The 52,872-nt window shown below is 39.1% G+C and overlaps 1 protein-coding gene across 1 annotated transcript; it reads left to right on the top strand.

Annotated features, from left to right (window-relative positions):
* The first annotated feature begins 46,877 nt into the window (after positions 1–46,877).
* Positions 46,878–48,139, top strand: LOC113279233 (protein PLANT CADMIUM RESISTANCE 2-like). The gene is made up of 4 exons (XM_026527934.1): positions 46,878–47,115; positions 47,320–47,391; positions 47,551–47,763; positions 47,855–48,139. Exons 1-4 carry the CDS (start codon positions 46,878–46,880, stop codon positions 47,935–47,937), a joined length of 606 nt encoding a protein of 201 aa, XP_026383719.1. The 3' UTR covers positions 47,938–48,139.
* The last annotated feature ends 4,733 nt before the right edge of the window (positions 48,140–52,872 follow it).

Raw genomic sequence — 52,872 nt, 5'->3', positions numbered from 1 at the left:
GGTAGGGGTGTAAATTCGGGCAGGCCGGGCCGCCCGACCCAAAAACTAAGACAGGCCGGGCAGGCCAGGCTTAATATTTGTGAGCCCGTAAACAAATTCAGGCCGGACAGGCCGGGTACAAGTAGATAATTTGCTACCCAAAGACCGCCCAAAGCCCGCTTTTTATACGGGCAGGCCAGATCGGGCCGGACAGGCCACTATTTTGATTTTTTTTTAAGTTTAAATTTTCAAATGAACGGTATTAAATACAATATCCTTTCCTTTCCAACATCACATATCGTAAGTAAAGTGATAGTATTATTTTATATTTAAATTACACTGACAAATTTTTAATTTTAGGCTATAATAAATAATTAATTAGAGTACAATAAACTTTCTAATAAGAAAATATATTACCATTAATGTTTTGAAAAGGTTAATTATAAGTAAAAACAATTATATATTTTATTTTTCTTGACACAAAATTGACAATTATAAAATTGTAACTTTTAAGTCTTTTTAAGAGGATATTAAATGATTAATAGCACATAGAAGCCTTTCAGGCCGGGCACCAGGCCGGGTATCAGGCCGGGCATCATAATTAATCGCAAAGCCCGAGACCGCCCAATAAATTAATCCAGGCCAGGCCGGGTAGCCCGCAACGGGCCATAACAGGCTTTGGGCAATTTCAGATACAGGCGGGCTTGGCCGGGTACGGGCAGGCTGAGTTTTTTCGGGTAATATTTACACCCCTATCGTCCGGTATCCGATTCACACGTTCGGGTAGTCTATTTCGCATAACTTTTCGAGATCTAATCGGTGGTACTAGTTTTGTATCTAGATCGTTGTTAGATTAATTTCTAATAACTAACGTTCGTGTTAAACTAATCGAGTTATTATCGACTAAATTGTCTGTTGACTAGTCTAATAGCGTTGACGAGCTTGAGGGTCTTTACATTCTCCCCATCTTATACATTTTCGTCGTCTAAAATCAAACCATCTTTCTGGTCTTCAAAACTCCCACCTTATAAAATAATCTCATTTCTTGTCTAAGCGCAAACAACATAAAACAAACCACAAATCTATATGGCTTTTCTACAACTAAAATCTAAAATTTGTAGCTCTAGGTTCAACTACACTGATTTAGATTCTATCAAATACGGAAGTCTAAGTTTTCTTAAACTAATTTCTATTTTATAAGATATCTGTCTCTAACTTCAAGGAAGATTCCTACAAGTCTTTCTAAGTGAAATTAAAATTTCGGTTTCTAAAATAATTATAACATACTTCTATGATCAGTCATCTCTGAATGCAGTTGCCCGGTCAAGGTTGGCCAGTCCCAACAATGTCTTCTTACGAACAGAAAAAACACAACCTTCGCTATTCTCCAGTGCTAGATTAGCTAAGTATTTATTTATTAAGATTAGTTAGTATTTAAACTTCTATCATAATTGGTGAATTTTGATAAGTATATTTCGTAAAATATATAAATAGTTCACATCATTTTAATCATCAAAATTTAATTTAATTTATTTATTTATTATTATTTATTTATTTTATCAATATAAATAATCTAAATTCGATTTCACGTGAATTTATAATATTTGATATTTTAACTTTAATATAATACTATATAATAATTTTTCAAATATTATCTACTATAAATATGCTACTAGCTTAATTACTCTAATAATATTATCAACTATGTTATTATTCTCATTATTCTTAAATTGATAGTCCAGTTGGTGCACTAAGCTGTAACCTTCTAAATATAACTCTACATTCACGTAAAGATGATATAATAGATTTTATTTATTCATATTGAAATCGTATACTAAATCTTGTTAAATATTGGCGTTGGTAACTAATTTGAGTCTGCATAAAATTATAATATGTCATAATAGTCTTCATATTTTGCTATTAATCTAAAGTATTCTATTAATATACAAATTTATTTCTTTTAATTATAGTATTACACTAAGTATCTGAATGCCATTATTACTACCTCATGTATATTTGTCTCATTTTCAACATTTACTGAATCATTTGTTAGACTAAAGATAATTTTGGTATAGGATTATCAACAAGTTGAGTCTTTTTATTTTGTACATTATATTCTCATCCCTTTATGTCTTAACGCCTAATAAGTATTACATTAATCATCTAGTTTAATCGCAAAACATATATCTCTAATTTGTCATTAGTTTAATTTACAAAACTTAATCGTAGATAAGTGTTAATAATTTTCCATAGCTATTTAATCATAATTATTATTTTTATTTTATATATCTTTAATGAGATTTTAGTTAAGTTAAGTTCAATATTGATACTAATTAATAAATGCTAATCATTACCTTATAAATTATTATTACTACTATTATAATCTTTAATTACCATAATAACATTTTTATTATTAACATTGATGGTCGAACTATTATTCTAAGTACTCTTACAAATATTATTGAGTCCCAAAAAATATTATTAATATTTATGTAATTAAAATTTGTTTACTCTTCATATAAGTCAATGTGTTCAGTAAGTTTTTATTTGATTTACAAGATCTATCGATAATACCAATTTCACTATTTTTATAGTATTAGATTATCTACACGTCCATATTTTATAGATTAATTGTTCTTAAATCCTTATTAGCTAAAGTTACTGGTGTATCCTACAATTTTTACTTCACTACATATACAAACAAACAAATCAATTAATCAAATAATTATTTTAATTATTGATGGTTTTTAGTGAATTAAGATGAATCTCACCAACCCAACCCAGTTCTAAACTAATTAATTTCACTAACCGGCACTAGCTAATTATATCTTTTCCCATATAAGATCTAATAGTGAGCTCTGATACCAACACTGTAGCGCCCCCAAAACTAGCAGCTGACTAATCCAAGAGATTAACTAAATAAGAGGCACTAAAAATCTAAATCATTTACTTAAATATTCAATTAAGATTTCTACTACAAAACTTAACCCAAAACTAGCCCCGCTCAGAATTATATATATACAAGAACTCCTCTCAAATGATACATATACAATAGTCATTTGGTTTACAAATACAGTATGCAATATAATAAACATAGCAAAAGTTAACCAACTAACGAAATTAACCCTTGAAGCTTTCGTTGCGCAACTCTGATCTGTCTCTGAAACTGAAAGTGGGAAAGGGTGAGCACATCATCCCTAAAAGGGGTGCCCAGCATGAATAACATTTAACTTTAAAGAAATCATAAGCAAGATTTAGAAAACAATACATGTTTTCCCAAACATCAAAGTGACTAAATCACTGGAAATACACAAACATGTATATGGACAAACTCCTTCTTCAAACAATGTATAATATGGTGGTGCAATTCCGAACTCGCAAATCCACACCTAATCGTACGTATGGATGTCAACAATTCCGAACTCGCAAACTGTCGACCAATATATCATAAAAGCTCTAGGTATAAATGTGAAGGAGAGTATCCTATATACCACAGTGGAAATTCTCATTTCCCATAACAATTCATATGACAAACAACATTACAAGTCCTTTCCAAACCATGGAAAGATAAACAGAAACCACATAATTATCATAATGCAGCTTAAATAAAGCATGGAATGCATAACAGACAATGCATGAGTTGATAAACATAAACTTTTGTAAAAGAAAACAACAATGGTTTCAAGAGAGTTAAATGTATTCCCATCTCTTTTGATGACAAGCCACGCCTACCTCGAGATCCACGATCCACTAGTCCATCCTTCGAATCGATCGTTGTTAATATAGACTAACTGTTAATCACACAAGAAGTCTAAGAAACTAGTCAAAATGGCTCACACAAGAATCATACAATTCTAACTAATGGTTCTACACCTTTTTATTATATATCTTTAACATATCTAAAGTTTACTAATTCAATTAGGTTGTAATTATAGTCCATTAGCTAAGTCTTATGAGTATCTACAACTTTGTAGAAGAAGTCGAAGACTAATTCAGACCACAAAGGTCTAATTCCTGTTTAATAAGAAAACTGTCTTCAAGCCCAAGTCTACTGAACCAACCCATTAGCCTAAGGCCCAATCCATTCAGGTTAATCTAACGGTCAAAGGGTTCAACTAACAGTCCACATCCGTCCCAGGTCAAGTCCAGGGTTAAACGGTCAACGAGTCAAAATTCACCGAGTCAAGTCAGGTCAGCTGAGTTAAACTGATTCAACTCAGTTAGAAAACCGAGTCAGCTAAACTAACTCAAGGCCAAAGCCTTTTCAAAGACCAAAAGCTGAACTGCACCATAATGATGCACCACCAGACTCAACATACTAAACTAAACTCAAACTGAGCAACATTCCTCCCTGCCATAGCTTCATTTCTAACTCTACTTCATTAACACTTAAAATCTACTAAACCGAAATTATACATTTATTCTTAAACAAACTTTGTATTTCAATTACAAATGTAAACTAAGTTTACCTGCAATTGCAGCTCTAAGTAATATCAGATCATCTCAACACATTCGTGTAACTCTCTTTCTAAAACTTCAGTCATAAACATCTAATACAACCTGAGTTCAGTTCAACACATTCACCACCAAAACACATATCCTCCTCTGTAATATCAACACCATCAGATTCCCTCATTAACTCAGTTACTACATCTGCAACCCATCTCAACAATAGCTCAGTTTAATCATCTTTTAATGCCACCATCTCTAACCACTAATCAACCCCAACAACTCAGTTCATCAATTACAAACACCAATCTCATACCCACACTTCCATCTCAAGTAAACTCAATCAACAATACCAACAGATTCCGTCACCAGTTCACTCCATAATACACCCTGCATATTCATTAGAGATTCAATGGAAAATAAAAGTAACATCCATATCCTATAACAATCCAAACTCAACTGATATATCACCATCTACATTTAAAACACCTGCAGCAACACTATTCCATCACCAACTGCAACACCAATTCCATCAACCCATGGTTATAACTGACATCTCTACAACAATCTCAATTTCATTGTATCTTCAATAACAACTCATAACTCAAAACATTTTCATTTATAAACACAACAATTCAATACTCTAAGCAATTTAAACTAAAAATTCCAATCTTAAACGAAATTAGAATCTTACCCAAGAACCAACATCTTCTGAATTGCCAATTACCGGATCAATTCTACTGAAACTATAATTCACTTCCAACTTCACCAAAACTCGCAATTCAACCGCCAATTGAACTTCAGATTCAATCAATACTCAAATTCCCGTCAAACCCCATCTCTAATTAATCTTCGAGAACATCAATTTCATCCTTTTAGAATATTATTTCATGAAACCCTAATTCATATTTCTTAAAGAACAAAAACCCTGATTAACTTCAATCTCGAGTTCATCTTCATCCTCAACTCTAATTCACTTAATTAGTTAAAACCCATCTCAGATCATTCCTTCAGACTCTCAATTTCAACTCTACCTCTTATTTGAACAATTACACAAAACCCTAACTCTCAGATCATCTCCATAACGACTTCAGAATTTCAACTCAACTACAACCCTTCTTCTCTTTATCTAACAACAACTCTGCAACCCGACTAATTCACTTCGAACTCAAAATCTAAGTAAAAACCCTAGTTCTGCTTCTCACTGATTCATCTTTCTTTTAATCTTCTTCAAACTCTAATCGAACACCATAACCTAATCCATCATCACCATCCTAGATTCATTTGTCTCACAACTTATCTTTAGGAATTTCCCAACAGATATTTCTCTCTGAATCGCCAGAGGAAGAACAGATGAAGAGGAAGGAAATATCGTTGATGTTTTCTTCTTCGTCCGGTGTCCGATTCACACGTTCGGGTAGTCCATTTCGCATAACTTTTCGAGATCTAATCGATGGTACTAGTTTTGTATCTAGATCGTTGTTAGATTAATTTTTAATAACTAACGTTCGTGTTAAACTAATTGAGTTATTATCGACTAAATCGTCTCTTGACTAGTCTAATAGCGTTGACGAGCTTGAGGGTCTTTACATTCACCCCACCTTATACATTTTCGTCCTCGAAAATCAAACCATCCTTCTGGTCTTCAAAACTCCCCACCTTATAAAATAATCCCATTTCTTGTCTAAGCGCAAACAACATAAAACAATGGCTTTTCTACAACTAAAATCTAAAATATGTTGCTCTAGGTTCAACTACACTAATTTGGATTCTATCAAATAGGGAAGTCTAAGTTTTCTTAAACTAATTTCTATTTTATAAGATATCTGTCTCTAACTTCTAGGAAGATTCTTACAAGTCTTTCTAAGTGAAATTGAAATTTCGGTTTCTAAAATAATTATAACATACTTCTATGATCAGTCCTCTCTGAATGCAGTTGCCCTGTCAAGGTTGGCCAGTCCCAACAATGCCTTCCTACGAACAGAGAAAACACAACCTTCACTATCTCCAGTGCTAGATTAACTAAGTATTAATTTATTAAGATTAGTTAGTATTTAAAATTCTATCGTAATTGGTGTAATTCTGATAAATATATTTCGTAAAATATATAAATGGATCACATCATTTTAAGCAATTTAATCATCAAATTTTTAATTTAATTAATTAATTTATTATTATTTATTTATTTTATCAATATAAATAATCTAAATTCGATTTCACGTGAATTTATAATATCTGATATTTGAACTTTAATATAATACTATATAATAATTTTCCAAATATTATCTACTATAAATTTGTTACTAGCTTAATTACTCTAATAATATTATTAATAGGTGTTGTAAAACACCTAATTTTATATCTAGTATTTATGCTTTCTTTGCTATTATCCTTGTGAATTGCATCTCTTATTTTTAGTTTTGAGTTATCAGGTGCAATTGAGTCATTTGGAGCAAAAGAACAAGAAATCGTCCATTTGGAGCGTAAAAGGCAAATATGTCAATTCACAGACAAGCTATACTTGGAGTCGGCTAGGTTGCACAAGAAAGAGGTGATGAAAGAACTGGAGGCAGTTAAGCAAGAAACACAATCGGTTCCGTGAAACTGATATCCCAAATGAAATGTGGGTGCCTCTATCCATACTGATCTGTTGGGTGCCGATATAAATCCTCATTCCTACCAAGACCTAAAATTGAGAGGATTTGTCCATATCTCAATTATTGTACCTGAAATTGAGAAGAAGTAAGATTGGCGGCAGCGTTATTCAGTGAGAAAAGAAGAGAGAACTAGAGAGTGGAATTGAGAAGATGAAGAATAAAGGTTTTGAGGACAGGAGAAAGAAGATGGTGGTTCTGTTGCCATGAGGTTGGATCAAAAGGAATTGTTGCTGTTGTTCAAGGATTTGAAAGGGGATCTGGTGAAAATTGATTTGAAGGATTTTTTCTCAGATTCATGTTCTGATGCCAGGGAGTTAAGGAATCGGCGGAATTGGAATCAAAATGAAGATGGCTGAGTTATATGAAGAACATGGCAGTTAGGGTATTTTGAGAGAAAGATATTAATCTCGATGTCGTTCAAAGGGTGAGGACTTTGAAGTGATTGAAGTTTAAGAAAATGGGTTATCTCGAATTTGAAGTTTCCAGTGAGTTGAGCTCAAGATTGGACAGAAATCGTATCAGGGTTTTGATTCAGAGTGAAGATTTATGAATGGTGTATGCAACTAATATTGCAGATTTGACAGTGGTTGAGATGGAGAACGGTACACGTGGCTATGATTATAGTAGAAGAATGAGTTGTTGCTGTTTCTGTTGGTGCTAAAATCTGGTGGTGATGCTGGATATTGCAGGCAACAACTGAAGAGAGTTGGTAATTAAGGCCTTAAGGGGATGAGCTCTTAAGGGTTGTATGCAGCTGCAGTTGCAAAGAAGAGCAGGAGCTTGTGGTGCTGTGTGATATGTGTAACTGTAATGATGTTGACAAGTAGCTGTAGAGTTGCAGTTGTATGATTGAGGTGGTCTTGTAGATGTGCAAGGAGAAGGTTAAGGCTATGTGTTGCTGCAAATGGTGTTAAATTGCAGGTCTGAGATTGCATGGAGTGTGGCCTGTGTTTGGTAAAATGATGTTGTCGAAAAAGAACTGCAAGAGATGATAATGATGTTATGGTAATAAGGTTTTACTGGTGGTACTGAGAATGGAAGACAAATTTCGAAGCTGTAATGGAAATGGTGCGCAGTTTATGGTGAATAATGCAGTTACAGAGATGGGTCCTGAGGTGTTAGCTAGTTGCGCGAGAAGCTGTTGCAGTTGAGTCTGGTTTTGGCCCTGACTTGTTGATGGTGGTTTGTGATTGACGCTGATTTCGTGATGTTGCTGTTGTTGTTTGTAAGCTAGTGATGTTGTGCAATGGCTTGATACGGAGAATGAATTGCGAAGATTGTGAATATAGATGAATGTTGGGATTGAATGAGTGACTGTGTGCAATTGGTGTTGATCTGCAATGGAGGTGATGTGTCTGTGCTGAGCAGCTGAGATACAACTTGTAGGTGGATTTGGTGAATGCTGTTGGACTGAAATGGGCTTTGTGGTTTTGGATTCATGGTGTATTGAAGTTGTTTATGTTTACAGGCGAGATGTTGTGTTGTTGGAATCGATGGCGAGAAGAAAGATGGGTTTAATGGTTTTAAGAGTACAAGGGTTCTGTTAAAAAAGATCCGGAACTGGAGCTGGTGGTGTTAACTGTTGCCATCAGTTCTGTCAAGAACAAGGACCTGAGATGCTGGTAATTTGTGAACTGTGAAGGGTTGAATGATGCAAGAGTGGATTGGAAATGGTGATACTGAGATGGTGAAGGTGGAGATTCAGTTGTTGTTTTTGCTGTTACCGTTGCATGAAGGAAGTGTTGTATTGTTGCAGTTGGTATGAAATGTAGGTTACAGCTGGTATTTGTGATGTTATGGAGCAGCTGGAGTTCATGTTTGAGCAACAAAGAAAGAGATTGGATTGGCAGTGGAGGTGTAGTTGCATGTGTAGTTTGGTGAAGCACAATCATTGTGCAACACTGGTCAGAGCCAGTGCAAGTGGCCTAGGCCATTGCAAGTTAGATCAATTAGCCGTTTCAGGTAGCTGACTCGGTCTTGACTCAGTGACTCCTCTTGACTCGGTACTTTGACCGAGTTGACTCGTTGACCGGTTACCGGTTTGACTTTGCCGGTCTCCTGAGCTCTTTTCCGGCGACTTTTCCAGCCAATTCCGTCACTTTCACCAGTTTCCCGGCAACCACTTTTGGCAAGATTTTTGTATGGGTTCTACACACACATGCGCTTGGTGGACTTCTTGGTGATGGGATTTTGAAGACTTGACCTAAGAAGAGCTACAAAAAGGAAAGTTTTCTACTTTCTTAGTATCACGTATTTTTCTATTGGGAGTTTTGGAGAGCGGCGACTAGAGTTTTCTTTCGTTTATTTTTCATCTTCTTCATCTCATTTTTGATTATGATTTTGATGAACTCAAAAGCTATGAGTAACTAAACTCATATTATTGGTTATGGGATAAAAGTTGATTTCTCAAGCATGATATTTAAATCAATGGATTAGTTTTGTCTCAACTTTATTGTTTATGATTCATTGTTAATATTGTTGCATGATTTGAATGCTAGTTTGATTGAGTCCGGAATAAATTAGATTGGTCTTCATATCTATTGCTAGATTAGGATTTATTATACGAAAAAGTGATAAATTCATGATTACAAGTAGCATAAATGTGAGTAGTGATTGTAGTGATATATCCTACTAGTCACATATGAATCATAACCTTGGTTAAATCGAATTAGTGCTTTTACACGTTTGATTGCCTTGATTAGTCTTATTCCATAGAACTTAGTACTTTTAGGGAGTTAAACTTAATTGTGCTTTTACACTTTAGGTTGCTTTGTAGGAAGAATTCACATATACATCTTTTAATGTGGTTGTGATGAAATCAGGGAATTAACGGGATATACTTGCGATCAAGGTATCCTAGGACTTTTAGTAAATGAGAGGTTAAAATTTCAATTCTAGTCATTGATGAAAATACATGTTTGTGAATGATACTATGCCGTGACCAATATCTTCTTCCATTAATTATTCCAATTATTTACTTTGCTTCCAATTATTTTTATTGCATTGATAAACAAAAATCCCTCTGGTTACTTAAGAATCTGAAAATTGCATAACAACAATTGCCTCTCTGAGGAAACAAACTCTTTCTTATCACATACTTCATTTATTTTAGTTAAGTAAGAAAGTGAAATTATATTTGACGCATACGACTGCGATCAAATTTTGGCGCCGCTGCCGGGGAGGCATACGACTTGTTATTAAGTTTTTAGTTTCTTATCATCATTTCTGCTTTCATATTTGCTTTTTGTTTTTTTGTCTTGTTTCCACTTGTTTGCGAGAATTGTTTTCAGGTACCTAATCCCTGGCTTCTAAAGATTGGAACTATCCAAGGTGCGGGATAGCTACTCGAAGAGACACAATACTCTAACCAAGTCAAGACACAATAGAAGAAAAAGAGTTAGAAGTGGAGAAGAGTTTCAACTAGAAGAAGTTCTAGAGCAAGAGGTTCCGGTTGAACAAGAACCACCTTTTGAAGAAGAAGAAGAAGCAATGGGTGATAGTACCCTCAAGGACTTGGCTTCTCATAGGCTTGATACACAACGATGGTGTATCCAAACAAATTCAACCTTTTAGATCAAGCTAGGGTTGATAAAAGAGTTGCCGAAGTTTCATGGCATGGAGAATGAGGATCCAAACAAGCATCTCATGGATTTCCATACCATAGTCACGGCCATGCTACCACCGGAGAATAATGCCGATGGCGCAATGTTAAAGCTTTTCCATTCTCTTTGGCGGACAATGCTAAGGAATGGTTGTATTATTTACCATCCGGAAGTGTCACTACATGGAACGGGTTGAAGAAACTCTTTCTAGAGAGGTATTTTCCTGCATCAAAGGCTACTCAAATTCGCAAAGACATTTGTGGGATAAAACAACACGTAGAAGAATCTTTGTATGAATGTTGGGAGCGATACAAGAGATTGGTGGCAAGCTGTCCACAGCACCAATTCAGTGACGCTATGATAATCCAATACTTTTATGAAGGCCTCCAAACAAGTGATAGATATCTTCTTGATGCAGCGGGTGGTGGAGATCTAGTGAACAAGACGGTGGCCCAAGCTACCGAGTTGATTGAAAGCATGGTTTAAAACTCGCAACAATTCTACACAAGAGGTGAACCAATGGTTAGGCGAGTGCATGAAGTTACAGATTCATCATCACATCGTGATCAGAGAATGAATAATATGGAGCAAATGATGGAAAAGATGGATGCAGTTATTTTACCTTCATATGGTGAAGAGTTGGAGCAAGATAGCGCAGTCTTTCCAAATCAGAAAAGACGGTATGATCCCTACTCCAACACTTACAATCCGGGATGAAGAGATCATCCCAACTTTAGTTATGCCAACAAGCAAGGTGCAGTCCAACAACCTACTTTCAACCGTTCGGGTGGATTTCAACCACAACAACAACAATTCCAGCCGCAACAACAATAATTTCAGCAACCACAAACACAACAAGCAACTCAAAATCAAGGTTCCGATATCGATGCAAAGCTTCAAACGTTTATGCAAGGCATTTCTACCATGTTTAAAGAAAGTCAGTAAGAAACTAAAAGTGATATCAAGGAGTTGCATACACAAATGGGCTCCATAGCGATGGACATAAAAAAATTAAAGGCACAAAATAGTGGGAAACTCCCTTATCAACCCATTAACCCAAAAGAAGGTGTCAATGCTATTACGTTGAGAAGTGGTACACAACTTGTGCAACCCGAGGTTACTGATTCGGGCAAGGTGGAAACACCAAAGGAACCTGTTTTGGAGGAGAAGAGTGATGATTCTCCCCAAACTTCTGAGGTACCTATTCCTAACTCTAAAACTCTGGTTTCTACTTATGTTCCTCCTTTACTTTTTCCTCGCAGATTTGCAAACTCCAAGAAGGCGGAACTAGAAAAGGAGATTTTAGATGTTCTAAAGAAGATCCATGTGAACATACCACTCATTGATGCTATCAAGCAAGTTCCCAAGTATGCGAAGGTGTTGAAGGACTTGTGTACCAATAAGCAAAGGCTCAAAGGTAATGAAGTGCTAAGTGTGGGGGAGAATGCTTCGACAATCTTACAACACAAACTCCCACTGAAATGTAAGAATCCCGGTAGCTTTGACATTCCGGTCACAATTAGTAACACCAAATTTAACAAAGCTATGTTGGATTTAGGTGCATCCGTTAATGTTATGCCTGCATCTATGTACAATTCACTTGAGTTAGGACCTCTTAAAAAGGCTGGAATTGTATTGCAATTAGCCGATCGCTCTAATGTTTACCCAATGGGTATTGTTGAGGATGTTCTTGTGCAGGTTAATCAATTGGTTTTTCCATCTAACTTTTGTGTGTTAGAGATGAATGAAGGGTCACCGGACTCATCTCTTCCATTGCTACTTGGGCGTCCCTTCATGAAAACGGCGAAAACCATTATTGATGTGAACAAGGGAACGCTAACTATGGAGTTTGATGGAGAAACAATACGTTTCAACATTTTCGAGACGATGAGATATCCTAGCGACGTCCACTCTTGTTTCTCCATTGATGTTATGGATACATTGGCACAACAAGTATTCGAATTGAATGGTGATGATGCTTTAGAAACTGTTTTAACTACATCCATGGATAATGGTGTAAAGTGTGGTAATGAAGTCAAGGAAGCCCTTGGTGATCTTAATTCACTACAAGGATGCTCGGAAACTCATAATATCTCTTTTATTTCTTTACCATGCAGTGATGAAAAGCTTGTACCTTCCATTGTTCAATCTCCAAAGTTAGAATTGGAACCTCTTCCCGATCACCTAAAGTACTTGTACTTGGGTGACAAGGAAGATTTACCTGTGATTGTTTCTAACAAGCTTAGTGAATTACAGGAGCAAAAACTTCTAAGGGTGCTAAGGAAGTACAAGACGGCTATATGATGGACAATTGCTGATATCAAGGGTATAAGCCCTGCCGTTTGTATGCACAAAATCCGTTTGGAGGACGATGCGAAGCCTACAAGGGAAGCGCAACGTCGTTTGAACCCTCCCATGATGGAAGTTGTGAAAAAGGAGATACTCAAGCTTTTGGACGTGGGTGTTATCTACCCTATATTTGATAGCAAGTGGGTGAGCCCGGTACAAGTAGTACCAAAGAAATCAGGTGTGATGGTGGTGGAGAATGATAAGAACGAACTCGTCCCAACTCGTGTGCAAACCGGTTGGAGGGTTTGTATTGATTACAGGAAATTGAATGCCACCAATAGGAAGGATCATTTTCCATTGCCTTTTATTGATCAAATGCTTGAACGTTTAGCTGGACACTCTTACTATTGCTTCCTTGATGTCTATTCAGGTTACAATCAGATTGTGATAGCACCGGAGGGTCAAGAGAAACCCACTTTCACTTGTCCTTTCGGTATTTTTTCTTATAGAAGGATGCCTTTTGGCTTGTGCAATGCTCCAGCTACCTTTCATAGGTGTATGGTAAGTATTTTTCCAAAATATGTTGAAAACATAATCGAAGTTTTTATGGATGACTTTAGTGTCTTTGGTGATTCATTTGACCTTTGCTTGCAGAACTTGTCACTAATCCTTGAACGATGTGTTGAAACAAATCTTGTACTTAATTGGGAGAAGTGACATTTCATGGTAACTCATGGCATAGTGTTAGGCTATATAATATCTTCTAAAGGCTTGGAAGTCGATAAATCTAAAATAGACCTTATTCGTGCTTTAACCCCTCCCACTACGGTGAGGGAGATACACTCTTTTCTTGGTCATGCAGGCTTTTATCGTAGATTTATCAAGGATTTTTCCAAGATAGCATCACCACTTTGCAACTTATTGCAAAAAGATGTGGTTTTTAACTTTGATGAAAAGTGTATGGCGGCATTCAATCGTTTGAAAGAACTTTTGATTTCAGACCCTATCATTAAACCACCGGATTGGAGCAAGCCTTTTGATCTCATGTGTGATGCAAGTGACTATGCGGTTGGTGCGGTGCTTGAGCAACGTGTAGGGAAGATACCTCATGCTATTTATTATGCTTCTACAACTTTAAATGTGGCCCAACAAAACTAGACAACCACTGAAAAAGAGTTGTTAGATATTGTTTTTGCTTTGGAAAAGTTTCGCTCTTATCTAATTGGTACAAAAGTTGTTGTCTTTTCTGATCATGCAGCACTTAGGTACTTGCTAATGAAGAAAGAAGCGAAACCGAGGCTTATACGATGGATCTTACTCTTGCAAGAGTTTGATATTGAAATCAAGGACAAGAAAGAAATTGAGAACACCGTTGCGGATCATTTGAGCCGTCTTGCTGTGGACAAGGAAGCTATCCCATTGCGTGAAAGTTTCCCGGATGAGAAACTATTCTCAATTGCCTTTGGAGAACCATGGTATGCCGATATTGTCAATTACTTGGTGTCTAAACAAATCCCAAAGAATTTGTCTCGTGATGAGAGGGAAAAACTTAAGAGGTTAGGGAACCAATACATATGGGATGATCCATACTTATGGAAACAAGGTAGTGACCAAGTATTACGAAGGTGCGTTCCCGAATCCGAGTTTAATTCTATATTATATTTTTGTCACTCCTATGCTTGCGGAGGACATTTTGGGAGTAAGATAACCGCTCACAAGGAACTTGAAAGTGGTTTCTATTGGCCAACCTTGTTCAAGGATGCATATATATTTTGTACAACTTGTGATAGGTGCCAAAGAACAGGCAATCTAGGTGCCCGAAATCAAATGACACAAACTTTTATTCAATTTATTGAAGTTTTCGATGTATGGGGTATTGATTTTATGGGTCCTTTTATCAACTCTCATGGGAATTTTTATATCTTACTCGTTGTTGATTATGTCTCCAAATGGGTGGAATCTAAGGCCACCCCAACTAATGATTCTAAAGTGGTTTCAGATTTTTTGCAAGCTAATAACTTTGCAAGGTTTGGAATTTCAAGAGCCATAATTAGCGATGGGGGTTCTCACTTCAAAAACAGGATCTTACAAACCTTGTTGAAGAAGTACAATGTATCGCACAAGATTGCAACACCTTATCATCCCCAAACAAATGGACAAGCCGAGGTTTCTAACCGGGAGGTGAAATCCATTCTAGAGAAGACGGTGAATCCAACAAGGAAAGATTGGAGCATGCGACTTAATGATGCTTTGTGGGATTATAGAACCGCATACAAGACACCTATCGGGATGTCTCCCTTTAGGCTTGGGTATGGTAAACCTTGTCATTTACCCGTTGAAATTGAGCATAAGGCGTTTTGGGCTATTATGCGATGCAATATGGAGATGGATGGGGCTGGAAAGCAAAGGAAGTTACAACTCCAAGAGCTAGAGGAGCTTCACAATGATGCATTTGAAAGCTCGCGCATTTACAAGGAAAAGACGAAAGCATATCATGATAACATGATTTCTAGGAAATAATTTTGCATTGGGCAGAAAGTGCTTTTGTTTAATTCTCGCTTGCATTTATTTCCGGATAAATTAAGGTCACGTTGGATTGGACCTTTTATTATTACTAATGTGTTTTCTCATGGTGCAGTAGAAATTCGTAGCATAGCTACAGGCAAGGAACTTAAAGTTAATGGGCACCGGTTGAAACCATATTATGAGAATTTCACTTCCGAAGTGGTGGAAGGAGCTAATTTTGTGGATGCACTCCCTCTGGAGGAGGCATAGAAAGCAAGGAGATAGTCGGGCTGACGACTTTAAACCAAGCGCTAAATGGGAGGCAACCCATAAGATGAGTATTTCTTGTCTTGTTTTTATTTTTTTCTGATTTCTTGTCACATGTCATGTTAGAATTTCCCACCTTGACTTAATTTGGATAACTCAATTTACATTGAGGACAATGTAAAGTTTAAGTGTTGGGGAGTGGTTAAGCATTTGCATTGTAAATTTTTCATGAAATTTTCAACTTTTGTGTAAAATAGTGAATAAAAAACTCCAACTTGTGGTTAGTTTAGAGTCACGTAGTATACATGTCGCTAAGATTACATAGAGATTCTCATAAGAGTGATTGAACTTAGAGATGACAGAGAACATGATCGGGTTTCTTACTTGTATGAGAGTTAAAGTTGGATTTAACCATGCCAGTGGAAAATTAGGTGCAGACTGAATTCGATATTAGAGTTGTGATCCCCTATAGTGGAGACTAACCATTGTTACATCATGTGAGGCACCGACCTTAAATTCTTTGTACCTGTCTAATATGTGCTTTTAGAGTGTGCGTCACCGTACGTAAACTCCGGGTAGAATGGTGAGATACCCAACCTCCCAACAATAGAAGCACTATTTTGATCTCTTGAGTGCTATTTTATCAATCATGAATGGTGACATCGAATTGCTAACTTACATACCACTTTTAATCTTGTTCGCAGTTAGCACCATCCACTTTATCTCTCTCTACACCAACAGGTCCATAGAAACACCATCATCATCAACAGGAGAAGCATCAAAAATTCGAAGGAAAGTTGAAGACGTTCAAGGTTTACAAGCAACAATACAGAAATGAGCAGATTTCAGATTCAAGTATAGCAACAAGACAAGGAGCAGAATTTTTACAAGTTGAAGACTATTATACCAGAGCGAATATTATCAAGATGAGAATTTAAGAAGTTTATGATATCGAGACATACAAGTTGTGAAGAATCGAGCGGTAAAGTACTTACACCATGGCCTTTGTACTTGCATTTTTATTTTATCTTTATTTCTATTTGTTGATTTGTATTTTATTTTCTCTTGTCTCAAAAAAACAAAAATAAAATAAAATAAAATTGGGACATGGTCATCATTATGCTAGGTCCCATGTTAAAAAAAAAAACAAGAGAATTTTTTTTATTAGGTTCATCATTAGTTTTTATATTTTGTTTGTTTTCATTTTGTATTTATTTTATTTATCTTGCATGTTCAAAAAAAAAAAAAGAGAAAAGAAAAGAAAAGAAAAGAAAAAATATTCATTGCATCATATTTGGTTTGTTTAGTTCGTTTTTGGTTTTGTATTTCATTCAATAAAGCCAATGGAAGAAGAAATATCCATAATGAGGTTTCAAGCGATAAGGAATTAGAGGAAAGAATCACACTGTCAAGATTCTACGAAGTTCAAGATTTCATCATCAAGAGTTAAAGACCGAAGACGAAGATGAAGACAAGGATTGAAGATTGCCGAAGACGTTTCTATGGATGCCGTGAGAGTGGTGCTAACTGCAAGCCGAATGGATAACGAGGTAAGTAAGCATATTCCCACCTTCGTTAAGTGGTTGATTTCCTTTCTTAGAGATCGTCAGAAAAAGGATTTTCAAAATGAATAAAGGATGTGGGTATTCAAAACAATTCGGAGGGTTATACCTTCCTCCCATTCAACGTGTCGCAGGAATTCTCTCTTTAATCCTACTTGGACACGTGTGTGACCCCATAAAAAGCTGTTTACTATTGAGAGCAATATCATAAAACCCTTTCTTGTGAGGCAGAGTCGAGACTTTCGATCACTACGAACCCGAATTTCTTTCGAGAAGGGTTGGTTATTTCTCTCTCAACTTTTAAGGATGAGATTGTGTTCATTTATGTGTCTAACTTCTTATGACTAGTGTGCAGAATCTTTATGCTTCTTAGTGCGTTGGATACTATCATTACGGAGAACTAGTAAGTTGGAAATGTAGGTTTTGTGGGTATATCTCTAGTAAACCCTCACGAGAGTTGTATGTTTATTTTAGAATAAGTTTTGTTTCATTTGCTCGAGGACTAGCAAAGTCTAAGTGTGGGGGAATTTGTTAGGTGTTGTAAAACACCTAATTTTATATCTAGTATTTATGCTTTCTTTGCTATTATCCTTGTGAATTGCATCACTAATGTTTAGTTTTGAGTTATCAGGTGCAATGGAGTCATTCGGAGCAAAAGAACAAGAAATCGTCCATTTGGAGCGTAAAAGGCAAATATGTCAATTCACAGAAAAGCTATACTTGGAGTCGTCTATGTTGCACAAGAAAGAGGTGATGAAAGAACTGGAGGCAGTTAAGCAAGAAACACAATCGGTTCCGTGAAATTGATATCCCAAATGAAATGTGGGTGCCTCTATCCATACTGATCTGTTGGGTGCCGATATAAATCCTCATTCCTACCAAGACCTAATATTGAGAGGATTTGTCCATGTCTTAATTATTGTACCTGAAATTGAGAAGAAGTAAGATTGGCGGCAACGTTATTCAGTGAGAAAAGAAGAGAGAACTAGAGAGTGGAATTGAGAAGATGAAGAATAGAGGTTTTGAGGACAGGAGAAAGAAGATCGTGGTTCTGTTGCCATGAGGTTGGATCAAAAGGAATTGTTGCTGATGTTCAAGGATTTGAAAGGGGATCTGGTGAAAATTGATTTGAGGGATTTTTTCTCAGATTCATGTTCTGATACCAGGGAGTTAAGGAATCGGCGGAATTGGAATCAAAATGAAGATGGTTGAGTTATATGAAGAACATGGAAGTTAGGGTATTCTGAGAGAAAGAAATTAATTTCGATGTCGTTCAAAGGTGAGGACTTTGAAGTGATTGAAGTTTAAGAAAATGGGTTATCTCGATTTTGAAGTTTCCAGTGAGTTGAGCTCAAGATTGGACAAAAATCATATCAGGGTTTTGATTCAGAATGAAGATTTATGAATGGTGTATGCAACTGATATTGCAGATTTGACAGTGGTTGAGATGGAGAATGGTACACGTGGTTATGATTATAGTAGAAGAATGAGTTGTTGCTATTTATGTTGGTGCTCAAATCTGGTGGTGATGCTGGATATTGCAGGAAACAACTGAAGAGAGTTGGTAATTAAGGCATTAAGGGGATGAGCCCTTAAGGGTTGTATGCAGCTGCAGTTGCAAAGAAGAGCAGGAGATTGTGGTGCTGTGTTATATGTGTAGCTGTAATGATGTTGACAAGTAGCTGTAGAGTTGCAGTTGGATGGTTGAGGATGTCTTGTAGCTGTGCAAGGAGAAGGTCAGGCTATGTGTTGCTGCAAATGGTGTTAAATTGCAGGTATGAGATTGAATGTAGTGTGGCCTGTGTTTGGTAAAATGATATTGTCGAAAAAGAACTGCAAGAGATGATAATGTTGTTATGGTAATAAGGGTTTACTGGTGGTACTGAGAATGGAAGACAAATTTCGAAGCTGTAGTGGAAATGGTGCGCAGTTTATGGTGAATAATGCAGTTACAGAGATGGGTTCTGAGGTGTTAGCTAGTTGCGCGAGAAGCTATTGCAGTTGAGTCTGGTTTTGGCCCTGACTTGTTGATGGTGGTTTGTGATTGACGTTGATTTCGTGATGTTGCTGCTGTTGTTTGTAAGCTGGTGCTGTTGTGCAATGGCTTGATACGGAGAATGAATTGCGAAGACTGTGAATATAAATGAATGTTGGGATTGAATGAGTGACTTGTGCAATTGGTGTTGATCTGCAATGGAGGTGATGTGTGTGTGCTGAGCAGCTGAGATACAACTTGTAGGTGGATTTGGTGAATGAGGTTGGACTGAAATGGGCTTTGTGGTGTTGGATTCATGGTGTATTGAAGTTGTTTATGTTTACAGGCGAGATGTTGTGTTGTTGAAATCGATAGCGAGAAGAAAGATGGGTTTGATGGTTTGAAGAGTACAAGGGTTCTGTTAAAGAAGATCCGAAACTGGAGCTGGTGGTGTTAACTGTTGCCATCATTTCTGTCAAGACAAGGACCTGAGATGCTGGTAATTTGTGAACTGTGAAGGGTTGAATGATGCAAGAGTGGATTGGAAATGGTGATACTGAGATGGTGAAGGTGGAGATTCAGTTGTTGTTGTTGCTGTTACCGTGCATGAAGGAAGTGTTGTATTGTTGCAGTTGGTATGAAATGTAGGTTACAGCTGGTATTTGTGATGTTATGGAGCAGCTGGAGTTCATGTTTGAGCAACAAAGAAAGAGATTGGATTGGCAGTGGAGGTGTAGTTGCATGTGTAGGCTGGTGAAGCACAATCATTGTGCAACACTGGTCAGAGCCACTTTTGGCAAGATTTTTACATGGGTTCTTCACACAGGACTTCTTGATGATGGGCTTTTGAAGACTTGACCTAAGAAGAGCTACAAAAAGGAAAGTTTTCTACTTTCTTAGTATCACGTATTTTTCTATTGGGAGTTTTGGAGAGCGGCGAGTAGAGTTTGCTTTCGTTTATTTTTCATCTTCTTCATCTCATTTTTGATTATGATTTTGATGAACTCAAAAGCTATGAGTAACTAAACTCATATTATTGGTTATGGGATAAAAGTTGATTTCACAAGCATGATATTTAAATCAATGGATTAGTTTTGTCTCAACTTTATTGTTTATGATTCATTGTTAATATTGTTGCATGATTTGAATGCTAGTTTGATTGAGTCCGGAATCAATTAGATTGGTTTTCATATCTATTGCTAGATTAGGATTTATTATACGAAAAAGTGATAAATTCATGATTACAAGTAGCATAAATGTGATTAGTGCTTGTGGTGATATATCCTACTAGTCACATATGAATCATAACCTTGGTTAAATCGAATTAGTGCTTTTACACGTTTGATTGCCTTGATTAGTCTTATTCCATAGAACTTAGTACTTTTAGGGAGTTAAACTTAATTGTGCTTTTACACTTTAGGTTGCTTTGTAGGAAGAATTCACATATACATCTTTTATTGTGGTTGTGATGAAATCAGGGAATTAACGGGATATACTTGCGATCAAGGTATCCTAGGACTTTTAGTAAATGAGAGATTAAAATTTCAATTCTAATCATTGATGAAAATACATGTTTGTGAATGATACTATGCCGTGACCAATATCTTCTTTCATTAATTATTCCAATTATTTACTTTGCTTCTAATTATTTTTATTGCATTGATAAATAAAAATCCCCCCTTGGTTACTTAAGAATCTGAAAATTGCATAACAACAATTGCCTCTCTGAGGAAACGAACTCTTTCTTATCACATACTTCATTTATTTTAGTTAAGTAAGAAAGTGAAATTATTTCCGACGCATACGACTGCGATCAATTATCAACTGTGTTATTATTCTCATTATTCTTAAATTGATAGTCCAGTTGGTGCACTAAGCTGTAACCTTCTAAATATAACTCTACATTAACGTAAAGATGATATAATAGATTTTATTTATTCTACATTAACGTAAAGATGATATAATAGATTTTATTTATTCATATTGAAATCGTATACTAAATCTTGTTAAATATTGGCGTTGGTAAGCAATATCAGATCATCTCAACACATTCGTGTAACTCTCTTTCTAAAACTTCAGTCATAAGCATCTTATACAACCTGAGTTCAGTTCAACACATTCACCACCAAAACATATCTCCTCCCCTGTAATATCAACACCATCAGATTCCCTCATTAACTCAGTTACTACATCTGCAACCCATCTCAACAATAGCTCAGTTTAATCATCTTTTAATACCACCATCTCTAACCACTAATCAACCCCAACAACTCAGTTCATCAATTACAAACACCAATCACATACCCACACTTCCATCCAAGGTAAACTCAATAAACAATACCAACGGATTCCGTCACTAGTTCACTCCATAATACACCCTACATATTCATTCAAGATTCAATGGCAAATCAAAGTAACATCCATATCCTGCAACAACCCAAACTCAACTGATATATTACCATCTACATTTAAAACACCTGCAACAACATAATTCCATCACCAACTACAACACCAATTCCATCAACCCATGGTTATAACTGACATCTCTACAACAATCTCAATTTCATTGTATCTTCAATAACGACTCATAACTCAAAACATTTCCATTTAAAAACACAGCAATTCAATAATCTAAGCAATTTAAACTAAAAATTCCAATCTTAAACGAAATTAGAATCTTACCCAAGAACCAGCATCCTCTGACTTGCCAATTACCGGATCAATTCTACTGAAACTATAATTCACTTCCAACTTCGACAAAACTCGCAATTCATTCGCCAATTGAACTTCAGATTCAATCAATACTCAAATTCCCGTCAAACCCCATCTCTAATTAATCTTCTAGAACATTAATTTCATCCTTTTAGAATATCATTTCATGAAACCCTAATTCATATTTCTTGAAGAAAAAAAACCCTAATTAACTTCAACCTCGAGTTCATCTTCATCCTCAACTCTAATTCACTTAATTAGTTAAAACCCATCTCAGATCATTCCTTCAGACTCTCAATTTCAACTTCCACCTCTTATTTGAACAATTGCATGAAACCATAACTCTCAGATCATCTCCAAGACGACTTCAAAATTTCAATTCAACTACAACCCTTCTTCTCTTTATCTAACAACAACTCTGCAACCCGACTAATTCACTTCGAACTCAAAATCTAAGTAAAAACCCTAGTTCTGCTTCTCACTGATTCATCTTTCTTTTAATCTTCTTCAAACTCTAATCGAACAACATAACCTAATCCATCATCACCATCCTCGACTCATTTGTCTCACAACTTATCTTTAGAAATTTCCCAACAGATATTTCTCTCTGAATCGCCAGAGGAATAACAGATGAAGAGGAAGGAAAGAAGAAGAAGAATGAAGAGAATGAAAGAAGAAAGAAGAGAAATGAAGACTTATCTTCTCGATCGGTTGGGGATAAGACCAACCAAAAATGATAAAGGCACTCTCCCAAATGATATGGGAAGCCACAACGTCTCCTAGTTGCATGAAAAGCATTTTCTCGGAAATGACGATTTTACCCTTCATATTGTCTTGACGTTTTCTTCTTCGTCCGGTATCCGATTCACGCGTTCGGGTAGTCCATTTCGCATAACTTTTCGAGATCTAATCGATGGTACTAGTTTTGTATCTAGATCGTTGTTATATTAATTTCTAATAACTAACGTTCGTGTTAAACTAATCGACTTATTATCGACTAAATCGTCTCTTGACTAGTCTAATAGCATTAATGAGCTTGAGGGTCTTTGCATTCTCCCCACCTTATACATTTTCGTCCTCGATAATCAAACCATCCTTCTTGTCTTCAAAACTCCCCACCTTATAAAATAATCCCATTTCTTGTCTAAGCGCAAACAACATAAAACAAACCACAAATCTATATGGCTTTTCTATAACTAAAATCTAAAATTTGTAGCTCTAGGTTCAACTACACTGATTTAGATTCTATCAAATACGGAAGTCTAAGTTTTCTTAAACTAATTTTTATTTTATAAGATATCTGTCGCTAACTTCAAGGAAGATTCCTACAAGTCTTTCTAAGTGAAATTGAAATTTCGGTTTCTAAAATAATTATAACATACTTCTATGATCAGTCATCTCTGAATGCAGTTGCCCTGTCAAGGTTGGCCAGTCCCAACAATGTCTTCCTACGAACAGAGAAAACACAACCTTCACTATTCTCCAGTGCTAGATTAACTAAGTATTAATTTATTAAGATTACTTAGTATTTAAACTTCTATCGTAATTGGTGTAATTTTGATAAATATATTTCATATATATAAATAGTTCACATCATTTTAAGCAATTTAATTATCAAAATTTAATTTAATATTTTTATTTATTATTATTTATTTATTTTATCAATATAAATAATCTAAATTCGATTTCACGTGAATTTATAATATCTGATATTTTAACTTTAATATAAATACTATATAATAATTTTCTAAATATTATCTACTATAAATTTGCTACTAGCTTAATTACTCTAATAATATTATCAACTGTGTTATTATTCTAATTATTCTTAAATTGATAGTCTAGTTGGTGCACTAAGCTGTAACCTTTTAAATATAACTCTACATTCACGTAAAGATGATATAATAGATTTTATTTATTCATTTTGAAATCGTATACTAAATCTTGTTAAATATTGGCGTTAGTAAGCAACATCAGATCATCTCAACACATTCGTGTAACTCTCTTTCTAAAACTTCAGTCATAAACATCTCATACAACCTGAGTTCAGTTCAATACATTCACCACCAAAACACATCTCCTCTCCTGTAATATCAACACCATCAGATTCCCTCATTAACTTAGTTACTACATCTGCAACCCATCTCAACAATAGCTCAGTTTAATCATCTTTTTGAATACCACAATCTCTAACCACTAATCAACCCCAACAACTCAGTTCATCAATTACAAACACCAATCACATACCCATACTTCCATCTCAGGTAAACTCAATCAACAATACCAACAGATTCCGTCACCAGTTCACTCCATAATACACCCTACATATTCGTTCAAGATTCAATGGCAAATCATAGTAACATCCATATCCTGTAACAACACAAACTCAACTGATATATCACCATCTACATTTAAAACACCTGCAACAACACAATTCCATCACCAACTGCAACACCAATTCCATCAACCATGGTTATAACTGACATCTCTACAACAATCTCAATTTCATTGTATCTTCAATAACGACTCATAACTCAAAACATTTCCATTTACAAACACAACAATTCAATAATCTAAGCAATTTAAACTAAAAATTCCAATCTTAAACTAAATTAGAATCTTGCCCAAGAACCAGCATCCTCTGAATTGCCAATTACCGGATCAATTCTACTGAAACTATAACTCACTTCCAACTTCACCAAAACTCGCAATTCAAACGCCAATTGAACTTCAGATTCAATCAATACTCAAATTCTCATCAAACCCCATCTCTAATTAATCTTCCAGAACATCAATTTCATCCTTTTAGAATATCATTTCGTGAAACCCTAATTCATATTTCTTGAAGAACAAAAACCCTGATTAACTTCAATATCGAATTCATCTTCATCCTTAACTCTAATTCACTTAATTAGTTAAAACCCATCTCAGATCATTCCTCCAGATTCTCAATTTCAGCTTCTACCTCTTATTTGAACAATTACACGAAACCCTAACTCTCAGATCATCTCCAAAACGACTTTAGAATTTCAATTCAACTACAACCCTTCTTCTCTTTATCTAACAGAAACTCTGCAAGCCGACTAATTCACTTCGGAATCAAAATCTAAGTAAAAACCCTAGTTCTGCTTCTCACTAATTCATCTTTCTTTTAATCTTCTTCAAACTCTAATCGAACACCATAACCTAATCCATCATCACCATCCTCGACTCATTTGTCTCACAACTTATCTTTAGAAATTTCCCAACAGATATTTCTCTCTGAATCGCCAGAGGAAGAACAGTTGAAGAGGAAGGAAAGAAGAAGAATGAAGAGAAAATGAAAGAAGAAAGAAGAGAAAAGAAGACTTATTTTCTCGATCGGTTGGGGATAAGACCAACCAAAAATGATAAAGGCACTCTCCCAAATGATATGGGCATCCACAACGTGTCCTTGTTGCATCAAAAGCATTTTCCCGGAAATGACGATTTTCCCCTTCATATTGTCTTGAGGTTTTCTTCTTCGTCCAGTATCCGATTCACACGTTCGGGTAGTCCATTTCGCATAACTTTTCGAGATCTAATCGATGGTACTAGTTTTGCATCTAGATCGTTGTTAGATTAATTTCTAATAACTAACGTTCGTGTTAAACTAATCGAGTTATTATCGACTAAATCGTCTCTTGACTAGTCTAATAGCGTTGACGAGCTTGAGGGTCTTTACAGTAGTGATTACAACAAAGGTACGAATCGTCTGTTGTTTTTCACAGTAGTGTTTGCCCAAATTAACATCGGTGTTACAGTGTTACATTCCTACTTTCAAAAGTCCTCAAAGTTCGTTTGGGAATTGGTATTCCTTCTACAAGCTCTACATCATCTTTGATCCCAACTCAACAATATAGATCATCATTCATCATTTTTATCTTTAGACCTTCAATCTACACTCGGTTAACTCAGAAGATCAACTCGCTAGTAGCATGTCGTGATTACAGCGTCAATAGAGGGAAAGTTCTCAATATTTCAAATTCAAAAATACAGTCAATATGGGTCAATCCGTATATCAAGGCACAATCTCAACAAGAATGGAAACTAAAATATATCCATCACCTTCAATATTTTCACAATCCAATTCAATACCCTGATTATAAAACAAACCCTAAATCCCTTAGTTTGAAAATTCTAGGTATACACCATCCCCATATTCCTCCCAGTGAATCTATGTATGCTCAACCCAACAACACTATGAAAACTCTAAACACAAGCCTTCAAACTACCTGTATTGGTCCATCTGCTCCAAGACCAATAAGAAGAATCATTGCTTCTGCCCAAGGATGTTCAAAAGAAGCTGAAAAATTTACTTTTAGTTTGCTAGGAAAGATCATGTTAAAAAAAACCGTTAGACCATGAAGATATCAAGAAAGAAATCAATGATCGTTGGAGAAGCTATAGAAAGTATGAGATTATTACAAAAGGAACGAATCTCTTTCTCTTCAGATCCAGCAAAAAGAATCTTATGATGGAGTTCAACTAAAAACTTGGGATATCATGGGCCATCTGTTGTCCCTGATTCATTATGATCCTAATATTCCAATTAAGGATCACAAATTTGAGCATCACACTTGGTGTGTTAAGCTAAGGAATGCAGGAGATGTCATTCCGATTGAGAATCTTGTCAAAGATATCTAAAAAGATATTGGCAAAAAAGTAGAACCTGGGGGAAGGAAAAGGCCACCTAGAGGAAGCGTAACCAGTACTTTCTATATTGAAGTGAAGCTCAATGAACCACTAAGACGAGGTGTATGGATTGTCAAATCGAATTGTGTAAACCATTGGATAATTTACCATTTTGAAATGAAGCCTTACAAGATATGTAAAGACTGCTGGGTTGTAGATCCTGTCGACGCGAACTGCAAAAGACTTGTATTAGAACAGAAGGTTGAAGTGATGAAGGATGATGAATATGTTGTGTGGAGTTTAACTGAAGAAGGTAGAAAATTTCTAGTTGCCTATATAATAAGTTCGGGTGCCGATATGATGGTAGAAGGGGTGCAAACATCAATGGGTGCAACTAATAACCCTACACCAAATAATATTATTACTCATTCTCAAGAAAAAGTAAATCCATATGAAGATTTAGAAGACGCTGAAGTGAGGAAGAACAAGAGAACCAGAGATGATGAATCAACCAAAAATCCTCTACCTTTCAATCTCAATCAGTCCAATACTCATACAAACCCTATTTTCCAATCAACCTCAAATGGAGTTGATGAATCAGAAAATTTTGGTGATCTCCCCAATAAGAGCAGAATGGAATACCAACTCAATCAAGAAGATGATAATCACTCAATGGCATTTGATAGCGCAGGATCTGTACCCAATGGAACGTTTGCTCGGAATCACTACGGAAATCCTGCGACTTTTCATCAGGTTCTTTATCGAAACCCTAATTTTGAACCCAGTTATTCTCATTTCAGAATTTGCTTTTGCTTTTGGTATATTAGTGATTTAGATCTTTTATTCAGGTTTATCCCGTTTGCAAGAAATTGCTTTCCCTCTGACATAATTAAGGTTATTATCCCTAGGGTCTCATTGAACTTTCACTGCTCTCACTTGATTTATCTAGTTTTAGCTAGTGTATTTCTTCTTAGATTGTGGAATATCATGGAGTGGTTGCGCGGTCTCATTGATGATAGTCGTGAGTTGTTTTGGTTTGATTCCATTTAGTTTGCTACTACAAGTGAAATTCTTGTTCATTTGTATTACATCATTGTCTCAAATATTGTAGTCTGTATCTTTGTAACTCACAACAGGCTCAGTCATGTAGTGGTTAAATATCCTCATATGATGAGGATTTTGTCGTGGAATTTTCAGGGATTCGGCAACCCAACCACCAGGACTTCTTTGGAAAATTTAATTAAGTCCCAGAACCCAGACATTATCTTTTTTTGTGAAACAAAAAACAATCTTCAAAAAATGCACCAATATTTGAGAAGATTCAACTACCCTAATAATTGGGTATGTCCTTCAGTGGGTCTCTCGGGTGGCGTTGCTCTTATTTGGAAGTCTGGTTTTAATTTTGGAATTCTTCAGAACAAAGATAAAATGGTTAATGCTATGGTCTCTGTTGACCCAAGCAAGCCAGAGTTCCTGGTAACTTTTCTTTATGGTTCTACATACCATGATGAAAGATTATCTCAATGGAACTATATTAAAGAAATTGGTAAAAAGGTTAATACTCCATGGTTAATCATTGGTGACCATAATATCACATTGCATAATCATGAAAGGTCTACCTTTTCAAACCCAACAACAACTAAATTTCCAATGATACAACAAATAATCGATTTTTCAGATATCTCTGATCTTGGTCTTGTAGGTGGTAAATACAATGGTCTAATAGACAGTCTGGAAATGATTTAATCATGGCTAGACTGGACATAGCTTTGTTTAATAGCTTATGGTTACAACACTATAAGAATTCCAAACTCAGTCACATTAACACCATTGGATTAGACCACTTACCTATTATCTTGAGCACTGAATCTAAGGATGGAGAACATTTACATCCTAAGTGACTCTAAGATTGTCATTTCTTATCTTCTTAATAAGCAATGTCAAACCAGTTGGTACAATAATACTATTCTGGATGACTGTACTTTAATTATTGAGTCTTTTCAGTTTTTTGAATTTCAAAACATTCATATAAGTTTTAATTCGCTGGCTGATAAGGCAGCCAAGCATTGCATGCAGAACAGGATAACAGGTGAATGGTTGTCTCATCAACCTCACTTTATTACTCAAAACTCTATAATTTAATCCTTTTAATAGAATTATTTCTTTCCTAGCAAAAAAAAGAAAGTGCTTCTGGAAAAGAAAAAACATTACCAAACCCGGCCTTAGATCTAACCCCTGACCTGGACATGTTTGAGTCAGAGAATAAAATGTCCCTAACTCATGGGACCAAGATACTGACTCACATATTTTGGCGCCAGATGAGTAAGATCTGACTCAAAAAACAAACATATTAAAACCGACCCAAATGAGTCAGGTGATATCAGCCAGATCCAGACAACTCAAATAAGTCTGAAAAAAACAAACAAGGTGTTAGTATAACATGGTGCTTTCTTCCTTTCCGTTGTAACTAAGACAATTAATCAAGGGAAAGGATCCGTTGACATGGTTATAATGACATAATCTTGACATTTTAGCATCATTTTTTCTATCAAACCCCACCGATAATGAATTTAAAGCTAAGATTTTGGTAACATGTTCCTCTTATAAATCTATACATTCCTGCAAAAAATGAAAGTATTCCAAAATACGAAATTTCACCATCCATAAATTTTTAATTTCAACCGTTACTCTTCAACGGTTGATATTCAAAATGGTAGATAATGATTTTATTCAAATTACAATAATCTTTACAACCAATTGTAATTCTTTTGTTAATAACTAGCCAATCATTAGGTCCATTATAACTGGCAAGTTTGAGGTCTGAATCTTATCTATAACTTGGGAACTGAGATCTAAGATGTTTATTGAATAGTCATAGTTTAAGAGAATGAATGATGTACATCTTACTTATCCAAGCATAACACTAACTGACCCAACCAACATGGCAAACAACTATTCAAAGTTTTGAAAATGCGACATCTAAAATAATCGCGCTAGTCCTTAGATCAGAGATACCACCATTAATGTAGACTAATCCGAACCATTTGTTAAACATGGTAATGCGATAGAAATTTGACACGGACCCTAGAGGTTTGCAGAAGACTTCAAGTCAAGTCAATACTCGAATTCTGTCTCCATTTTGATTATTATGCCACTTGCTCACTTGGTAGGTACTGTGTGTTGGAGGGACCAAAATTTCGAAGGAAGCAACGAGTCCATTTCCTGATATTTGCTCTTACTTCATTTGAACTGAGATCATTGGACTTGTGTGTACATATTTCATCATCAAACACATGTATATAGGAAGACACGTGGAGAGTATGCGGATAAAATCATCAAAACATGATGACACACGCCCACAGACAAGAAGTCCATCCCGTCGATGCCGGATCTTTGCCCGAACAAATCTAAGGGCAGAAGTTAAAAGATGTATCGAAAACACGATGTACTGCGGAGTACCAAATAAATCCCGAAGAGTTACTTTATCTCATCCCCAAAAGAAGCCAAGATCAACGGTGAAGAGAAGGTTAACTGACATGGACGTGACAGGGGCAGAAGACACTTGTCTGACACGAGCATGCGTCTCAACTACCCGCATTAAACACTCTGAGCAGTATACGTGTCGATCAACCCGTGGAACGAACGAGGATGACTCTGCGTGATTAAGTAATGAACGAAGACCTCCGCGTGATGGACACAAAGCACAAGAAGATAAGGTTCCAACGGCCCTCAGAAACGGGTCCCACACTCTAACCCTATAAATACCCCCTCTCCACCAAGAGTAGGGGGATCGGAAAAATCAGGGAAAGAAGGATTGTGAGTGTAAGTTTATCTTTTACAATATACAGACCTGTGTAAACTCCAAAGTCACTCGACTATCTCTGTAACCATCAAGTATATAGTGAAACAACAACCCCGTGGATGTAGGCCTTAGTGCTGAACCACGTAAACCCCAGTCTTATTTACATTTCAGCACTTTGTATTCGTCTAACACTCCATGAGTTTTACTTTTATACTTCGTTTTATTTATCTTCCCCTATGTAAACACCTCTGGCGATGATATTAGATGAGGCTATGATAAACCCGAAGGTTTTGAGCCAAGGAATCAATGTGATTGTCTCTTCAGAGCGAGTATGTACCTAGAGTGCGAACATTGTTTGTGAACATATAGATGCCTTCGTGATTTACGTGTTCATAATTTGGCGCTAGAAACAGGGACTTCGTCCCGGTAAAAGATTTATCTTGTCTTGTGATTTCATCTTAAATTAGCATATGATTGCTCTGCTTCATTAGCTCTAGCAGTATTTACCTCTTGTTAACTTTACCATATTCAAAAACGCACCCGTTATCTTCGATAGCTCTGGCAGTATCTGTCGAAGCAATTTAAACTGGTTAAAATATTTATCGCTTAGATCCATGGACTTATATTTTTTAGATCTCGTACGGACCTGTCTTTCCGATGGGTTCTCGAAAATTTTTAAAAGATCCACGTGCATTTTCAAAGGGATCTCTTCACGTTTCCACGTACTTTCAATGAACCCGCAATTTAATAAGACTTTAACCCATGTATTTTAACTCGTACGTTTTAATCAAATGAGCCTCCCTAAAAGTTCTCTGTGGCCCTCGGGCAGTTTTTCCCTGTCTTGGAGTAAGGTATTTCGCAAACTAACCCGATCCGCACGGACATTTGTGTTTCTCGCTGTTTGAAATTCCCTTGTGCAGAAAGAAAGCGACAAAAGGACCCACGATGGAAAAGATGCAGGAAGCAGGAAAATCCAAAGCCTCGTCAAAGGAAGCACCAAGGACAACCCCGGTCATCACCCGGAGCAAGCAGAAAGGAGACAAAGCCAAAATGACTAGTCAGAGGCAGGATACTGCGGAAATTACTTCGCCTATGAACGCTAAATCCGTTGCAGCCGCGACTCTCAGAGCAGCGGCGACAAAGTACAGTACGGCAGCGGCAGCCCCAAAGGCTGCGGAAGCCAGCAAAACTTTTGCTACGAATCAATTTCACCAACCAAAAGAAAGGGTGGATGAATCCAGAACACATCAACCCGCGCACCCGCCAACCTTCGGAATGCCATCAACAAACGATCAGAATCAAACTGTGCCGGCGGCTCTAACACCGCAGGTGGGCACTCCGCCCGATTTGGAAATACCAACAATCGAAGCTGAAACTCCACCACCTTTAGTCCAAACCATAGAAGAAGGCGGCACCATGGCCGTAGTAGCACGAGCTGGGACTCCCAATCAAGGGTCAAACCAATCACATCGATTGATGGCTGAGCTTGAAGAATTGAAGAAGATCCAGCAGGTTTACGCAGATGTTGTAGCTCTGCTGTCCAGAGAAAACCAATATTTAAAAGACCGGATTGCCCTAAGCACGAAGACCAGTCAGCAACTTGATGAAGCAAATTCAAAGGCACCAGAACCAAATCGAGACCGAAGAGTCATCGTAGCATCTAATGGAGACGCGGCTAGGGGAAGTAGCGCATCCGACCCGGATTATAATGACGGAGAGTCAGACTATCACGAGCAGAAGAGCGTAGGGAACCACCGCGCGATGGAGGAGATGCGTGACGAAATGATGGCCGAGATCAGACAGATAAAGAGTAGACAAGGCGGGGGAAGATTAGAAGAGGTCATGAGAGAGGCTAATTCCACGCCCCTAACTCATCGCCTGGCCAACACCCCTATTCCGCTGAAGTGCCCTGTCCCGACCTTCGAATGCTATGGCGGATCCAGTGATCCCGCTGCACATATTCAGTATTATAACCGTGTTTTAGCCAGATGGATTCGGAACGACGCTGTACTCTGTAGATACTTCCCATCAAGCCTGAAGGGATCGGCATTGTCTTGGTTTGATAATTTTCCGCCGGACTCCATCCACTCCTACGACCAACTCGCAGAAAAGTTCTTAAGAATTTACATGTACAACAAGGCTGTTAACACCGTAATGGATAAGCTCTTTTCGCTAGCAATTGGCTACAAGGAAACCACGAAGGAATACACTAACAGATGGCACAAGATCTGCCAAGCCATAGGAAGTGTGGACCCAGTGGTAAGTATCAACTGCTACAAGTGGGGATTAGACCGAATGAGTCCACTATTTGTTGAGATTCATGGAAGCGTGCCTAAGACAGAGGGATATCTTCGAATAATTATTGAAAAGCACTCTCGTCTTGAAGAAATCCAGCGTGAAAACCCGAGGGCGTATCCGCAGAGGTCTCACCGTACCAATTCCGCAGAACAAACAAATGGGGCCAAAAGGAATAGTTCAGTGGAACGGCCTCACGAAGATAGGAAGGAACGAAGGTATGAACGACGAAAAGACGATCGAAAATTCGAAGATCAGGTTTACACGAAGCTCAATGCTAGCTTTGCTCGGATCCCGCGAGAGATCAAAGGAAGGGAAAATTTGGAGTGGCCATGGTCTAAGGGAAAACAGCCCCCAAAAACCGAGAAGTCTAAAGATTACTGTGAATATCACTGCTTCAACGGACACCAGACCGAGAAATGTAAAAACCTCAAAATAATGATCCAAAAACTGATTGATGCTGGCGAACTCCACCATTACATACGAAAGGATGTCGCGGAGGATAGATCCAAACGGACCAAGCCAGTCCAACTTCCATAGGGGAACCGCACAATCAACACCATCTCGTGTTCTGAAGCCGCAGGGCCCTCACTTACAACGCAGATAGGAAAGAGGCTACGGAAGCAGTTCGAGGACCGCTGCGAATTGTATAAGATTGATGGTGTAGAGGTGGATGAGCACGAAGAGTGGATGGACTCGCATATTATCTTCGATGCCGAAGATATCGAAGAAGATATGGAAGACCATAACGACCCCCTGGTCCTAACACTACCAGTGGCTGGATGTAACCTCAAAAAGATCCTCATAGACGGGGGAAGATCGGTAAACGTCCTATTCTACGACGCGTTCAAACGAATGAAGCTCCATGAATAACAGCTAATGACCTCTTATTACACCATCTACGGATTCAATGGAGCACCCACGAAGCCATTGGGAGACATCGTGTTACAGGTTAACGCCGGACCCATGAAAGTAGAAACACGATTCAGCGTGGTTGACGCCCCATCCCTCTACAACGCCATTATTGGACGAAAGTGGTTACATAAACTCAAAGGAGTAGCGGCAACATACTACCAATATCTCAGATTCCCTACACCTGAGGGAGTGATGGAAATCAAGGGAGACCGGGTCTCTGCAAGAGAGTGCCAAGCCACTCAGGATCGTATCAACAACGAACAAGAAGAGCAGCGAAAAACCCGAAGAATTAAAAATAAAGAAGTCGCGAAAGAAAAGGCCATAGACCTGTTCCTCAAGGAAACTACAGGAAGGGGTTTGACAAAGGGTGATAATGTCCTAAACACAGAAACAGGTACTTCAGCAACCAACGAAGGACAAAAACATACCAAATAGCAATCAAAGAACGTCCCATTCCTCGGGGATCCGAAGCCGGTGTTCACACCAGTAGAGCCCGTGAAAGAAATCAACATAGGAACGGAAGAAAACCCGAGGATGATCAAAGTAGGGACCGTAATGGACGAAAGAAGAGAAGATTCCTTAACCAAATTACTTAAATAATACGCGGATGTATTCGCCTGGAAGCTAGGAGATATGCCGGGGATTGACCCGAAAACAATCCAACACGAGCTGCGCATCAAACCAGGCACGCCACCTTTCAGGCAGAAAATAAGAAAAGTTGCACCGAAATACCATAAGGCAGTGGAACAAGAACTTAGGAAACTAATAGAAGCGAGGTTCATCAAAGAAGTCAAGTACCCTACATGGATCTCCAACATGGTCGTCGTTCCTAAGAAAAATGGAGGGGTCAGGATATGCATCGATTTTACTAACCTCAACAAGGCATGTCCAAAGGACAGCTATCCCCTGCCAAGCATAGATCAGCTGGTTGAAGCGGTAGAAGGATACGAAGAGATGTCTTTCATGGATGGATATTCTGGTTACAACCAAGTAGCCCTGGCGGAAGAATATCAACTACACACAGCATTCTACACCCCACATGGCCTTTATTGCTACACTAGAATGCCCTTTGGACTTCGAAACGCAGGGGCAACATACCAAAGAATGGTCGATGCTATTTTCAGGCCATGGATCGGTAGTACCTTAGAAGTCTACGTTGATGACATGCTCGTCAAAAGTAAGCTGGGCAAAGATCACCATCAGGATCTGAGAGATATCTTCTAAGCAATGAGAAAGCATCATATGAAAGTAAACCCAGAGAAATGCACCTTCGGTGTCACTTCAGGGAAATTCCTCGGATATCTGGTAACAAAAAGGGGCATTGAGGTAGACCCAGCGAAGATTCAATCCATAGTAGAAATGCCATCCCCGAAGAATTTAAAAGAGGTGCAGAAGCTCAATGGGTCCATAGCAGCCTTGGGCAGATTTATTGCCCGATCCTCGGACAAATGCAAACATTTTTTCAATGTTCTCAAAAAAGGGAGTAAGTTTGAATGGACCGCAGAATGCGAAGAAGCATTCCAGAAAATCAAAGAACACCTGGCTTCAATTCCAATCCTGCAGAAGCCTGATCATGCTGAGGTTTTGGCATTATACATATCAACGACGGAAGACGCAGTTAGCGCAGTGTTGGTCAAAACCAATACGAAGATAGAACATCCTATTTATTATATCAGTAAGACCCTCAATTCTGCGGAAAGGAACTACACGAAGATCGAACAACTTATCCTAGCATTGGTATGGGATACTCAAAAGCTGAGAACCTACTTCCTAACTCACGTCATCCGGGTCCCATGCAAAGCACCACTGGAAGCAGTCCTTAAAAGCGCAGGAAAAGTGGGAAGAATAGCCAAGTGGAACACCCACCTGGACCAATTCAACATCATTCATGAAATTCAACATTCCCAAAAATCCCTAGTCTTGGCGGATTTCCTAGCAGACCTCCCCCTGGACAACGACGAAGAGATTATGGGAATGCCAGAAGCCGAGGAAGAAAGTAAGGATCCAATGGATATCCTCGAACCCGCGAGTCAAAGACAATGGGAAGTCTTCGTCGATAGTTCCAAGAATAAGGAAGGAGCAGGAATAGGCATCGTCATCACCACCCCAACCGGAGAAAGGATCGTACAGGCACTCAGGTTAGAATTCAAAGAGCATACTAACAACATCGTCGAATACGAGGCAGTCATACATGCCCTCCGTTTAATAATAGAGATGGGGGTAACCGATGTAAGACTGACAAGTGATTCACAGCTTGTCATACGGAAAATAGGGCTCGAGTACAATGTGTGCGACGACACCCTCTCAGCTTACATGGCCTTGGTACAAACATTGGCATCACAAATTCCGAACATCAAGTTCCGGCACTTATGCAGAAGGGATCTTAGGCACGCGGATGCCCTAGCATATATATCATCCATGCTGAAGGACAAAAGCGTCGAAGCTATTAAAATAACAAGGGTATACGAGCCTTCGATTGCATCACAATTCTCCTTCGCTACCAATCAAGATACAGTGGAAGAAAATATCGAAGACCAGGTAGGAGAAGACATCCATAACGATTTTGACGAAGAAGATATCCTGTCAAGAGCAAATCAAGACGAAGATTTCAGCAACGAAGATGATTGGAGAATGGTGATCCATGCGTTTCTGAAAGAAGGAACCTTACCCGCGGACCATAAACAAGCCAGGAAAATACTCTCCAAAGTAGGAAGATATGACCTTCGGGATGGAATCCTGTACAAGAAATCCTTCCTCGGACCATTACTACGCTGCTTGTCCAGGAAAGAGGGGCATCGAATTCTAAACGACATCCATTATGGTGACGCAGGAAATCATAGCGGCATGAGATCACTAGCCGACAAAGCAAAAATACAAGGATATTACTGACCCACAATGATACAGGATGCCGCAAGAATGTCCCGACGATGTGAAGAATGTCAGCGTTTCGCCAAAAAGATACACGCGCTAGCAACAATGTTAAATTCAGTAGATATCCCGTGTCCATTTGCAAAATGGGGCATAGATATCGTCGGGCCCTTCATCGAAGGATCAGGGAAAAGACGATTTTTGATAGTAGCCACGGACTACTTCAGTAAATGGGTGGAAGCTAAAGCCTTAGCCAGGATCAGAGACGTGGATGTGTTTACCTTCGTATTCCAAAACATCATTTGCAGGTTTGGCATACCAGCAGAAATCGTGTCCGATAATGGTAAGCAGTTACAGGGGAAAAATATAGACATGCTCTTTGATACTTTCAAAATAAGGAAGAACAAATCCACCCCCATATACCCTCAGAGCAACGGACAAGCGGAAGCCACTAACAAGACCCTCGCCCTTATCCTCAAAAAGAAATTAGACGAACATAAGGGGCGATGGTGTGAACAGTTGCACAATGTGCTATGGGCATACAGGACAACACGAAGATCTGCCACTGGGGAATCCCCGTTTCTCCTCACTTATGGAGCCGAAGCAGTCATCCCAACAGAGATCCTCATGCCAACCACAAAGACCGAAGCATGGGAGAAAAATCTCACAACGGACATGATGTTAGAGAGATTGGACGACCTGGAAGGAAGAAGGGAAGCAGCATTGCAGAAGATGGAAAATTATCAACGAAGGCTAGCAAGGGAGTACAACAAAAAGGTAAAACTTCGGAATTTTGTAGAAGGGCAGTATGTGCTAAGAACAATCCCACAGTATCAACAAGAAAAGAAATGGGGAAAGCTATCACCTACATGGGGAGGACCTTTTATAATACACGACATTGCGGGAAACGGTTCCTACTATCTTCGCAATCTGAAAGGCGAGGTTCTCCGGCATCCTTGGAATGCTAAGTGGCTCAAACCGTACTACCCATAGGAGAAACGAAGCTTTGCATCTGCGTGAAGAATACCAGAAGAAGAAGGCAGCGTAACCGCTCTACATGTTTCTATCTCTGGACGAGGAGTAGCAGACCTCAACCTATCAATCAAACAAGCTTTCTGAAATTCAAGTAAACAAAACTTATCAACATTATTGGGGAAAGTAGTTAATCTACAATCTCTCAGGGCTCCCCCATCAGTGTCCATGAGTGTAAGACCAGGGGGAAGGCACCCAGCAGAAAGAGATACCCAACCAACCTTAAGGAAACGGGTCGACGGAATGGGTGTATGTAAATATTTTTAACCCCATATCCTAGAACGTTGCCTCGGCCCCCACCGTCTGGGAATCCTCTGGTCAAGGGTTCGCCAGCGGGGTGACAGGTCTCAAGACGATCACGAAGGTACCTCCCTTCGATATCGCACCCAAACACTTAAAATACTCTTCTTTCGTTTTTAGTGTCCTTCCTCACAATGCTTAAAATAAACAACAAACTGATATTGCAGGTATATCAAAACAAGGATTCATTTCATAAAGGTTGGTTACAAAAAGCGGAAAGGCCAATTCAAGGAAAAACACATCAAAAATATTCTTTTTACAAAATACTAGCAAAACCTAACGGAAGGCTAATGCCATGATCTCTACTTAGAAGAGGCCGCCCCATCAGCAGGGTTGTTACGAAGAGTTGAAGGGACGCTCCCACCAGAAGAGGGTCCCGAGGATCCAGGCAAGGAGGAAGGTACAGGACGACGCGGATAGCTCTTGACGAGGCCATGCTCGGTCTTAAGGCCAAGCTCAATCTTCTCCAGCATCTTGTTTGTCTCCTCAGCCAATTGACACCGAGCCTTATGCATAATAACTGCCGTCCGCTGGTGGGATTTAGATAACAACAACGATAGACGATTCACTTCTTTATAAGCAGCACCAACGGCCTCCTCGCGGGATGCCGCCAGACTCTTAAAATAATTCGCCTGTCCTTCCTGCTGCGCTAAGGAAGATTGAGCCTTTTCAAATTTTTCATTTGCAGCGCAGAGTTGTCCCTCGAGCTCTGAAAAAGACAACAAAAGGGAGTTAGCACAGAAAAGACACAATCACACTCGACGAAATAAGGTTATACCTTCCACACAAGCCGAAGCCTCTTCATACTCATTAACAACCGCATCTCGCGCTTCGTCAAGATAGTCGTATTCCTCGGATAGTTTCTTATAATCTAGTCGAAGGTTGGTGAGATTAAATTGACTGGCATCTAATTCTACCTGCTTCATCGAATCCATGTGACGAAGGTGGTTGACTTCGTTGTTTATCTCTGTTACCCCTTTGCTAAGTCGGTACATACATACTTCGAGATTCCTCTCAGACTCAGACTGGCGGGCTACTTCAGCACGAGACGCAGCAAGGGCTTTGCTGAGAGACCCAACTTCGGCTCTGGCATCGTCCCTTTCTCTGGTAAGACACATCATACTCTCCTTAATTCCCGGAAAAGGAAGGGAGCGAGCCTTTTGTAATTCCTCTTCCAGAAGATGTATTCTAGACTCCAACAACGAAGTATGCTCACGGGATTACCGCAACAGCAACGTACCATTGAACAAAGTACGGTCATGATTATACAGATTCTGCATATCAACCATCTGAACATGCCTTGCGCGCCATCCCTCAGCTCGAGCGTACCACTTTTTGGCTTCGCTCTTAATTTTTTCGACCAACTCTTTGATACGAGATTTTTGCCGTGCCCTTTCGTTTCGAAGCCATATCAGCTCGGGGACGCCACCCACTGGAGATAGGGTGGGGAGACTCAGACAGAACAACTAAGTAGTATAGAGGAATTACGAGGGTAAAAGATGAAAAAGAACCAAACCTATGAAAGCTGAGACTTGGCCGCGAGTTTGCTCTAACTCAGCGCGAACGGCGGCAAGCTCTGAACGAAGACCAGCCTCCGCTTCACCCAACCTTTCTCTTTAAGTCTTTTCTTCAGTTCTTCTATTTCCACCTCAGCCGCAGATAATGCCTTTTCTCTGTGACGGAGCTTAGCCTCCAGCTTCAAAGATTTCGTCTTAAAGAATTGATACAACACATGGTTACAATGCTCACTCCTCATCATCTACACATCAAACGACAAACATTATTACACCGAAGGATTCAATTGTCACGAAGAGATATGTACGAAGACTTACCTCCAAGACACGCTGCTGGGGAAAACCATATTGATACCCATCGGCTATGACCATCATGTTAGCAACGGAAGTGGGAGGCTCCAATACGAGGGTAGCCTCTGAAACACTCAAGCTTTTCCCCCACATCTCAGCAACACGCGCCTCGGAAGATAGTTCCATCATCCGACGGGTATAAGCATCGGAATCCTTCTCACCAGCAACCACCGGGGCAGGATGAGGGACAAACAACAGACTCTTTTTCTTGAGCCAATCCATTATGGCATCCTCACCCTCAAACTCAGCGAATGAGGGAAATCCTCGGAAGGCGAGTCAACCACAGACTTCCCGTTTGCTGATATTTCCCCATCGGCACAAGTTTCGGCATCACCACGCGCATTGTGACCATCCGCGCCCTCATTCTGAACAACAGCATCTTCCTTACCAGAACCCTCGAGCACATCCCAATCATCATTGGGGGAAAGCAACAAAAAGTCTTCGGGAAAATCAAGGGCATCGTCAAAGAGTTCTCCTGCGGAATATATCCTGTCAAAGGAGAACTCTTGAGAAATGGTGGGGAGAGTTTCCGCAGCCTCACCAGCAGGAGCAGACATGTTCGCGATAACACTGTCGTCAGCCACCGCGGTATTATTTCTCCCTTCAACACCATCACAACCCGCACCAATCTCTTCCTCGACGTCAGGAGAGGAAGTATCAGTGCGTTCTTCCCCATCAGACATTTCATCCTCGGCAAACTCTTCGTTCACCGGACTGGTAACTTCTTCATGAACCTCAGCCTCACCCGTTACAATGGTAGAAGACTGCTTGGGCCCAATCTTTTTCTTTTTCGACACCTACAAACCAATACACGTTCCACAAAAAGAGTTAGTTCCTCATACACAGTTTGATTTTTCAAAAAAAAAAAAAGGGAGGGGCGCGGCCAGAATCTGCAATAACCATACCTTGGCAGTAGAGACACTCTTCGGTGGAAGTATAGCACCAGAACCTTCCTCCTCGTCTCCTTCAACGACGTCGAGAGCATAAGGAAAGTTCATGCCTTCGAAATTTAAACGCCAGGGACAGAAATCTCCATAACAAGCAGGAAGAGATTCACGAGGTCTGCTACTCTCAGAAGGACGCCAACCGCGCGTACCGGGAATCCAACCATACACCCAAGGTCCAACAATTTCAATAATAGTGGTGTGCCACTCATAATCATGGTCACGTTTGATCCTTTCGCGCGCGGGCAAAAGTTTCCGCTGACTCGATCCCTCGGTGCCTGGAACGTACTTCAGTTTGGCATCGCTCACCTCACTTAACAGATGAATTTCGCCCCGAGGAGCAGCAAGGTTCCGCAGGCTAACACTCCACGGTTTACGGTTCCTATTATTGACATAATCCCCAAAGGAGTTATTGAAGTTTTCAGGAGTATACCATTCCCTCTCAACGGGATTTGGAACGTAACATGTCATCGTCGTCCCCCCCTTACTCCGCAGATAACATTCCCTCAGTGCACGGAGATAATTCCACGATAATTGAGACACTGAACGACTGTGAGTATTGGTGGAAGAGCCTTCCCGACCAGCCAACACATCGTAATAAAAGGAATCACCAGACTTGTACAACGGTAGCATAAGACCCGCCTCGAAGGCTCCAACCATAGTCAACAGGTGAAACTCATCAAACTGATACTTCGAGATGAGCTCGTAAGTTATATCATCCTCAGGGGCATAGAAACGAACCTCGAAGGCTTGAAGCTCATGCTTTTCCTTGAAAACTTCAAGGTCAATGTGCTTGAACGTGACTTTCTTCTTGCTGACCGAAACGCTGTGTATCACCGGGGCAGCCTCATCCTCTTCCGCGGGATCGGACGAACCAACAAAAGCTTCGGAAGCTCTTCTTTTCAACGGAGGATTCTTAGACGATTCAGCTCTCGACACACCACCTTTGGAGTTCTTCCCTTTAAAAGAAAGTACTGGAGGCGGCGGCAGAGGGTGCTGCACGGGCACTACAGAACGAAGAGGAGGAATATCGAAGGCGCCACCACGAGGAGGTGTCTGCGTACACCTAGAGTCATCACGAGGACGAGAAGCAGCACGACCGGCAACGTATCGAGACCCGGAAGGACTCTTAGATGGATACCCTCTCCTAGGAGGAGAGGCCTTCGTCCCAGAAGAAGACAAAACTTTACTACATCGGGGATCCATTTGAGACAATCTAGAGAGATCTCCCCCAGGTGGATATGTATCATACTCTCTACGCGGAGGGGATCTCAGTAGACTGGAAGCCGGAGTTTGATAAGGAAGCCGTGGACGGTCAGACATGGCTGCGAAGAGGTACAACAAAAACAAGTTAGAAGCAAACACGAGGGCATCACCAAAGATCAAAAAAACCACAAAATTAACAGTCCATCTCAACATAGCCCAGAAACCCTAAAACTAGCATACATGCTTGAATTCCCTAAACCCTAAAACCCTAAACTTAAAAGTCCAATCAACACAAGTGAAACAATGGCCTCCTCGACTTGAGAATAAGAACAGGGGCAAACTAGCATACATGCATCAAAAGATGTTCTTCATCACAAACAAGGGACGACAACAACAGAAAATTTACAATCAACACAACTTAAAACAACAGAAGCAAAGAAAAGAAACCTTACCACCACAAACAAAATCCCGAAAGAAGACAACAAACCAGAAACAAAGAAGAAACGAGCGTGATTAATGCTAGGGAAGAGAGAATTTAATGGTTGAAGAACAAAGAATGAAGACTGATAGGGAGAATGAAATTAATTTTCAAGGAGAATGAAATTAATTTTTCTCTCCTCTCCTTAATATACTCGAAAGAAAGAGAATGAAGTTAATGGAGGAATGGGAAACATGCCCATTAAATGAGCAGTTAATGCACGAGTAAGAAACATGCCCAAGTATCTAGGAGAAGTTATTAGGAGAGAGGAAGAATATGTAACGTCTGTTTTCTTCAATGCTCCCACTGAACACTCAAGCCCGAAGAAAAGGGGCAAATTGTGTGTACATATTTCATCATCAAACAAATGTATATAGGAAGACACGTGGAGAGCATGCGGAAAAAGTCATCAAAACATGATAACACACGCCCACAGCCAAGAAGCCCATCCGGTCGACGTCGGATCTTTGCCCGAACAAATCTAAGGGCAGAAGTTAAAAGATGTACCGAAAACACGATGTACTGCGGAGCACCAAATAACTCCCGAAGAGTTACTTTATCTCATCCCCAAAAGAATCCAAGATTAACGGTGAAGAGAAGGTTAACTGACATGGACGTGACAGGGGCAGAAGACACTTGTCTGACACGAGCATGCGTCTCAACTACCCGCATTAAACACTCTGAGCAGTATACGTGTCGATCAACCCGTGGAACGAACGAGGATGACTTTGCGTGAATAAGTAATGAACGAAGACCTCCGCGTGATGGACACAAAGCACAAGAAGATAAGGTTCCAACGGCCCTCAGAAACGGGTCCCACACTCTAACCCTATAAATACCCCCTCTCCACCAAGAGTAGGGGGATCGGAAAAATCAGGGAGAGAAGGATTGTGAGTGTAAGTTTATCTTTTACAATATACAGACCTATGTAAACTCCAAAGTCACTCGACTATCTCTGTAACCATCAAGTATATAGTGAAACAACAACCCCGTGGATGTAGGCCTTAGTGCTGAACCACGTAAACCCTAGTCTTATTTACATTTCAGCACTTTGTATTCGTCTAACACTCCATGAGTTTTACTTTTATACTTCGTTTTCTTTATCTTCCCCTATGTAAACACCTCTGGCGATGATATTAGATGAGGCTATGATAAACCCGAAGGTTTTGAGCCAAGGAATCAATGTGATTGTCTCTTCAGAGCGAGTATGTACCTAGAGTGCGAACATTGTTTGTGAACATATAGATGCCTTCGTGATTTACGTGTTCACAGGACTAAGTCCTACATTTTCTTCTATATATGTATCCAACCAGAAAAACAAGAACGAACACACTTCAGATAACTATCCTTTCTCTTTGCTAGGGCTGCACAACGGGCAGGGTGGGTAGGATATGGCCCATTTCGCCACCCTACCCGCTAACAGGCGGGTAAGAATTATTTTACCCGCCACCCTACCCGCCATTAAACGGGTAAGATCCTACCCGACCCATTAATTGGCGGGTCGGGTAGGATAGGGTGGCGGGTATAACCTTTTTTTTTTTTTTTTTTTGTTCAGGACTTTCTGGTTAGTAGTCGCTTCATTGTATACCGAAAATACTTCCAAAAAAACAAAAGAAATAAATCTTGCAACAACTGAGCAAATAAGATCCAACCTATCTAAATATGTACCCAATGGTACTGCCAATCTAAGTAGGAAAAAATGAACAAACAAAAATATCCTGCTAGGCACAAAGCCATTTATAGTCTCAAGAAACGAGTTCTATTCTTTTCGAAATCGACGATGAATCCCAGCCCAATTCCATGTTCTTCACGTGACCTTGTTCTTCATATAACAACATCATCACCAAAAGCTGTTCATATTGACCTCTTCTTCAATCATCATCTACGAAGATGGAATAAGTACTAAGATCACCAAATAAATCTGCATACAAGTTATCTCTTGTTAGATTCTCTTACTGATACAAGGGAGAGATCAAGCATATAAGTAGTATTATTATAAAAGACCAGCCAATGAGAGATGCCTGGCCGCCACACCAATACAATTCGTATTATATGAATATTCTGATCAGATACAGACGAGGTAAATGAGCAAGTCGGATAAAACAAATATACATGCTTAGGTGAAAAAGCAATTCACCATTACAAGAATACTCTTCTCTACTGTTATTTCGTTTCTCAACAAAAAAAACTCCCAGTTGCATAACCATTACAAGAATACATGGCAGAAATAAACCTTTTAATCTAGCATTTACTAATGCATTTCCCGGTTGCAAGAGCAGTACACAACAAGATGTACTTGGACATATACATATATAAGGCACTCCCCTCCAGCTAAGGGCGAGCACCACGCTTAACTATGAACAAAAGATCACTCGGTTAACAAACTACAAATCCTGTTCCATCTGGTTATTGCAAACCACAGACGAAAAAGCAGAAATAACAGCTTCTAGAATCAGTCCTAAAACAAAGCACATAAAAATTATTATGCAAAGCCACCAGAAACAGCTAATATAATACCAGTAAATCACACATCACTTGCTCTGCCAATGAAACTATACCCAGACTCTTCAGGATTCCACAAGAAGCTCCATCATAACACACAACTGATTCTGACAAGGGAGAGAAAAAAAGCGTTCAACTACTCTCTCACAGACTGCACCCTACTATATTAAAAGACTTGCAACTCATATGCAGTATTTCACACAGAGCGCCATCTTTCTCTGCAACCTCACTATCATAATCCATCCTATCTCTCTATTGGTTTTTAATAAGATGGACAAACCAAAAACTATATACTAAACTAAAGTAACACTCTGGCACTGTTTAGTCCCACGTGATCAAGCTTTATGAGTCCCCACACGCCATGACTGGCATCATTTACTATAACTCTTCTTCTACACACATTCTCTGTCCCTTTTTCTCTCACTAGAATCCATTACACATTTTTCCTTCTTTCTTTCCTTAGATTCTCTTCAGATTAACACTATAACGACAAACAAAAATATCAATACATTTTTATTTTTATTTCATTCATGTGCATATTCTCAGTTTCCACTTCCATTGACACGAAACAGACCTGTAAGTGAGATTACCATAAACAAATTCTTAAGAAATGAAAGTTCGTGTGCCCTGAACTTGTCTAATAATTGAGATTAGCATTTGTTAATTAGAAAAAAAGAGGGCATGTCCTAATAGTCTATCTGGAAGTAATGAGCTAGGGGACAAGTAAACTAACCACCAAATCCTTTAAAAATTAGGTTCTTTTTTACATTATGGTTTGGTGGTACTCTAACTACTAATAACTAGAATCTAGACTTTTTTATAACTGAGATAGCAAATTATAGGCTTAGCAATGTTAACTACAGTCAAGAGGAAGATTCTTCTTAGCTGAGAACTTTTAGACTGATTCTACAGCATCAACATTTTATTCTAATTAAAATTCAAGACACTGCAGGTTTAATTCACCTATGTAAAAGCCAAAATCGATATCAAACTACTTTCACCGGCAGCAGCAACAGCTTCTGAACAACAAAATGAGCAACCCCACATAAAAATTACTTCAACTACACAAAACCCTCCTAATATTTGGGTAAAAAAATGGAAAAGGAAATACGAGTTTAGTGAATTTTCACCTGAAAATTAGTTTGGATTTCAAATCAGGAATTAATTGAGGAGAGGAGGAAGAACCACTTATTAAACCCTTCATTAGCTTTGCACACTCAGATTCCTGCAACAAACTTATATCAAACAATGTACATCAATAATCTCAATTAAGATTAGCTATGATTGGAACTATGTCTAATCAATTATATATTGGAACTGTCATATTCAATTAAGATTATCTAATATCATATCCTGCAACATGCATGAAATCGTAAAATCCTATGATTTTTTCAATCAATTTAACACAAAAAAATAAAATGAAACAAAATCAACTTTGAAGTTAGATCTTACCTTGAATCAACCGAGTAAAGGGTTCTAAACGAGATCCGTTAACAGCTTTGAAGTTGATATGTAACTTAGAGGTGTGAGGAGGTACTGGTAAATCAGATAAAGAAGGGTTTTATGCTTCTGCGTTATGGCTTCACAAGAATCATCCTAAAATCCTAGCTATTAATCTCAAAGTCATAGTTGATTTCTAGTACTTCAAAGATTTACCTGAGAATCTGAGATTCTATTGAAGAAATGGTTGGAGAAAACGATGGGGAAGAAAATGAGAAATGTTAATTTTTTGTATCAGATGATTTGCGATTTTACAAAAGACATTTTACCCCTTGTTTCTTTTCAAATAACCGATCAATGGGCACCAGACAAAAGAAAGGACATGGATTATTTGGTCTTTTATATATATTAGGCGGGTAAGCGGGTAGGGTAGGATAATTTCGGGTTTTATCCGTCACCGTACCCATTTGACGGCGGATAAAATAATGTTTACCCGTCACCCTACCCGTCAATGACGGGTAGGATAGGATACGGGTAAAACTTCAGGCGGGTAGGATAGGATGACGGGTAAGGATAGGATATGTGCACCCCTACTCTTTGCATCCTTCGAAATGTCTTGCTACTCTACACTACCGCCTCAGGCCCTCAACCTTCATATGCTCGAGAACAACCCATAGCTACCGGTGTCCCGATTAACGACTCTCAGTTCCAGAAAGCCCCAATTTCATTTCAGAATCAACCCCGGCCTCAACCTCAGCCTCAACCTCTAGTTCCTTGGTCTACTGGCCTTTGCGGTTGTTTTGATGACTGCAGCAGTTGTAAGTTCCTTAGAACTCTTAGTGTCTGAAAACTCTACTGGAGTACACTTACACGTTTTTATCGGGATAATTGTGTTATTTTGGTGTTTAATTGGAAGGAATCTGGATTATTTACATAATAACATGCACCAGAGAAACTAAGCATCCATCTAGACTTAAGCCGTGACAGAGTCATCATTGACGCATACATTTATTTTATTGCAGGTTGCTTGACATGCTGGTGCCCGTGCATTACGTTTGGTCGGACATCCGAAATTCTCGATAGAGGATCCTCGTGTAAGATTATGTTACACCAAGATCTAGTTATGGTTGATATTTCTACTCGCAAACCATTATAATGATGATATATAGATACATCTTTGTTTCTTTATTGAATGATACGGGCCACTGGATTAGTCACCATGGTGTTAAAAGTTGAATGTGTTTGACCTGCAGCTTGTGGATGCAACGGAACACTGTATACCATAATAGCGGTTCTGACCGGTTGTTCTTGGATATATTCGTGCACGTACCGTGCCAAATTCAGAAAAAACTACAACTTAGAGGGGAACGGTTGCACTGATTGCCTAATTCATTTTTGTTGCCAATCTTGTGCCCTATGCCAAGAATATAGGGAACTCAAGAACAAGGGTTTCGATGTGTCATTAGGTAAGTGCATATATATATACCGATTCTCATCTGTATATTTTCCATCATTTTCTATCAATCTTCCATTAATGAATTGATATGCGATATACAGGATGGCGTGGTAACATGGGAAGGGGAAGAGTGGGAAATGTGGCTTTGACTGCACCTGCTGCATATGGAAGCATGGAACGATAAGGATGACGAAAGTGCATGCTTGGATTGATTTCACTTGTGAACTTGTTCTCTGGTGTCTGCAATATACTTTTTTCTTCTTCTGTAAACAGGGTTGCCATTTTGCCACCGATTGTGATAAGAAACAATTTGTTTCTTGATCAACCGCCAACAACTCAAGCTCAAAAAGTCATGATTTAGAGAAACCAATAAACCAAAAGACAGCAATTTGCTTAATAATTTTGTTATTATGATTAATCATCTGATAAGGCCTATTTATTGGCTACGTTACTTGGAAAATAATAAAACAATACTACTCCTAAAATACTATTCCAAACAAATATAAATTCTAGATAAAATAATTAAATACTTAAAATATAATAAATCCCTAAAATATATTATCTCTAATAACAAATAATTATGCTTATCCAATGCGTTGTGTCTCCATTGGACTTGTGTGCTCGTTGCGCCTTTCACTTGCTAGCCAGGGTGGCTTCCACAATCTTGAGAGACTTAACCCGTATAAAAGATCATATATGTCAAATATGCATGAATGACGCATCGGGTCAACACTGTTGACGTGACCGATAAGACGTGATCTTATCAGATTGTTGGGTAAAAAGATAAATATGCATCTTAAAAAAAGGCAAATTAGGCCCTCTAGGCTACATTCATTGCAAAACTTGTTATCCTATATATATACAATGCAAAACCGGCAAAAAGAATGTTATCCCAAACCCAAAGCATTAGCAATTGGGGCGGCGTTTTATACCTTGGTCGCGTCAATTTAAACTGGGAGAGTGCTGTTACTGCTTTCAAAGACCAGCTTTCAGGAATTCGGTCCAATCCAATAGTAAACAATAATAAGCTTGTGGAAATTATTAGGTTGATGGCCTGGTGGGAGATATGCACCACCAGGGGTCAGGGGCCTGCAATAGGAATGCTTTTGAATAACCAGTCGTTGCCGAATGCTGATCTCTTCTCGTGGTGCCGATCTTTGTTTCCTAATTTGTAAACAAATAATTGTCCCGTACAGGGTTTCTCATTAGAACTGTGGGGGTGAGGGCAGCAGTTTTGTGAACACATAAATTACGAAGGCATCCACGTGTTCACAAACAATATTCGCTTGAACCGATAAAACACTACGTAGAATAATGTAAATATAAAACGACACGGATCACGTTGACTCATTGACTCAGAGTCTTCGGACTCGTCCTTGTCTAATCGTGAGGGATCGATCAATTATTCTACACAGTTCCGAAGCATATATCACAAGACATAATAATGATAACAGAAAGTAAGTGCTGAAATGTAAATGAGACAATGAATTACGTGGTTCAGCACTAAGGCCTACATCCACGGGGTTGAGGGTTTCACTATGTATGGAGAGATTATAAAGATAGTCGAATGACTTTTAGGTGAATAACGATGCCGTGGGGAATAGAAACCATACTTACTCTTCCTATTTCTCTTTCCTAAACTCTTCTCTAGTTTTTCTCTCAATTGGTCGACCCCTTCTCTCTTGGTGGTGAGGGGTATTTATAGTAGTGGTCCATGGGGTCCACCGTTAGAGGCCGTTGGAATCTTATCTTCTTGTTCTTTGTGCAGATCCCGCCGGTATCCTCGTTCTGAACCGATACCCCCAGCGGTTTATACTTGGTGACGATGAGTCGCCTCTTCACCCTCCACAGGTTGGTTGACACGTACGCTAACCTAAGGTGTTTAATGCGGGTGGTTGGGTCGTCTGCAAACACCAGCTAATTGCCTGCCACCCCTGTCACATCCACGTCAGTTGGACCAACCCTTGCCGTTGATCTTGGATCCCTCTCGAGATGGAATAAAGTGAACCCTTGGGTGTTCTTCAGTGCTTCGCAGTAACCCTTTCCTTCAATGCTCCTCGATTCTCAACCCTCAGATCCATCAGATGATGATCTCATACTGATGAAACGTGTTGCTTGGGTATCCACGCGTGGCATCATATCTCGATGCTCCAGGCTGTGTGTCCTCCACGTGTGCCTCTCCAGACACGTGGCGAGTGATGAATTATGTGCATACAATTTGCCCCTTTTCTTCTGACTAAGGCGTTAGTTGAAGTTAGAGGAAAATCATCCTCACATATTCTTCATCTCTCTATAATAACTTCACCTAGATTTTAGGACACGTTTCCCACTCCTAGTAATAACTTCTCCTTGGATTATGGGCACGTTTCCCACTCCTGGTAATAACTTCTTCTTGGATTAATGGACGTTTTCTATTTCCTTTAATGTTATAAATAGGAGAGAGAATGCTAAAAAATTTGAAATAAATTTCATTCCTTCATTCTCTTGTCAGTTCATAATTCTTTCTCCTCTGAACCTTATCATTCTTCTCTTTTTGTTTTCTATCCATTAACTTTTGCTGGTGATATTGTGAGTAAGATCTTCCTAGGATTCTTCGAAGTTTGACAGTTGTTGTTGTTCATTGTCTTCCCATCGCACGCTTCAGCTCATAAGGCTTTTGATACAAGTATGAGATTATTTTTTCTTTGATCTCGATTGCTTGTTCATCTTCTGCTACCGTGTTCTTAGGTTTGTGATGAAGAACAAATATACAAAGTATATATACTTGCCTCTGTTCTTTATCACAAAACTTACGGATTCGTACTCGAAGATTTAACCCTGTCCACGATGTTCCCAATTAAGTTAGGGTTTTTCGTTTTTTGATGAATTTAAGGTTTTCAGATGATATCTTTGATGGTAGAAGTTTTCACAAATTTCACGTTTTATGATCTTCATTTGCTTCTCTGCTTGTATCTTTATCTTGTTATGCTTCTTCGTAGATATGGCTGATCGTCAGCGGGCTCCCTATCAAACACCGCCACCGAGCCCTTATAGGTCTCCCCCACATAGAAGTCCTGATATATCTCCGCTGAAGGGTGCTTCGTCTAGGCATTCTCAGTTAGACCCTCGTGCTCAGAGGACCTCATCTACTGCTGGTCCAAGAGCTTCATCTGTCAAGAAAGGGGATCAGACGAAGGGTCCTCAGGGTTATAGGTATGCCGTTAATCGCCCTGCTGCTTCTCAACGTGCTGTTCCAGCAAATACGCAGACCCCTTCACCTCATCGTACTGAGCCGCTGAATGCCCAGCCTCTTCGTTCTATTGCTCCACCTACGATGCCCCTACAGAAACCTACAGCTCCACCTTCTACCATTCTTGTGAGAGGAAAATTTACTAAGGATCCCGCACCGAAGGCTGATTTATCAAAGAATCATCCTTCCAAAAGGAAAGCTTCAGATCTGAGTCCCCCGAAGAGACCTTCGTCGGATCCTGTTGATGATTCGGACGCTTCCCCACCTATACGAAGCGTCACAGTTGGGAAAAAGAAGGTTAATTTCAAGCACGTAGATCTTGCAGCGTTCAAGGCGAAACATGAACTCGAAGCTTTTGATGTTAGGTTTTACGCTCCCGATGATGATCTCACTTATGATCTTATTTCGACTTATCAATACAATGAGTTCCACCTGTTAACTACGGTGGGAGCCTTCGAAGCTGGCCTCATGTTGCCTTTATACAAGTCAGGATATTCTTTATACTATGACGTCTTGGATCATCGTGAGGGATCCACCCCTCACACCCATTGCCGCTCGGTGGTGCAGCTGACTGGAAACTATCTTCGTGCACTTAAGGAGTGTTATCTTCGGCGCAAAAGAGAAACAATGATGACCTGCTACACTCCTGATCCTGCTGAGAGAGACTGGTATACTCCTGAGAATTTCAATAATTCCTTCGTGGATTATGTTAATGGTAGGAACCGTAAACCATGGAGCGTTGGCCTTCGAACCATTGTTGCTCCTCGTGGTGAGATTCGGCTCTTGAGTGAAGTAAGTGATTCAAAGCTGGAGTATGTTCCTGGCACCGAAGGGACTCCCCACAGGAAGATTTTTCCTGCTCGTGAGCGGATAAAGCGTGATCATGACTATGAGTGGCATGCCACCGTTATCGAGATTGTTGGTCCTTGGGCTTATGGCTGGGTTCCCGGTCCGCATGGATGGCGTCCCACTGTTGTCAGTCAAGCTCGTGAGAGTGCCCCGGCTCGTTATGGTAGTTTCTGCCCATGGCAGTTGAATTTTGAAGGCATGAATTTTGACTATGCCTACGATGCCTCTGATATGGATGAAGAACAAAGTTTTGATGCCACTCTTCCTTCAAAGAGTAATGATGCTGCCAAGGTATGGCTTCTTGTTCGTATACTTGCCCCTTTTCTTCTTTGTTTGGATTTTTAATCAAAATAAGGAGGAAATAGCCGTCGTAATAATTCCATTTTATATTTCTAGGTGACCAATAAGAAGAAAATTGGGCCTCTTCAATCTTCCACTGTTGCGGCTGATAAAACAGAGGTTCCTAAGGAGGCTAACATCCCCGTGAACGAAGAGTTCATCGTGGAAGACGAAGACCTTACTGATGACGAGGAACGTACTGATACTTCTCCTCCTAATTACGAGGATGGCCGGAATATTGATGCTGATGTTGCTGAGGAGAATATTGCCCCTGGTGATGGTGAAAATGTGGAAAAAGAGCCTGCCCCCGGAGGTAGTGGAGTTGTAGAGACAGAAGCTTCCCCTGGTGGAGATGTCGGATTGGCTTCTTCTGCGGAACCCATGGATGCAAACGTTGGTCCTCCGCTATCGATTCCTCTCGCATGTCAAGAGTTCTCCTTTGGAAAGATCTATTCCTTGTGTGAGCCAATTGACATGGACGCTGCTTTGGGGCTTGCTTCAGAGTTTTCTATACTTCCCCCAAACGATGATTGGGATGTTCTTGGTGATATCGTTGGTAAGAAAAATGTGATGGCCATAGTTGATCGATATCAGTATGGTTTTCCTCAACAGCGGGTGCTTGAGGTAAGTCATCGTAATTCCTCATAAATTGCCTGGTTTTCTGTCGTGATCACTTATAATCATCATCAGTTTTTCAAGGCG

Source organism: Papaver somniferum, chromosome 5 (assembly GCF_003573695.1).
Source record: "Papaver somniferum cultivar HN1 chromosome 5, ASM357369v1, whole genome shotgun sequence".
NCBI lineage: Eukaryota > Viridiplantae > Streptophyta > Magnoliopsida > Ranunculales > Papaveraceae > Papaver > Papaver somniferum.
This window is presented reverse-complemented; position numbering and strand designations above follow the sequence as displayed.

Excerpts from the sequence above, each read along its gene's own strand:
- LOC113279233 (XM_026527934.1), top strand. The coding sequence starts at position 46,878 with ATGTGCACCCCTACTCTTTGCATCCTTCGAAATGTCTTGCTACTCTAC. Across the intron at positions 47,116-47,319 it reads TTTTGATGACTGCAGCAGTT|GTTGCTTGACATGCTGGTGC; the intron begins GTAAGTTCCTTA and ends ATTTTATTGCAG. Across the intron at positions 47,764-47,854 it reads GGGTTTCGATGTGTCATTAG|GATGGCGTGGTAACATGGGA; the intron begins GTAAGTGCATAT and ends TGCGATATACAG.